This window comes from Lepus europaeus, chromosome 19 (assembly GCF_033115175.1).
Source record: "Lepus europaeus isolate LE1 chromosome 19, mLepTim1.pri, whole genome shotgun sequence".
Lineage (NCBI taxonomy): Eukaryota > Metazoa > Chordata > Mammalia > Lagomorpha > Leporidae > Lepus > Lepus europaeus.
Window position 1 is genome coordinate 37,667,958 of NC_084845.1, and position 58,613 is coordinate 37,726,570.

The following is a 58,613-nucleotide window of genomic DNA, read 5'->3' on the forward strand; positions in this document are numbered from 1 at the left end:
TGTTCATGAGGATCTAAGTAGGTGCCGTGGCCTGTAAGCATATCAAAGTTTACTGCAGTTCCATAGGCAGCATTAGTTCTCGCCACGGTTTCAGCCTCTTCCTCATAGGAGGCTTTCCACTGTAAAAACTGTGGTCTCGACAAACATGCTTTGAGCAGTGTAACCCAGTCAAAATGAGTTTGAAGGTTTGCTGCCCATCGTGTGAGCACTTGTTCAAAGTAGGGAGAGTCAGGACCTGACTCTTGAGAAGTCTTTTTTAGCATAGTAAGGTCATTTATGGGTGTTTGAATTCAGGGCCTGAATTCTGCATCCGCTCCTACATTAACAGCAAATATGCAGGTGGGATGGGGTCTAGCAGCTGCCCTGAGAGCCTGGGGTGCCTGGGGACTGCCACAAATGTAGGGATCCTCACTGGGTGCGGATGGGATGACCTCTCATGAGTTATTGCCTCGAGGTCATCGAAATACATCCCACAGATATTTGGGGGGTGACTGACTAGGCACTGCTACGTTGTCTACTGTCACGTCATTTTCACTGTCAGAGCTCTCTCTCCCTAAGTCATCAACTGTTGCCTGCGAGGCAGTGGCCTGGAGTGTCAGGCTCTTATCACTCACAGATTCAATGTTTGGTAATCTGAGTGGGATTCTGAGAGGGGGGAATCTTTCCCATGTTTGAGGGCTTAAGAGCAGCACGCCACACCAACTCTAGCCAAAGGAAAGACACCCACAGCACTGCTGCCATAACAAAGCAAATTCCTAGCACCCCAGCAGCTGATGGCATTATGCAGGGGGTTCCCTAAGTTAGACGAACAGACAGTGGTGTATCAGATTGTAGAATGTCCTGTGCTTAGTGGGGGACTTCCTTGATTCATTAAGTCAAGGCTGTATGCCCACACGGTGTCTCCAGAGCATCACCTCTCTCGAGTGAGGGAAGATGACTTGGTTCCGAATTCTGGGATGATCAGTCCCTTATGTGAATTTGCCAGGCGAACCAAAAGTAAAAGGAGGAGCTGAGAAGTGGCATTACGCTTCTGGGCGGTGTGTGCTAACCTGGGGTCACTTAGACCGAGGACAAGGACAAGGAAAGGGGCGTAGGAGGGGGTTCTGTGCTCACCCTCACAGAAGTGAACAGCACACAAAACACCGAGGGGCCTGCTTGCCGAAATCCAGCGGGACCTTGCCGAGTCCAACACGCTGTCTCTCTCTGTTACATTGGGCACCAGATGTTGAGGTGGATTCCATCTGAGAGGAGGAGCGTGGTGGGGGTAAGAGGCGCAGAGTCACCACACAGACCCTGGGAGCTGGATGATAGTGGGCCAGAGGCAAGCAGCCGGCAGACTCATTTATTTCAGTTACTACAGCTGCTTAAATAGCCAAGGCAGCCAATCTGGTCAAGGGGCGGCCTATGCCCTAACCAATCACAGCCTGTTGCCAGGCAGTTTCCTAAGCCATCCAATCACAGCCTGTTGCCAGGCAGGCTCCATTGTCATGTGGTTTCTGAAGCCATCCAATCACAGCCTGTTGCCAGGCAGGCTCCGCTGTCATGTGGTTTCCGAAGCCATCCAATCACAGCCTGATGCCAGTCAGGCTCTGCTGTCATGTGGTTTCCGAAGCCATCCAATCACAGCCTGTTGCCAGGCAGGCTCCGTTGTCATGTGGTTTCCGAAGCCATCCAATCACAGCCTGTTGCCAGGCAGGCTCCGCTGTCATGTGGTTTCCGAAGCCATCCAATCACAGCCTGTTGCCAGGCAGGCTCCGCTGTCATGTGGTTTCCGAAGCCATCCAATCACAGCCTGTTGCCAGGCAGGCTCCATTGCCAGCAGCCATCTTGGCATGGCCTTCTCATTCCACCACAGGGGCGGAGACACCTGAAGCCATGTGGTCAAGGGAAGTGGAGAGAGCAGCTCAGAGAAGGGAGGTGGCAGGCCCTCCGCAGCCAGATGAGATGTCTAGGAAGCAAAAAACCCACCAACACATACACTCGATCTTCAAGAGGGTCACGCGAAGACTACATATGCATTTAAAAATATTTTTTGCACCAAAATAAAATCACTTTCGAACTCCATTTTTCACAAACCTTTCATTTTTAAAAAAAGGTTTTCTGTTTATTTTTGTTTATTTGTAAGAGTAAGAGCGAGAGAGAAATCTTCTGTCTTCTGGTCCAGTCCCCAAAAGCCTGAAACTGTCAGGCTGGTCCAGGCCTAAGCCAGGAGCCGGGAATTCCATCTGGGTCTCCCACGTGGGCGGCAGGGGCCCAAGTGCTGGAGCCACCACCTGCTGGCTCCCAGGGGCGCACTGGTAGGAGGCGGGAGCACAAGCAGAGCCGTCTGGTACTGCACTCTGACACAGGACCGGGCATCCCGAGTGGCGCCCCAACCTCTGTGCCGAACTTTCTGACAGACCCTGGTCTCTGGCGGCTCCAAGGTTTCCTTGCACCTATCGTGGGTCGTGGGTAGGCCCCAGCCTCTGCAAGCCCATCACACCTCTGTTATGCCAGTTAATGTCATTTCCTTTACCAGACAGTTGGTCTAAAGGGTAGGGTCGCCAAAGAGCAAGGTTTTCTCCCGCACACACTGACCTGATAGCTAGGCACCTAGGCGGACGTGAAGTCAGCACGCCATTCAACACAGCCCTCTGCTTCCTTGGAAAAGCCACAAGACCCCGCCCCTCTCCCGCGCAGGCCACGCCCACGCCGCTTCCACGCCTGCGCGCTCCCCGCGCCAGCCCCGCCCTCGCCGCCGACTTGCGGCGCGCGTGCGCGCTGCCTCACCATGTGTGTTCGGGCCGTCAGGCGGCCCAGCTGAGTGGGGACGCTCAGCACCCCCCGGGGCGGTACGACGGTACCGCCGGTCCCGCAGTCTCCGCCGCCTGCTGCTGCCCTCCTGTCTGTGGCTGTCCCCGCAGCGCACGTCGCCATGGGCAAGAGCCGGACCAAGCGCTTCAAGCGACCTCAGTTCTCCCCCACCGGCGACTGTCAGGCCGAGGCGGCGGCGGCGAACGGAACTGCAGACGAGGAGGACGACGGGCCGGCGGCGGAGCTGCTGGAAAAAGTGAGGCGGGGGCTCCGCGGGGCGGCGGCGGCGGGCGCGGGCGGGCCCCGGGGGCGCGTGCGCACTGGGCCCCCTCTGACCTCCTCGCCTGCGTCCCGCAGCTCCAGCACCCGAGCGCCGAGGTCCGCGAGTGCGCGTGCGCGGGCCTGGCCCGGCTGGTGCAGCAGCGGCCCGCGCTCCCGGGCCTGGCGCGCCGGGATGCGGTGCGTCGGCTCGGGCCGCTGCTGCTGGACCGCAGCCTGGCGGTCAGGGAGACGGCGGCCGGCGCGCTGAGGTGAGCCGGGAGGGCGGGTGCGGGGCTGTGTCGCGTGCTCGGCGTTTCATTGCCAGGGGCTAGGGAGGGCGGAGAACCGGGCGGGCGGGGAGGACCGACCCTGGGACCCTCCGGTCCTACGCAAGTCTAGCGGGTGCTGCTAGGCGTTCTGGCCCCCAAACCGGCGCACTTTGCTATGCTCTCCAGGAAGCTTCCTTGGGGTCCCGTGGTTGGACGAACTCTTCCAGCCAGGGGTTGTAGATGCAGGGGCTCTACATGGAACAAACAGCACAACCCGGTCTTCCCAGAAGCTCTGTTGATGGGAAGACGGAAAACTAGAACAGGGTCAAGCGTGATGTTAGATAGTGAGAAGCGCTAGGAAAGCCAAGAGGGTGCTGGGTTGGGGGTGCTCTGTAGGTGGCAGTGGTGAATTTGGCCTTGCAGGATGGGGAGCCAGGCGAGGGAGTATGGAGCAAGAGGGTTCCTCGCAGAGAAGTGAGACAGCTAAGGGCGTGGCGTGGCTACAGAACTGAGGGTTAGGAGAAGGGGTAGGAGATGAGGCTGGGGAGGGATAGTAGGGTGAGGTGGGGTTTATTCTAAGAACGGGAGAGACCTGATCATTTACCTTTGGAAGAGGCCATTCTCGTGGTTGTGCAGAGAATGGACTGTAGAGGGGGCAAGAGTAGAAGTTAGTACTTGGAGTTCTTGTGTTTAAGTTGTGCTCACTGATGTCAGCGTGCTTCGAGTACCTCCTGTGTGCTGGGCACCGGGCTATGCTCTGTGCATGGGGTCGTGAGTAACAGAGACTTCCAGGGACTCTCTAAGACCGCCGAATCAGACAGGCATTAGCCAGGTAGTCAGAGGTGTGCTGACCAGCCAGTAGCAACCACACAGGTGCTCCAAGGGTCGGGGAAGACAGACCTGAGCAGTGATGTTAGAGTTGAGGTCCGAGGAACAAGGTGCACTGACCGCTTGATGGGGACGGGGTGGACATCCCTCCCCGGCGAGGAGACACGCGCACTGGGAGCGCCTGAGGACGTGGGAGCAGCCTGACTTCTCTGCACACTCTTCCTGCCGGCCGTGGCTCAGGGGTGTCCTCCAGTGAAGCTTAGCCTGGGCTGAGTCAGGGTGTGTCCTCCTCTGGGGCCTCCCCTCGCTGCCCTTAGCGTGTGGATGCCAGGGCGGGGTCCCTCCGGTTAGGATGTGAGGTGGGTGCCGTCGTCTTCCGTGGCCCATCCCTGTAGCCGTGTGCCTGTGTGCTTAGACCTGAGAAGCACGTGGCTGCGTGACAGTCACCTGCTCGCATCTGGTAGAACAACGTTCAGGAGCGGTGGGAATCTGTGGATTGGTTCTGTCGCGTAGGACAAAAATAGCAAACTGTGTCTCCTGGGAAACCTTAGGTCTAATGAAAGGAGAAGTAAATGTGAGCGTGGGATAGTGTTTTATGACGTGTGACTGAAAATAAAACACGATCGAAACTTCTTGCGTAGAAATCTGAGTGCCTGTGGAGGTTTTGAAGTTTGTGACGACATGGTGACGAAGGATATCATGACTCCGCTGGTTGCACTTCTGAAAGAGGTACGTGCACTTGGGGCGTGTGCATTTAGCTTAGTGCCTGGGGGGCCTGTGTCCCGCCTCGAAACGCAGACTGGGGGGGTGGGGCAGTGATGACGGCTCCGGTGATCTGGTTCCTGCCGCCCACTTGGGAGACCTGGATGGAGGTCCTGGCTCCTGGCTCCAGACCTGGCCCAGCCTCAGCCTTAGCATTTGGGGAGTGAACCAGTGGATGGGAGCTCTTTCTCTCAGACTCTCTGCTTCTCAAATAAAACAATGAATAAAAATTAAATGTTGCATTTAGGATGCAAACTTGGGTAGCTTTAAAAAAAGCACTGGTGTTACTTTTCTTCCCTTAAAGCATCCTGTGGGAATTTAATTTCTTTTCTTGGAAACAGTGAACTATGTCAGTGATAATTTATTCATCCTCTGTTCCTTTATTTATATGATAGTTAGAAATGACCTTCCTGAAGCCCTACAGACTTTTGTAGACCTTTAATTTCATACAGTGACAATAACTAGTAGTTACTGATTGCTTGTTTATGTGGCAGCTACTGCTTTTCTGTTTTGCAAATTACTTACTTTAATCCTCACAGCAGTCCTGTGAGTAGGCTTGTTCCCATTTCACAGATGGGGAAGCTGGACACAGACACTCCGCACTTGTAGACTGCCTGCAGTTCTCGACTGGATGTCATGCCAGTCTTTCCGCATACCTCGCTCAGGGGTTACGCAGTGCTCTCTCTGCTTCCCTGTTCTGTACTGACTGGTAATTTACAGTTAAGCCTGCATAAAGCATGTCCAGTTTTGAGTAGAGGCAGTAGTTCTCAGCGGGTTGTGATTTTGCCCAGACGTTAGCCAGTGTCTGGAGACATTTTTGGTTGTTAGAGGAGGTAAGAAATGTGGCTTGCATGCCGTGGGGTCAGGCCAGGGACACTGCTGACTATCCTGCTATGCACAGGACACCCCCACAACCAAGAATTGTGCAGGCCCCAATGTCGGTAGTCCCTAGAGTGAGAAGCCGTGCTGCAGAGGGTCCCGTGGACTGTCCTAGAAGGGCAGTACTGCAGCGCGGCTGGGAGCACTGACTCGGAGCCAGGATGCCTGCCCTTGAAGCCCGGCGGTGTGCATCCCCGCTAAAGCGTTCAGCAAGCAGCGCGCTCCCTGTGGCTGCCTTCCCTCAGGGATGGTAGTTTGTCTCGGTTTGCTGTGGGGATTAATGACTTGCCATGGGTAACACACTCAGTTGTGCCTTACAAGGCACTGTATACATGTTAGCTCTTACACATTATCTTTCTTTGCCTTCTTTGTCTTTTATCTCATTAGGTCAGATGTTTTGTACAAAATGTTTTGTATTGATTTTGTACTTTCATTTAAAATGTGAATTGCTTTATATCCAATTTTCACGGTGACTTGGGGAAACCTTCTCTGTATTTCTTGCCAGAAGGCAAGCAGGGTTGTGGGAATGGTTCAGCTTCTGAAAACTTGATGGGCTTGTTAACCACTGTAATTGCTGATGTTTAGTTTTTTTTGACTCCTCAGTATCATTAGCCTTTTTGTTTAATTATTCTTGTGAACTAGAGTGCTAATCGTGATGTTTGGTTACAGTGTAGTGCTGGACTGGATTCAAATGAGATGTCGCCAGAGGAGAAAAAAGATCAGAGCAGAAATTCTGTTGAGAACATAGCCAATGAGGCGGTGAACGTGCTGTGGAATATATGGTAAGATGCTGCCAAGCACAGCTCCTGCTACAGCGCTGCCCAGGCTGCTGCGTTCTGTTCAGCTGTGTAGCGGTCTCTGTTCTCCTAGGGAGGCCTGTCTGTCAGTGAGGGTGGTAGCTGGTAGGAGGTAGTATCAGGTGACCTAGGGGTAAACCACCTTTGAAGCCCCTTGCCTCATAGTTTCATTCCTTTTTTTTTTTTTTTAAAGACAGTTCTTTCCAGTTATTGCCACTGTAAAAATATGATGGATCATACCATTAACACCTCCTGTTCGTGCTTTGTCCCCCACACCACCCACACGCCCTAGGCAGCAATTGTCTTTTTTTTTTTTTTTTTTTTTTGACAGGCAGAGTGGATAGAGAGAGAGAGACTGAGAGAAAGGTCTTCCTTTTTGCCATTGGTTCACCCTCCAATGGCCGCCATAGCCGGCATGCTGCAGCTGGCGCATCACGCTGATCCAAAGGCAGGAGCCAGGTGCTTCTCTGGTCTCCCATGCGGGTGCAGGGCCCAAGCACTTGGGCCGTCCCCACTGCACTCCCGGGCCATAGCAGAGAGCTGGCCTGGAAGAGGGGCAACCAGGACAGATCTGGCTCCCCGACCGGGACTAGAACCCGGTGTGCTGGCACCGCAGGCGGAGGATTAGCCTATTGAGCCGCGGCGCCGGCCAGCAGTTGTCTTAAAACCTTGTCAAACCCCAGGGCAGTGGCTGCCTTGGTTTGGCATTGGAATGAGACAAGGACCACAGGTCTTAGCTGGTATTGATTCCCCTTCCCTGGCTGTTATCATTGGGGTGGGCAGTGGGTGCCCAAGGTGAGGTCCATTGACCCTAGTGGGAAGGAGGCCACTCTCCATTCCTGATTGTAGCAGTGGTGAGGGTGGAGTGGCTAGAAACATAACCTGGATTTACTTTTTCTGTCTCATTTTATGTCCCACAATTGTAGCACAATTCCAGCATGAGTCCTTATTTTCAGTCAGTGGTTATAGTGGCTGATGGCAGAGCGCAGGTGTTGGATCCTGTAAAGCTGCCTCCCGGGCAGTCTGGACCTGCCTGTGCTTGCATCGTGGGCTGGTGGACGCCTTCCACCAGCTGTGCTGGAGAGACCTGCTGTGGAGAAGTGGGACCTGAGCAGACTGCTGGGTGCTGTGCACCACATAACTTAATTGGGTCAATTGGCAAATTTTGGAAATTAAAAAAAAAATTATTTGGAAACAGTCCTAACCTAATACATTTCCAAGATGATTTCTCTTTCTTGAATGCCTATGAGTCTTACATTTTGCTTCCTACTGGATAATTCAGACTGTCTTCACATATGTATGGCTGGGCCGTTTCAGTGCTGCATTAACACATTGCAGAAAGTGTTTTTCTTCAGGTAACAAACTGAATAATTTGGTCAGACCTGTTAGCTGTTAGTGTCCATGTGTGTGTGCAGTATGGATGGAGAGACTCCTTTCTCTAGAAACGTGATGCAGTTACTATAGTTACTGTGTGTGCTAGTTAATAACTGACAGCTTTCTTAGTCTTATTAAAAGTGTGATTTCAAAAAGAATTATTGCAGTGATCTCTCTGCAAACTGTAAATCCTCCTTGATGAGATGACAGTTGCAGTCAGGGAGGAATGAATGAAATGTTATATTTCCTCTTGTACTTCGTGTGGTAAGTCTGGAGACCATTTGTCCTTACTTTACCGTGCTGTTTTGGCACAGTGAAAAGAGCAGGAGGCTGGACCCAGGGAGCCCAGGTGCACTGGGCCTGCCTCTGCCTCTAACAGATGGTCTGATCTCCTTGTGGGCCACCTCACCCTTGGTGCCTGGGTGTTCTCATCTGTAAAATGGGAGTTGAATTAACTGATTTCTAAGAGTTCTTCCCACTCTACCCTTCTGTGGGGAAATGCATACGGTATAGATTGCCTAAAAGGCCAAGCTGTGATAGGAATAAGTTAAAGAAAGCCAGTTATCACATGTGTAGTGGCTGTGAATGGGCGTTGGTTTCTTCATCTATAGGCATGGTGGGTGTTTGACTCCAGCTCTTTGCTTCTGTAAAGCCTAATTTGTTTTTGTCATGGATTTCTGTGATTGATTTCCTAATGTTAAAATGTGACTAGTAAAACTTTTTTTTCCCCCCTTCAATTTAGTGAATGCAGTAGTAGAGCAGTATCTATATTCAACAAAGAAGGGTGTTTGGAGATTGTATTAAAGTATTTAAGTAGGTTTCCCACCAATGTTGACCTGGCTATCTCAGTAGGTAAGTGAAGAAAAAGTGATGATTTATTAAGTATGTGTAGTCTTATTCAAAAATTGTTATTCAGATCTAGTATGTTAATTCTACAGGAATGATTTTTTTTTCTCATTGTATATATGTGTAGCCAAGGAGTTCTGTTTGTTCTGCATCCTTTTCGGTCTGACTGGTACTTTTCCTTACTCAGAATTTTCCTGCTTTTTGCTCTGAAAGACAGAAAGGTAGCAATGTGAGGATATATGGTTTCCAATCTGTTACCGTTCTTAGAATCTTGTGTTAATTTTTGATGTTTTCATTTTCATTTAAACAGTAACCCACAGCTACCAGGCCTTTGAGCCAGTTAATTGGAAGCTGATTGTACTTAAACGACTCGTACTGTTATCTTACACTTCCAGCAGAAAACTGATACCTTCAGTTTTTTGGAAGAAGAGAAGTGATTGAAAATTTCACTTAGGCCTGTGTCCTCCCCATGGGGCATGGGAAGCAGGGACCTGCAGCTGAGCTGCCCTGGCTCCCTGGTCGTTTCTGGACGAGGGCAGGAAGCCTCTGAGACCCTTTGCTCGCCAGGCAGGAGGCAGCGGTCCAGAGGGCGGCAGCTCAGCAGAATTCTGGGCGAGAGCAGAGGAATCCGATGAAAAACATCTCTAGCCCTCGTGACGGCAGCCATCCGCTGTCCTTTCACTTCACTGTGTGTCTCCCCGGCAAGGCAGGGACGCATCCTTCCTCCTAATGCTTCTCTTGGCTCCAGGGGAGACTTGCAGGAGAGAAAGGTGGGGGAAGCAGCAGAATAAGTACCACTGGGAAAAACTGAAAAATCGGCTTCAAAATGCGGTCTTGGAGGAGGGGTGTGAATAAATGGGGATTTTAAAAACACTTCAGCTGTTTTTAGGAAATTGGTAGGTGACTTTCGGGACAATTTTTATTATAATAGAATTTTCAGGAAAGTTAATTTGTAGTTTTTACAAGAAAAACATTCTATTTTTGTTCCTTTAGTCTTGTAGATTCAGTTGTCTCTAATTTTTTTCCTCTAATGAACTTTTTTGAAATGATCAGAATAAAATCATTTTGCATTGTTCAGTAGTATTTATCTTTTTGCTTTTAGCTAGGTTCATGATCTTTTTAAACAAGTGCTGTCATTTCTATTTTGAAAGTTCAGTACAATGAATTTAATAAGATCCCATCCTGTATGTATTAAGAGTTTTTTGTGAATTTTTATTGTCTTTATGGTAGCAATCACAGTTTATCTTGCTTTTTGCTAAAGTAAATATTCGATTTTAAAAAAACTGAACACGTAAAATAAAAACTGAACACGTTTGTTGTATGTGTGTATGTTTACAAATACGTGGATTTGTATGCAGATGCACTTTGGAAACCAAATTAGATGACAGCGATATCGTGTATTTTGGCTAATTTGGATGGGCATGATCTTTTTCATCTGGAAAGAAATGGATTTATATGGAATAAAATACCTCAGGAAAACAAATTTGGGCTTGCTCCTCTTGTGTTTCAGATATCTCTTCTGTCAGACTTTTCAGACAATCTTAAGTGTGTACTACTAGTTAATTAATTCTGATATATAGATTGTTATCCATTGTCTTGTTTTAATGCTAGGGAAGGAAGTTTATTGCTACATGGATCATATGTCTATAAATATTTTATCCATCTGTTAATTTGTTCATTATATATGTGTGTGTGCATATATATATATATTTATTAAAGATTTGTTTATTTATTTGAAAGAGAGGCAGAGGCAGAGAGAATGAGAGAGATCTTCTATCCTCTGGTTCACTCCCCAAATAGCCGCAGCAGCCGGAGCTGGACTGATTTGAAGCAAGAAGCCAGGAGCTTCCTCTGGGTCTCCCACACGGGTGCAGGGGCCCAAGGACTTCGGCCATCTTCCACTGCTTTCCCAGGCCATAGCAGAGAGCTGGATTGGAAGTGGAGCAGCCAGATCTTGAACCGGCGCCCATATGGAATGCTGGCACTGCATGTGGCGGCTTTACCCATTATGCCACTGTGCAGGCCCCTCATTTTTTATATTTTTATATAAAATACCCTTTTCCTTAAATAATTTTATTGTTTCACCAGAAATAACCCCAGTTTTTATGATTGTGATGAATTGCATTTAAAGGAAGCTAGAATTTCACCAGCCTGGCTTGTTGTTGGCAATAGAACTAAGAGTTTATTTAGTCCGTGGACTGCCATTTGCAGTGGGTCCAGGACAGGTGTGTTAATTGAGGGTAAACCTTTATAAATATTCACTGTAATCCAACATTGGCACAGCATCTAAGAGCCTGTTAAGTGGTATTTTATAAAAGCACAGTTGTGTAGGGAAATAGAATTTGAAAAAGAGCAGGGAGAAAAGCAGTGAAGGTCTGGGAAGTCTCATGTGCGTGCACCATTGTGGAGGTGAAGCTGCACATCCTCCTAGGGCTACCTGTGTCACAGCAGGTGTGAAGATGCAGATTGTTAGGGAGCTATGTTGGTGTAAGTGACCCAGGGCAGAAGCCATGTTTCTGAGTGTTTGGTTTTTGTCTTGTAGCATATTGTTTGCAGACAGTGACCGAAGATAATCCCGAGCTATTGCAGTCTTTCAATGCCACGGCCTTGCACGTTCTGGAATCTGTAATGATTGCCCCCGTCAGTTCCATGGAGTACCTTCTGTTAAAGACGCTGGTGGCAGGTAACATTCAGCTGAGTAAGATAGTGACTTGTAATGGATAGACGTGAGGGCCACAGGTTATTCATTGCTTCACGGGACCACCTACATCAGGGTGTCTGTGCCTGTGTCTATTCTGACGTTTGTAATGTTTAAGTGGAGACCCTTAATTCAAGCAGTTGTCCATAGTTATGAAACCTACTAGAAGAGAGCTGTTTGCGATTGAACAAACTACTATTATCTGATAAAGAAATGTTGCGGTCAGGAGCCCCTCTTACGTATGAACTTACTTATGAGTGTGGGCATCTAAGACCCAACTGCTTGTTTTACCGTAAGCTCTTTGCCCCAACTCTCCTCCTCAGAGTCTCTGAGCACAGAAATGGGAAAGGATCTGACCATCTCTCATGTGAGCAGTATGTGCTTTATATACTGCTGATGTATTTTTCTCTTACCTTTTGGCTTTTCAGAGGTAAGTTATTTTGAAAGATTTTTAATTTTTTATGAGGATATTTTTAATGCAATCTCATTTTTTGTTGGTTGTCTCAAGGTGGGGCCAGGTCGAAGCCAAGAGCAGGAGCTTCATCCAGGTCTCCCACATAGGTGGCAAGGATCTAAGCACTTGGACCGTTTTCTTCTGCTTTCCCAGGCACATTAGCAGGGAGCTGGATTGGACATGAACTGGTGCCCATATGGGATGCCAGTGCTGCAGGTGGCAACTTTACCTACTGGACCACAATACCCCCTCCCCCCCTTTTTAAGATTTATTTATTTGAAAGGCAGAATGACAGGGATAGAGAGAGAGAGAGAGATTCCCCCATAGTTGCCAAGGCCAAGGCTGGGCCAGGCCGAAACCAGGAGCCAGGAACTCCATCTAGGTCTTCCATGTGGGTGGCAGGAACCCAGAGATTTGGCCCATCTTCCACTGCCTTCCCAGGTGCACCAGCAGGCAGCTGGATCAGGAGCAGAGCAAGGGGACTTGAACTGGCAATCCAGCAGCTCAAGCTGCTGCACCACAACTCTGGCCCCAATTTCTTTTTTTTATTTAAGATGTAATTTATTTATTTATTTTTATTTACTTGAAAGAGTTACAGAGAGAGGTAGAGACAGAGAGAGGGGTCTTCCATCCGCTGGTTCACTCCCCAGATGACTGCAACAGCCGGAGCTGCGCCGATCTGAAGCCAGAAGCCAGGAGCTTCCTCCGGCTTTCCCATGCGGGTGCAGGGGCTCAGGGACTTGGGCCATCTATCCCAGGTCATAGCAGAGAGCTGGATCAGAAGTAAAGCAGCCGAGACTAGAACTGGCACCCATATGGGATGCTGGTGCTTCAGGCCAAGATGTTAACCTGCTGCACCACAGCGCCAGCCCCCCAATTTTTGTTTTTAATTGTGGTAAAATACACATGAAATTTGCCATCTTAAACACTTCTGTATGTATAGTTCAGCGGTGTAAAGTATGTTCACGTCCTACAGCAAATCTCCAGAACCTTTTTCTCCTTATACAACTGAAACTGTACCTATTTAACAACAGCTTTTCCCACATGGTCACATTTTCCCCTCTTAGACCCTGGCAACCACTGGTCAACTTTATGAATCTGATTGTTTAGATAGCTCATCTAAGTGGATTCAAGCACTCTTTTTGTGATTGGCTAATTTCACTTACCTTAAGGTCACAAGATTCACCCATGCAGTTGCATGTGTCAGGATTTCCTTTTTAATACTGTCTGTGCGACACTGTGTTCTCCTTTTGGCTTTTGTGATTAATGCTGCCGTGGATGCCGCTGTGATCCAGTCAGGTGTCTGCTTCAGTCCTGGATATGCACCCAGGAGGTGTTTCACTTTGGCAGTCCCCCCTACTTTTTTTTTTTTTTTTTTTTTTTTAATTAACCTGACTACTTAGTGGTAGCTCCTGTCCTATTTTGATAGGCAAAAAGCCATGACCTACACTCTCGTTTGTGTACGAGACCTTGGAATTTTAGGACATTCCACTCCACTCTTAGAATATAAGCTGCCGAGGAGACCAGCTCAGGTTAAGATGAAAGGAAGCGAAGCTACACCGTCATCTTGAAAGAAACTTGACCAGTCTTCTCTTGGTCTGCCGATAGGTAGTGCATAGAGAAAGAGATGATTGTGGGGGTTGTAACGAGGAGCACGGCCTCTATGTAATGCTTTTTCAGGCTTAAAAAATGAACAAAGGCAGTAGGGTTGAGATATTTTGAAACTGCACCTGAGCTTAAAGAACCAGTCCTGTGGAAGCCGTTCTTGAGATAAGATTTCACAGACAGTCCCTTTGTCCTTCTCCATTTTTCCCAGGCACAGTTTGGAACCTAAAGGATATCATTCCATCCAAGAGTCAGGCAGAAATCATAAATGCCATCCTAAAAATCTTATCCGAAGTTTTGGAAATGGATTCTGGTGAAACGGTTGTTCAGATGAAGGAGGCTGAAATCCAGAGGTTAAAAACAGCTGCGGAGACCGAGGAGCTACTAGAGAATGCGAATGGTGGTGATTTCATTGAAGACGATGAAATGGAAGAAATTCCCCATAAAAGAAAAGTCAGAAGGAAAACTTTCGTTTCAGATTTACTTCCAGTAAGTCGGTTTGATGCTCTCAGACATGGATTAATACAGCTTTTTTCTTCCCACAGGTCTCCTTATCTTAATAGAAAAATGTTAGAATTAACTATGAAGTGAATTTCAGTAAAAAGCAGTGGTGATTTCCCCATTGACTGTTATAACGTTAGAAGTATACTCCCAGGCCGGCACTGTGGCTTAACAGGCTAATCCTCCGCCTTGTGGTGCCGGCACACCGGGTTCGAGTCCCGGTTGGGGCGCCGGATTCTGTCCCGGTTGCCCCTCTTCCAGGCCAGCTCTCTGCTATGGCCCGGGAAGGCAGTGGAGGATGGCCCAAGTCCTTGGGCCCTGCACCCGCATGGGAGACCAGGAGAAGCACCTGGCTCCTGGCTTCGGATCAGCGAGATGCGCCAGCTGCAGCGGCCATTGGAGGGTGAACCAACAGCAAAAAGGAAGACCTTTCTCTCTCTCTGTCTCTCTTTCTCTCACTATCCACTCTGCCTGTCAAAAAAAAAAAAGAAAAAAGAAATATACTCCCAACAGGTTTAAAAAAAAAAAACTGCTGTGTAAAATGAAACATTTTGGAGACAATTTTTCTTTTAAAGATTTATTTATTTATTTGAAAGTCAGGGTTACACAGAGAGAGGAGAGGCAGAGAGAGAGAGAGAGGTCTTCCATCTGCTGGGTCACTCCCCAGTTGGCCACAACAGGCCAGAGCTGTGGTGATCTGAAGCCAGGAGTCAGGATGCTTCCTCCAGGTCTCCCATGCGTGTGCAGGAACCCAAGGACTTGGGCCATCTTCTGCTTTCCCAGACCATAGCAGAGAGCTGGCTTGGAAGTGGAGCAGCCGGGACTCGAACTGGCACCCGTATGGGATACTGGCATGGCAGGCGGCAGCTTTATCTGCTACACCACAGTGCCAGCCCTGGAGACAATATCAAATATAAAATAGACCAACCATTCTAGAACACTCCAGAAGTATATGGTTATCTTCCAACTTTTATGTCTTGCTTCATTCTACACCGTCTCCTAGATTGTCTTCAAACTGAAGGAGACTGTACTTTGCATGCTTCTCTTAGCATTTTGCCTCACCAGAGTGGCGTGAGAAGCCAAACCTCCACTTACCCACCACTGCTGGGCAGAAGAGGTTGGGTGCTGCGGTCTGATGTTTGTTGGTGTGCGGTTGAGCAGTCTTGGATTTGGGAATCATTCAGCTGAGACATCACCAGAGATGGTGCCATCCTCAGGGGGATCATTCCCCCCAAGGAGGAGAGAAAATAAAGGACAGTGAGTTGGGCTTTACCCACTGGTATGTTTCCTGGGCTCCTGCTGTGTGCCAGATGTTATGCTGGTTGCACATACAGGAAGGTGGTTAAGATGCATTTCCTGACATCCAAGAAGTCAGTTACGCATCTGGCTGTCCCACCCAGGCTGAGATCCGTGGTGGGGCTGTGTACAGCTTTCCAGTGGAGACGCCTCTGTAGGGCGGGCGCGTGTGATCCATCCTTGATGGGAGAGCAAAGGGAGAGGCCATCTCAGGCGTCTGGGACAGGACTCCTGTGCTGTCATAAATGATGAAGAAAGAAGCAGGAAAGCAGCTGGTGTGGCTGAGCAGTCTCACTCCGGCTGGTGTGGCTGAGCAATCTCAGACGGCTGCGCCCAGGGGAACAGAGAGCCTGGCAGGGGAGGCAAGTCAGGAGGCTGCTGCAGAAAGGTGGTGACGAAGCCTGAGCTGGGAGAGTGGTTTGCATCCTCCACACTTCCGTAGGTGGCTCCTCCTGCTCGTAGAAAGTGAACTGAACCGGGGAGCACTCCTGAGTCTGTCTGCTAAGAGTTTTGATAGATTTGTTCCCAGTAAGAATTAATTAACTGGAATATAACTGAACATAAGTACTCGAATATAACTGAACATAAGTACTCAGGTAGCAGTATTACCACGTTTTGCATTTTTGAAGTCTTGTAAAGCCTAAATTGGTGGTGGTTTAAGGAAACCATGATTTTTGTAGCATGAACCAGCGTGGATCTAGACACAGAACATGGTGTTAAGTGCTGGGGTGAGTATAGAAATGAGAAGACCATCCTGTCAAGTTGCTTGCAGACCAAAAAGTGGCTTAACAATCACGGCAATTCCTTTCTGACTCAGAGAATGAGCAGAATCTATCATCAATAAAATGACACGGAGGAAAGCCTTGCTGTGCACCCTGTTCTCCCAAAGGGATGTTGACAGAAAACCCTAGCAGCAGCAGCTGCTCAGATACCGTGGGAAGGTTGAGTGGTCAGGTCTTGTGGCCCTGTGTGGAAAGCAGGGATGGAATAAGTCGGTGCTTCGTAGGCTGCTTTTCCACTGTTCGTTGGAACTGCCACAGCTGTGCTGTGTTTGACCTGTCCACTCCATATTCTCGTTGGAGCAGAGATGGGAATTACAGTAAGGCTGTTGGGGAACTCAAGGATTAAAAAATTCTGTTTTTTTGTTTTTGATATATTTTATTTACTTGAAAGAGTTACAGAGAGAGGTCAAGACAGTTCTTCGATCTGTTGGTTCACCCCACAAATGGCCACAGTAGCCAGAGATGAGCCATTCCAAAGCAGGAGCTAAGGGCTTCTTCCAGGTCCCCCACATGGGTGGAGGGGCCCAAGGACTTTGGCCATCCTCATTTGCTTTCCCAGGCACGTGAACAGGGAGCTGGATTGAAAGTGGAGCAACCAAAAACCAAAATAAAAAAAAAGAAAGTGGAGCAACCAGGACTCTAACCACACCCATATGGGATGCCGGTGCTGCAGGCCAGGGCTTTAACCCAGTGTGCCACAGAGCTGGCCCCAGGAAATCCTCTTTGAGACTAGGCAAGTGATGTTCTTGTGGTTATGCCCATCTCCCACCTGACTTCCAAAGGGAGTAGGCAGAGGTTGAGGCTCAGTTCTTACCAAGGTTAGGATAGAAGTGCCACTGTTTAGAAACTGCATAGTTAAGAGTTAGATGGAGATGTATTTTCTGAAGCAGTTTTTTTGTTTGTTTGTTTTTTGTTTTTAAGATTTATTTATTTATTTGAAAGGCAGAGAGAGAGAGAACAATCCTCCATCTGCTGGTTCACTCCCCAAATGGTTGCACTGGCTGAGGCTGGGCCAAGCCAAAGCTAGGAGCCAGGAACTTCTGGGTCTCCCACGTGGGTGCAGAGACCCAAGGACTTGGGCCCACTTCTGCTGCTTTCTCAGGCACATTATGGAGCTGATCGGAAGTGAAGCAGCTGGAACTCAAACCGGTGCCCATATGGGATGCTAGAACAGCAGGTGGAGGTTGAACCTTCTCTGCCACAGCACCAGCCCCCTGAAGTGTTATTTAAAAATGGAATTTTAGTGCTTATACAATGAAGTGTTTTATCATAGCAAAAACTTATTTTTTCAAGTCTCAACTTGTGAGAGTGGACTGGATCATTAACATGCCAACAGTCAGCCAGCAGTGGTGAGTGCCAGTGAGTGCCAGGCGGTGTGCCTGTCTGTGCCGGGAATACAGATCTATAGTCAGCTGCGGTCTCGCACACTGTCCACTGGCTTTTACAAGTGGCCCTTAGAATCAAAGCCCTTAATTGCATTATTTAACTTAAGCCACTCATGAGAAAGTAGAGTATCCCCTATCCAGATTCCACAGTTGTCACTTAGGAAATGGTGCTCTGTTTTACGTCATCTGTTTCCTGCTCACTCACCTTTCTACTTACTATTTTGATGCAAATCTTAGATATGGTGACATGTCGCCTAGATTGGTTCTTTATGTCAACTTGACATTGATAAGCAGGGAAATGTTCTGAGCAGGATAGTTACATAAAGAAGTGGAACCTGATTTCACAGTTTCTTTTAAGCTGGGTCTTCAGACATTTTAAGAGCATAAGAACCCAGTGATGCATCTTATTTATTAGCTTGAGTCTACTCTAGTAAAGATTAATATAGTTGGATCCCACACACACACACAAAACATAGGAGAGCTATATTTTTTAAGTATATTCCTTATTTTAAAGATTTTATTTATTTATTTGAGAGGTAGAGTTACAGACAGAGAGACAGAGAAAAAAGGTCTTTCATCTGCTGGTTCACTCCCTAAATGGCCACAGTGGCCAGAGCTGGGCCGATCCGAAGCCAGGAGCTTCTTCCAGGTCTCCTATGCAGGTTCTGGGGCCCAAGGATTTGGACCATTTTTGACTGCTTTCCAGGCCATAGCAGAGAGCTGGATCAGAACAGGAGCAACTGGGACTTGAACTGGCAGCCATATAGGATACTGGCACTGCAAGCAATGATTTTACCTGGTACACCACAGCACCAGCCCCAAAATATAGTCTTACTAGTAATAAGTGTAATACAAACCTAGAAAATTCTGAGTTGTATCTATTAAATCAGCAGTTGACTTTTTTTTTAAGATTTTGTTTATTTATTTGAGAAGGTACAAGGAGGGAGAAACAGAGAGAAAGGTCTTCCATCCCTGGTTCACTCCCCAAATGGCCACAATGGCTGGAGCTGGGCCAATCTGTAGCCAGGAGCATCTTCCAGGTCTGCCACGTTGGGGTAGGGACCAAGCATTTGGACCCTCTTCTGCTTTCCCAGGCCATGGCAGAGAGCTGGATTGAAAGAAGAGCAGCTGGGACTAGAACTGGTGCCTATATGGGATGCCAGTGCAGGCATCCAGATGCAGGCAGAGGCTTAGCCCACTACTTACACCGCTGGCCCCAGCAATTGACTTTTCAAAGTAGCATAATTTAAAGTTGTAGTTGAACTGTTAGATAATGAAATTGTTGGTGGAATTGTAAATGCATATGAACATCTTGGAAAGGAAAATAGGGTAATTGCAGGACCTACAAACCTGTTTTTAGCCTTTGATCCAGTAAACCTAACAAAGTAAAATATCCAAGTGTCATCATCTCTCGATGTGAGTTCCTAGACACCTGTGGATACCAAAATCTGAAGCTGAAGTCCCTTACGTAAAATGACACAGTAATGGATGTAACCTGTGTCCACCCTTCTGTATACTTTGTCATCTCAGGACTATTTATGATACTTGATCCAGTGTAGACGCTATGTAAATACTTCCTTTACTGTACTAGGGAATCATGACAAGAGACAACCTGCACCTGTTCAGTACAGGCCCAGTGTTTTGTTTTTGTTTTTTTTTTTTAACCAAATGTTTTCCATCCTCAGTCGGTTGGATCTTAGAATGTGGAACCCATGGATATGGAAAGCTGACCGTAATTTTTAAATTGTAATTTGTTCATTTGGTGGGATATTATGCAGCGATTAAAAAGAAAATACAGAAATTTGGAAACATTTAGATAATAAACTGTGTTTTTAGCTTATGACTATTTTGGAAGATCAGTGTGACTATTTCACTTTTTAAATAGGTATTTTGAGAATTAAGGTGATAGAAGTATATACAACCCATTTTAAGAAATGTTAATAAAGTTAAGTTCATTTCTCATTTTCAGAGAAAAATACCCCTCTCCCTTCAGTCTTGTAGAATTGCTTTTTTTTTTTTTGACAGTGGGAGAGAGACAGAGTTATAGATAGTGAGAGAGAGACAGAGAGAAAGGTCTTCCTTCCGTTGGTTCACTCCCCTAATGGCTGCCACAGCCGGCGCTGCACCAATCCCAAGCCAAGAGCCGGTGCTTTCTCCTAGTCTCCCATGTGGGTGCAGGGCCCAAACACTTGGGCCATCCTCCACAGCCCTCCCGGGCCACAGCAGAGAGCTGGACTGGAAGAGGCGCAACCGGGACTAGAACCCAGGGTGCCGGTGCTGCAGGCAGAGGATTAGTCAAGCGAGTCATGGCGCCGGCCTGTAGAATTGCTTTAAGAAGCTGCTGCCTGCTGTTCAGCCAGGCAAGCTCGGGTGGTCATTTGAGGTCTCAGTAGTAGTGTTGGCTAATGCGGTCTTTCCAAGAGGATGGCTAAGCATCTAAAAGCAGGCTCATTGTGTTTAAGTGCCTGGTGTCCAAAATGAACTTTTGTTTTAATCTTAGTGTGCTGAGCTGCTTCTTAATACCTTGGGTTAAGTTTCAGGGTGAATTCAGTTCAGGATTCCTGAATATCTGTCTGTTCTCTGCAGCTAACTAAGCAACACTTAGAGAATAGCCATGCAGATAGATGGCACTCCAGTTAACCGGCACGTGGCACTGTGCCAAGAGTGTAGAAAACTTGTTTGTGCTTCTAGCAGTGTACGACTTTTCTTCCACCTTCCCCACCCCCTGTGATGCATTCCAACCAGAAACATCTTCCAGTAGGCTTTAAAGAAATTCACACACATTTTCTGAAACAAAGCCGTTTGCTTTTTGTTTTAGCCCACTGACAAGGAGCTGAGAGAGACCATAGCATTGCTGACAGCTCAGCAGACTGCCCTGGAAATTATTGTCAACATGTGCTGCACTGAAGGTTTGTCCCCACTTTACATTTGGACATTTTCCCCTGGGGTCTAGAGGGCCGCTTCCCTGGGGAGTCTCAGCCATGTTGAAGGTCAGTGTGGTTTGCCCTCTTCCCAGATCCCTCTGATGACGAATGGGAAGAAGAGCTCTCTAGCAGTGACGAAAGTGATGCCTTCATGGAAAGTTCCTTCAGTGAGTGTGATGGGCAGCTGCTGTCTCCACTCTGCCTCTCCCATGAAGTTCACACCGCGCTCACCAACTACCTCATCCCCAAGAAGGTACTCTCTGTACTAGGCTCGATATGGAACATGGGAAGGGCTTAAGACAGCTATTTGTTCTCTGTGTAAAAAATCACACTTGCAGTTTTAGGTGATGGTAAGATCTGGGTCGCAAAACAGAACCAGCAGTCCTAGACATAGGCTGAGGAGGCCTTCTGTCTTGGTGAAACCTAACTATTTCACTCATGAGTAATGTGCTGACATTTCATAAGGAAAGCATGCTGAAGGCGATAACTCGGTGCTGCCTTTTTTGATCTAGGTTTTTGAGAAAACTGCCTTTCCCAACAGCGTTGCAGTCGACATATGTTCCAGGAGCCCCTCGTGGAAACCTTTGATCAGAAAGTAAGAAATTTTCTGTTGTCAAAACCATCTGTTGTTATGTTGTCGTGTGAAATGACAGGCCATGAAGAAGAAGATAGCAATGCCTCCCTAGAGCCAGGGACCCCGACCCTGGGAAAGTGTGTGCATGGGCCAGTGGGGTACCTGCACGAGAACGCCCCTGGGTCCTGTCCCCGGAGAAGCATGTGCACGGCCAGTGGGATACTGCATGAGAATGTGGTAGTGTGCTTCACAGTTGCCCCAGCCTAGAAGCAACTAGGGTGTGCCTGAGAGAGAAAATGCACAGAAAACTTTTGCCACAGTCATACAGTAGAACAATACAGCAGTGGAAAGAATCTGAACTGGAACTATTCACAACCTGGATGAAACTCAGTGTTGAACAGAAAAGGCAACATACAAAAGAATATACCCACTGTGATTGCATATTTAGAGTTTGCAGCCAGGCAGCACAGAACTGTTTTGTTCAGGGTACATAGGTAGTAGACCTACGCAGAAGGGGAAGGAAGGGTGTACCATACAGGTTAGGGTCGAGGTTGCCTGTAGGCATCAGGGAGTAGGGATAAAAGGAATACGAGAGCTGTGAGGTCTCAGCAGTGTTTATTTCTTATCCGGCTCCATGAGTGCTTGCTCTATAAATTATTTTTGTTACACTTGCAAAGAGGTCTTTTAAAAGTTCAGGGAAAATGTAAATTATGAAAAAACTAAGCATGGATTTTAAAAATTTTGTACACCAAAATACACCCATTTTTAAAAAGAAGACGTTTATTTGAAGGTAGAGCTACAGAGAGAAAGAGACAGAGATTTTCTATTCACTGGTTCACTCCCCCAAATGACTGCAATGGCCAGACTGGCTCAGGCCAAAGCCAAGAGCCAGAAACTACATCCTGGTCTCCCACATGGGTGGCAGGGTCCAAAAAAACCTGGGTCAGAAACGGAGTAGCCAGGAGTCAAGTGGTGTCAGAATCAGCGACTTAATGCCCTAAGCTGCAATGCCAGCACCTAAACCTATCTCTAAATCCATTTTCCGTGAACTTTTTAAGGTATCCTCAGAGGTATATATGTGTGTGTCATATTTTACAATGAAAGATAACCTTAAAGATGCTACCTTGCATAGAAATTTTTCTAAAGCACACTCTCTTGACTTATGAGTGAGTTGTGCATCAGGGGCTTAGAGTACGCAAGCACTTGGTAGACTAATAGCTTGCTGTATGATTATTTGATAACTGCTGTGGACCGCCTTGTACTTCCAGATGTTCCCAGTCAGAACCTGAGGCTTAGCTTAAAAGTTAATACTGGGGTGGGGGCCGGCACTGGGGCTTAATGGTAAAGCCACCGCCTGCAATGATGGCATCCCATATGGGCGCTGATTCAAGTCCTGGCTGCTGCACTTGTGATCCAGCTCTCTGCTATGGCCTGGGAAAGCAGTAGAGGATGGCCCAAATTCTTGGGCCCCTCCCTGCACCAATGTGGGAGACCTGGAAGAAGCTCCTGGCTCCTGGCTTCGGATGGGCCCAGCTCTGGCCATTACAGCCATTTGGGGAGTGGACCAGCGGATGGATGATCTCTCTCTGCATCTGCCTCTGCCTTTCTGTGACTCTACCTTTCCAATAAAAGAATCTTTAAAAAAATAAAGTTAATACTGAATTCTGATGGGGAGCTCTTTTACTTCCCTTCCAGAATGAACACTGTGCAGTGGAGAGCCCTTGTGTGTCTCCAGAGTCTCCTGTCGCTCCTGGACGTGGACCACCTGGGAGGACCCCCAGCCCTTCAGACGCTGGCACAGCATCTGTCACAGCTGATTTTTGCTCAGCCAGGTAAATGCTGGAGCTTTATTGTAAAAGACTGTTAGGACAGGGCAGCACGCTGAAGGGCAGGAACTTGGATTTTGCCACTGGGTAACAATTGTCATCCAGTCTGCAGAAACCTTTCCCAGACACTAACAACCATGTATAAGGATGCTTCAAGAAGTTTGTGGAAAGAGGATTTAATAGATGGATTCATTTAGGTGAAAAAAATTTGAGACCCCTGTATATGAGCAGTCTTAAATGTTCATAAAAAATGCATAATATGAAAAAAAATTCATGAATTTAAAAATTGTTTGCAGCAAAACAAATTTTTAATTCCATTTTAAGATTTATTTATTCATTTATTTGAAAGGTAGAGTTACAGAGAGAGGGAGAGACAGAAAAAGAGATCTTCCATCTACTGTTTAACTCCCTAAATGGCTGCAACAGTCCAGGCAAGGCCAGTCCAAAGCCAGGAGCCAAGAATTCTATCCAAGTCTCCCACATGGATGGAGTGCCATCTTCTGCTGCTTTCCCAGGAGCATTAGCAGGGAGCTAGATCAGAAGTGGAGCAGCTGGGACTCAAACTGGTGCCCATATGGATGCCAGTGTTGCAGGCAGTGGCTAAACCCACTGTACCACAATGCTGGCCCCTTCCACAGCTTTTCGAAGTACCTATGTATTTATAGTTGTGAATGATACAGTCAAAAAAATGTATGCAGGGTAGGTGTTCAGCACAGTAGTTAATGCACTGTATTCCTGTGTATCCTGTATCCAACTTGGGTTGGAGTCTCATCTCTGCTCCCAATTCCAGTTTCTTGGGAGGCAGCAGATGATGGCTTAAGTAGTTAGCTTCCTGTCACCCACATGGAAGATCCAAGTTGAGTTCCTGGCTTCAGCCCGGCCCAGTCATGGCTGTTGCAAGCATTTAACAAGCATACTGGTGGGTGGGAGATATCTATTATCTGTCTCTCTGCCTTTCAAATAACAAAACAGATATGCCAGAAGAGCTTTTTTTTTTTTTTTTTTTTTTTTTTAATTAAAATTGTGTCCAGTTATGTCAGGCCAATCAGGGCTGAATCATAAATATCATAAAGTCTTCATTCAGATGTTTCTTAGTTCTCTATTTTTTATTTTCTTTTTTAATTGCAAGAATTTTAAATTTGGGTAATACAAATATGTAATACAAAATTCAAGTTATATTAGAGGACATAAACTGAAAAGTTCCTTTCCTAAAGTCAAATCACTGTTGTACTAGTTCTGTGTGTGTTCTTCCAGAAAGACTCTCTGGGTGTGAGAGGTGTGGGGTGTGTGTGTGTTTGTGTATCTGTCTGTAAGGAACGTAGCAGGATGCCTCACAATTTTACCCCTTGCTTTTGTCTTATGTGTATCTTCCTTCAACTACCGTCACATGGTAGGAGCCAAATCCCTTGAAAGTCACAAGTCTCTGACACAGATTAATTTTACTTGCACACAAAACACTTAAGAGAAATACGTTATTGGGCTTGGTATTGTGGCGTAGCAGATAAAGCTGCAGCCTGCAACACCGGCATCCCATTGGGTACCAGTTTGAGACCCAGCTGCTCCACTTCTGATCCAGCTGCCTGCTGATGTGCTTGGAAAAGCATCGGAGTTTGACCCAAGTGTTTGGTCCCCTGCCACCCATCTGGGAGATCTGGAAGAAGCTCCTAACTTCTGGCTTCAGCCTGGCCAGGCCCAGCTGTTGCTGCCATTTGGGGAGTGAACCAACAAATGGAACACATTATTCTCTCTCTAACTCTGATTTTTTAATAAATCGATCTTTAAAAAAAAATGTTAGAGACAGAGCTATCTCCCATCCACTGGTTCACTCCCTCAAATGGCCACAATGCCTAGGACGGGGCCAAGCCAAAGCCAGGTGCCAGGAGATTCATCTGGGTCTTCTACATGGGTGGCAGGGGCCCAAGGACTTGGGCCATCTTTTTTTTTTTTTTTTTGACAGGCAGAGTGGACAGAGAGAGAGAGAGAAAGGTCTTCCTTTGCCATTGGTTCACCCTCCAATGGCCGCTGCGGCTGGTGCGCTGCGGCCGGCGCACCGTGCTGATCCGAAGGCAGGAGCCAGGTGCTTCCTCCTGGTCTCCCATGCGGGTGCAGGGCCCAAACCTTGGGCCATCCTCCACTGCACTCCCGGGCCATAGCAGAGAGTTGGCCTGGAAGAGGGGCATCCGGGACAGAATCCAGCACCCCGATCGGGACTAGAACACGGTTTGCCGGCGCTGCTAGGCGGAGGATTAGCCTGTTGAGCCATGGTGCCGGCCTGACTTGGGCCATCTTTTGCTGCTTTCCCAGGCCATTATCAGGGAGCTGAATTGTAAGTGGAGCAGCTGGGACATGAACTGGCACCCATATGGGTGTGCACTACGCCACAACACCTGCCCTGCCGTTCTTTTTAAGTGATCTGGCTCTACAGGATTTGATGCATGTTCTTCTAACATATTTTCATAAATCATATGGTAGAATACCATTTAACCTGATTGAATTAAATTAAGGGCACTCAAACCGAAAACAACAGAAAGTGAGGGTGAGCATTTGGCCTAGAAGTTAAGATTCTGAGTTGGGACACTTAACGTCTCTTATCAGAATGCTGATGGTTGAGTCCTGGCTCTACTGTCCATTCCAGCTTCCTGGTGATAGGGGGAGGCAGTTGTAGTGGCTCAAGTACTTAGGTTCCTTCCCAGTGTGGGTGATCAGGATTCAGATCCCAGCCTTCGGTTTCAGCCTAGCCTGTGTCTAGCTATTAGAGGCCCTTGGGGAGTGAGTCAGCAGGTGGAAGCTCCCTGTCTCTTTCTGTCTCTCAAAAATATAAATATTTGGGCCGGCGCCGTGGCTCAACAGGCTAATCCTCCGCCTTGCGGCGCCGGCACACCGGGTTCGAGTCCCGGTTGGGGCGCCGGATTCTGTCCCGGTTGTCCCTCTTCCAGGCCAGCTCTCTGCTATGGCCCGGGAAGGCAGTGGAGGATGGCCCAAGTGCTTGGGCCCTGCACCCGCATGGGAGACCAGGAGAAGCACCTGGCTCCTGGCTTCGGATCAGCGAGATGCGCCGGCCACAGCGGCCATTGGAGGGTGAACCAACGGCAAAAAGGAAGACCTTTCTCTCTGTCTTTCTCTCTCTCAGTATCCACTCTGCCTATCAAAAAAAGAAAAGAAAAAAAAAAAACACAAAACAAAACAAAAATAAATATTTAAGATAGAGACTGAAAGAGAAGAGAAAGAAATATCTTGTATAGTAAAGGAAAGTTCTCCGTTACTCTGCACGTATTCCTGGAGTGAGACTGACTATGAGAATCTGCTCTCTGTCAGCAGTTCGGATGGAGTGTCTTTGAAAAGTTTGCTTTCTCCATTGACTTTAGAACCTCATGAGCAAATAAGGTAACTCTAGTGTCATATACACTGTATCAGGAGTATCCATATGTATCTTTGCTAACTGTTTAACATTTATCCTTCTCAGACACAACATTAAATCTAAGAACTAAACTCTTAGAGGTTCTAAAATTGTCACTGTTAACTAAAGACAAGTATAAATTTCTGTATAAACATTCAAGAGTTGGTCCTTATTTCTTTAGATGTCTCTTCTGTGTTCTATCAAGTTCCTAAAAGGTTCTGTGTGTTCAGTGGTGCATGTTTTATAAGTTCTAGATTTTTTTTTAAACTCAGTAAATAAGTGTTCAGAAACCTGTATTTGGCTGTTGACCTGCCTCTCCTGCCCTATCTGCACTGGTCAGTTCAGAGGTGTTTCCAGGCGCCCCAGGCTGTGTGTGTGTTCATTGGCTAGGATGGTCACATGAAAGCCGTGCCTAAGAGAGGACATGGTCAGGATAGGAGCAGCGCTGGCCTCATTGCATCCTAGGACAGGACTGGACAAGCACAAGAGTACTCAGGTGGCTGCTCTAGACTGAGCTGGCCAGTGGACAACTGCAGTTTCGGGTTTCTCTCCCAGTCTTCTTAGAAACCTGGAAGAAATCTGCATGATAGGGGACACAGGAGCTTTCCCCTACATCTGGCCTCTGGCTCCCATCAGCCCAGCAAGGTGTCCATAGGGTAGGGCAGGGGAGAGCTGCTATTGCTCATCCCCACTTCCATCCTCCCACTCCTGGGCGGAGGCAGGGAGCAGAGCCAAGTCAGGGAGTCCACAGCCAGCACCCCCAGGGAGCAGGGCCTGCCACGTGACTTACTGCCTCCAGCACCTGCCCAGCCATGAGTTATCGCTGTCAGCCCAAGTTCTTTACAAGTTGCCATCTCTTGCTTCTGAGCTGTTTCTCTGTAAGTCTAATCAAGGTACTTCAGCCCTGTCTGTCCACAGCCAGCAGTGGGAAGCGTTTATTTCACTTGAAATTAATGCACATGCTGTGTGCCTGTACTACAGGGAAAACACTTGGGTCTCTTTCCCCCATTCAGCTGCCTGTGTGTGGGCCCTGAGGTTTGCACATTCATTAAAGACCCCAGAAAGGTCATGCCACACTGAGCACCAGAGAAATACTGGGTAGTTTTGAATTGTGGGAAAATGTAACCAACTGTTTTGATTTTAAATTGATTTCAGTTTCGTGGCTGTTTTTGACATAATCTTTTCTGTTAAATCCAGAAATGTGACAAGCTGCAAGATTAAGAGCACATTCCTGTGTCCTGAGAGCCATGATGTTATTTTTATAGGTACCAAGGATACCCAGGGGACAAGATGCTGTTAGAACAGCAGGGTGTTTTGTTTGTTTGTCTTTAAGATTTATTTATTTGAGAGACAGAGTTACAGAGAGAGGGAGAGACAGTCTTTTGTCTGCTGGTTCACTCTCCAAACAGCCACAGCAACCAGAGCTAGATTCAAAGCCAGGAACCAGGAGCTTCTTCTGGGTCTCCCATGCGGATGCAGGGGTCCAAGCACTTGGGCCATCTTCCACTGCTTTCCCAGGCACATAAGCAGGGAGCGGGATCAGAATTGGAGAAGCCGGGACTCGAACTGCTGCCCATATGGAATGTCGGCACCACAGGCAGAAGATTAACCTACCAAGCCACAGCGCCAGCCCCCACCAGCAGTCTTAAATTCATTCATCTGATGGTGTGGACTCTCTTGCCTCCAGGGATTTGTAATTTGAATGGACCTTCCACATGCATTAGGCTTGCTTTGCAAATGATAGGAGAAAAGTTGTTACAGAGAAAGAAGGGTATTAAAATGCTCCTGGACTGTCCCCATTGATCAGGACCCTTCCTCGTATCCTGTGTGTGGCCTTTGTGCCTGACACTGGCATTCGGAAAAAGTGAGACAGGAAGCATATATCAAAAAGTACTACAGCTGTTGCTTATTTTAGGTTAACAGTAAATTTTCTTACAAGAAGGAAATTTTGATAAAGGATAATTGCTGATCCAGTATTTAGAGGTGATCTTCCAATACAGTCCGAAACATTAGGATATATTGAGTAACATAGTCCGAGTTCTACAAAGTGTGGCCTGTGACTGGAGAATTTGATGGGGAGGATGGGGTTAATGGCTTTCCTGTGTCACTGTGTTTGAGAGGGAAATGACTGAGGATCATACAGCCCTATCCAACTTGTTTACATTTTAATGCCAAAACGTAATTTTAAATAATCATGAAATTTAGTATGCTTTCTGTGTATGTGAGGATGCATCAACACGCGGGTGCGTGCTCACCTACTGTCATTGTTTAGGGGCAGTCAGTCCCCCAACCTTCCCGTTGGGGTGTCTACCTCCAGCCAGGCTTCCAGTGCTGTTGAGGGGAACTGGAGCGTCACCTCCTGAGGTGAAGGCTGAGTTAACCCTGTCATACTCTTCCCAGCTTGTGACATCTGAGCTGTGGCCAGAAGGGAGAGGGGCCCTCATGTGGGGACACTGAGCTGGAGGGAGGCAGGAAGAAAGGGACCGAGCTGAGAGCAGGAACTGAGAATATACAGGACCCTTGAGTTCTGACCTTGATCTGTCTGGCCCTGGTCAGCTGCTGAAGCCTGAATTGGGCCCCTCACTTGGGCACTTCTACTTCCTGGCTTCTGTCCAGGTGCCAGAACCACGGTTTGTTTTTAAGGTTTATTTATGGGGCTGGTGCTGTGGCGTAGCTGGTGAAGCCGCTTGCCTGCAGTGCCAGCATCCATATAGGCACCAGTTTGAGTCCCGGCTGCTCCACTTCCAATTCAGCTCCCTGCTAATGTGTCTGGGAAAGTAGTAAAAGATGGCCCAAGTCCTTGGGCCCCTGCACCCACATGGGAGACTCGGAGGAAGCTCCTGGCTTTGGATCGGCACAGCTCCAGCTGTTGCGGCCAACTGGGGAGTCAACCAGTGGATGGAAGATCTGTCTGCCTCTCCATCTCTCTCTGTGTAACTCCGACTTCCAAATAAATTTGAAAGGCAGTTAGAGATCCTCCATCTGCTGATTCACTCTCCAAATGTCTCCAACAGCCAGGTCTGGCCAAGACTGAAGCCAGGAGCCCTAAGCTTCTTCCAGGTCTCCCACGTTGGTGCAGGGGCCCAAACACTTGGGCCATCTTCCGCTGCTTTCCCAGACACATTAGCAGGGAGCTGGATCAGAAGGGGAGCAGCCAGGACTCAAACCGGTGCCCATATGAGGTGCCAGCAGTACAGGCAGTGGCTTAACCTGCTATACCACAATGCTGTCTCCAAAGAACCACAGTTTTTGATCAGTGAGTGTGCCTATCAGTGATCTGAGAGTTGAGAAATTAGCCATCTCAAAACTTACCAAAAAAAAATGGAATTAAAAGATAGTGCTTGTGGATGGCATGGTAGTATAGCACATAAAGCTGCTGCCTATGACGTTGGTGTCCCCTGTGGGCACTGGTTCATGTCCTGGCTTCTCCACTTCAATCCAACTCCTTGCTAATGGCCTGGGAAAAGCTGTGTGATTGGGCCCCTAGCACCTGCCTGGGAAACCCAAATGATACTCCTGGCTCTTTGGTTCAACCCGACCCAGACCTGGCTGTTGTAGCCATCTGGAGAGTAAACCATTGGATGGAAGATAGATTTATCTCTGACTTTCAAATAAATTAATTTTTAAGAGAATTATGTATTTTATTTGAAAGAGTTACACAGAGAGAAGAGAGAGAGGTCTTCCATCCGATGGTTTACTCCCCAGTTGGGTGCGACGGCCAGAGCTACGCCGATCTGAAGCCAGGAGCCAGGTGCTTCTTCCGGGTGCAGGGACCCAAGAGACTGGGCCATCTTCTACTGCTTTCCCAGGCCATAGCAGAGAGCTGGATCAGAAGTGGAGCATCCAGGTCTCGAACCGGTGTCCATATGGATGCCGGCGCTTCAGGCCAGGGCATTAACCCGCTGTTCCACAGCGCCGGCCCCTAAATAAATAAATCTTTAAAAAGGGAGGAAAAAAAAAAAAAAAGATAATGCTGGTGAGGGCCAGTGTTGTGTTGCTGCAGATGAGGCTGCTGCTGTAACACCAGCATCCTATATTATTATATCAGATCGCTGTTTCAAGTCCTGCCTGCTTTGCTTCAGATCCAGCTCCCTGCTAATGTGCCTGGGAAGGGAGTGGAGATGGCCCAAGTACTTGGGCCCCTTGCTACCCATGTGGGAGACTAGGATGGAGTTCCTGACTCCTGGCTTCAGCTTGGCCCAGATGTGGCTATTGCAGTCATCTGGGGAGTGAACCAATGTGTAGAAAGTCAATCTGTTTCTGTCTGCCTTTAAAATAAATAAATAAATCTTTTAAAAAAATTTACCTCGTGTGGCTGGCGATGTGGTGTAGCATGTCAGGCCACTGCCTGCAATGCCAGCATCCCATCTGGGCACGGGTTTGAGTCCCAGCTGCTCCACTTCCGATCCAGCTCTCTGCTGTGGCCTTGGAAAGCAGTAGAAGATGGCCCAAATTCTTGGGCCCCTGCGCGCATGTGAGAGACCCAGAATAAGCTCCTGGCTCCTGGCTTTGGATCAGCCCAGCTTCGGCCCTTGCAGCTATTTGGGGAGTAAACCAGGAGAGAGAGGTCGTCCGTCCACGGATTCACTCCCCAAATGGCCACAACAGCTGGGGCTGGGCTGGCTGATCTGAAGCCAGGAGCTTTCTCCAGATCTCCCACAGGGTTGTGGTGGCACAAGCACTTGAGCCATCCCTCTACTGCTTTTCCCAAGCCATTAGCAGGGAGCTGGATTGGAAATGGAGCAACTGGGACTGGAACTGGCACCCACATGGGATGCTGGTGCTGCAAGTGGAGGCCTAACTACTACACCACAGTGCCAGCTGCCTCCCCCAACCTTTTTTAAAAGATTGATTTATTTGAAAGGCAGAGTTTATTGGGAAACACAGGGAGACATACAAAAAGAAGTCAACCTACTGATTCATTCCCCAAGTGGCTGCAATGGCCAGGGCTGAAACCAGGAACTTGGAACTCCTTCTGGGTCTCCCATGTGGGCTGTAGGGGCCCAAGCATTTGAGCCATCTTCCACTGCTTTCCAAGGTGTACTGCGGAGAGCTGGAGTGGAAGCGGAGCAGCTCCAGCTCAGAAATACTCGCTTCTACAAACTTTGAAGATGCCGTGTTCATACGTCCGCTGTTACATCAGGGATCACAGGAGAAAGTTTCAGCAGACTCTCTTTGTTGGCTTAATCCAGTTTTATGTGCATTCCAAATGCTTTTATCTTTGTCTCCATCAAAGACTATTGGTTTTCCAGACATCAGCTTTTGAGCAATGTTATATTTTCAAATTGAGCACGTCTGTTGTTTTGCTCCAAGTTTTTAAATTATGTATGAGTCTGCATTTCTCCAGTGTTTAGAAATTAGAAAGGTCTTTTTTGTTGCAGTTCTGATGGTAGTGTTCCATTCTGGGATATATTTCCCGTTCCCTATCAGAATACTGAAAATAAACATGCAGAAGTCACCGAAATGTGATCTCCTTGATGTCCCCTGTGCCAGGCCTGTTACAACCCTTCTGCTGTCAGAATTGGGGGGGGGGGGGGGGGGGGGACATTGGCACCTCCTCCATTGTGTAGCTCTTTTTTTTTTTTTTGTTACAGGCAGAGTGGACAGTGAGAGAGAGAGACAGAGAGAAAGGTCTTCCTTTGCCGTTGGTTCACCCTCCAATGGCCACCGCGGCTGGCACGCTGCGGCTGGCGCACCGCACTGATCCGAAGGCAGGAGCCAGGTGCTTCTCCTGGTCTCCCATGGGGTACAGGGCCCAAGCACTTGGGCCATCCTCCACTGCACTCCCGGGCCACAGCAGAGAGCTGGCCTGGAAGAGGGGCAACTGGGACAGAATCGGGCGCCCTGACTGGGACTAGAACCCTGTGTGCTGGCGCCGCTAGGCGGAGGATTAGCCTGTTGAGCTGCAGCACCGACTGTGTAGTTCTTTTGACATTTATTTAGTTTCTTTGACAATACCATATCCATTGACCTTTTGCTGAGAGTTTGGCAAAAAGGCACAGTGGTTTGGAGTCCTTTCCAAAATTGGTATAACTGATCAGAAATGTGAACTAAGTAAAAAGTAAAAATTGCCCAATTTTTTGCCTTTGGGGAATATCTGGCACATAATGAGAACCTCAGGCAATGGTTGATTCCTAAGAATGAAGGACAGAAAACAGCTCTGACATATGTTTTGTTGGTATTGAGTTCATTCTTTCTAATATAATGTGGCTTAATTTTTTTTTAGCATTATCTTTTATTTATTTATTTTTAGATTTATTTACATTATACAAGCTTCATATATTTCACATGCAGATTTAGGAACATAGTTGGCTTAATCAAGTTTTATGTGTAATTTGTGAATTTTTGGACTACATTTAGAGCTTTAACCAAATACCACATTTCAGAGCCAAAGCGATAACTTTTTTTTAGATTTATTTTATTTATGTGTAAGTCAGAATTACAGAGAGAGGGGTAGAGACACAGAGAGAGAGAGAAACCCATCTTCCATCGCTGGTTTACTCCCCAAATGGCTGCAACAGGTAGGACTGGACTAAGTTGAAGCCAGGATCCAGGAGCTTCTTCCTGGTCTCTACCTGGGTGCAAAGGTCCAAGCACTTAGGCCATTCCCTACTGCTGTCCCAGGCACATTAGCAAGGAGTTGAATCTGAGGTGGAGCAGCGGGGACTCGAACTGGCACCCATATGGGATGCTGGCACTGCAGACAGCGGCTTAATCAGCTGCACCACAGTGCCAGCCCACAGTGGTAACTTTTTGAAGGTTAATAATAATTACTTCACACCAATTTTTTTTTTAAAGATTTATGTGTTTACTTGAAACTTAGGGTTACACAGAGAGAGGAGAGGCAGAGAAGAGAGAAAGAGGTCTTTCATCCGTTGATTCACTCCCCAGTTGGCCGCAACGGCTGGAGCTGTGCCATTCCGAAACCAGGAGCCAGGAGCTTCTTCTGGGTCTCCCACATGGGTGCAGGGGGCCAAGGACTTGGGCCATCTTCTACTGCTTTCCCAGGCCATAGCAGAGAGCTGGATTGGAAGTGGAGCAGCCAGGTCTCAAACCAGCACCCATATGGGATGCCGGCGCTTCAGGCCAAGGCATTAACCTGCTGCACCACAGCGCTGGCCCCACTTCACACTGATTTTTAAAAAAGATTTGTTTTAATTATTTGGAAGACAGAATGATAGAGAGAAAGCTGCATCTGCTGAGTCACTCCCCAAATAACTGGAGTAACTGGGGCTGCGCTGTGTCAAAGCCAAGAGCCAGGAACTCCATCCAGACTCCCATGGGGATGGTAGAGACCCATGTTCTTGGGCTGGCTTTTGGTGCTTTCCCAGGTGCATTAGCAAGGAGTTAACTCAGAAGCAAAGCAGCTGGGACTCAAATCAGTGCTCCTCTATGGGACAGTAGCTCAACCCACTGTTCCACAAGGTCAGCCCTTCACACCAGTTTGTGAGTGTTTGTTAATTACCAGGTTTATAAAAGGCATTTTTTACCCCATCTTCCTCATGCAGAGATTGAGATGTAAAGAGGTCAAAGAACGTCTTCAAAGTCGTTCATTCTTTCAGCACCTATTTATCGGGCATCACTTCATATCACATGCTGTTCCAGATCCTAGGGATGCAGGTGTGAATCCAATAGGCAGGGTCACTGTGTTCACGGAGCTTGCATTCTAATGGAAGTAAATAGTTTACACTGTTTTGACTATGAAGAAAAAATACAGGAAGCAGGATTTTTTGTTTTGTTTTTAAGATTTATTTATTAGTAAGGAGAGAGATAGAGGGAGAGACAAAGAGAGAGGTCTCCCATCTACTGGTTCATTCACCAACTGGCCGCAATGGCTGGAGCTGTGCCAATCCAAAGCCAGGAGCCAGGAGCTTCTTCTGGATATTCCACACAGGTGCAGGAGTCCAAGGACTTGGGCCATCTTCCACTGCTTTCCCAGGCACACTAGCAGGGAGTTGAATTGGAAGTGGAGCAATAGGGACTCAAACTGATGCCCATATGGGATGCCAGAGCTGCAAGCAGTGGCTTTACCTGCTACATCCCAGCGCCAGCCCCAGAGATCAGGTGTTTACCCTAGCAATTAAGATGCCCACATCCCCGGCCGGCGCCGCGGCTCACTAGGCTAATCCTCTGTCTTGCGGCGCCGGCACACCGGGTTCTAGTCCCAGTCAGGGCACCGATCCTGTCCCGGTTGCCCCTCTTCCAGGCCAGTTCTCTGCTGTGGCCCGGGAGTGCAGTGGAGGATGGCCCAAGTGCTTGGGCCCTGTACCCCATGGGAGACCAGGAGAAGCACCTGGCTCCTGGCTTCGGATCAGCGTGGTGCGCCGGCCGCAGCGCGCTACCGCGGTGGCCATTGGAGGGTGAACCAACGGCAAAAGGAAGACCTTTCTCTCTGTCTCTCTCTCTCTCTCACTGTCCACTCTGCCTGTCAAAAAAAAAAAAAAAAAAAAGATTCCCACATCGCAGTGCCTGGTTTCATTTCTGGCTCCAGTTCCTGATTCCAGCTTCTTGCTAATGCAGACTCTGAAAGGCAGCAGGTGATTGGATTTGTGCCACCCACGTGCAAGAACTAGATTGTATTCCTGTCTCCTAGTTTTGGCTCTAGCCCAGCCCCTGCTGTTGCCAGCATTTGGGCAGTGAGCCAGTGGATGGCTCTCTTGCTCTGTCAGCCTCTCAAATAAAATTAAATGTCAGAAGACTTTTTTTCAGGATTTATTGTATTTATTTGAAAGGCAGAGTTACAGAGAGAGAAGGAGAGATTTGGAGAGAGAGCGTGCGCACGCATGCTTTCATCCACTGATCCACTCCCTAAATGGCTACAATAGCCCGGGCTGGGCCAGGCCAAAACCAAGAGTCAGGTCTCCCACATGGGTGCAGTGGCCCAAGGACTTGGGCCATTGCTTTCCCAGGCACATTAGCAGGGAGGTGGATTAGAAGTAGAGTAGCCGAAGCTCGAACTGGCGCTCGTGTGGGATGCTAGCATTTGAGGTGGCAGTTTAACTTTTAAAAAGCACTTTTTAAAAGAAAAGAAAAAATGTTTTGAGATGCTATGTTAAGTTAGAATAGAAAGACCTCTTTGAGGAGTTAATATTATAGCAGAGACTAAAATGAATTTAGGAGTTGGGAGCATTGTGGTGCAGTGTGTTAAGCTGCTGCTTAGGTTGCCCGTGTCTCATATTTGAGTCCCTGAGATTGAGTCCTGCCTTGACTTGCATTCCAGACTCCTGCTGATGTACATGGCAGGCCACAAGTGATCACTTAAGTACTTGGGTTCTGCTACCCACATGGGAGACATGGATTCAGTTCCTTGCTCCTGGCTTTGACCTGGCCCAGTTCCAGCTGTTGTGAGCATTTGGGGAATAAACCAGCAAATGAAGATCATTTGTATTTCCCTCTCTCTGTCACTCTGCCTTTCAAATAAGTAAATAAAACTTATAAAAAAAAATTAAATGAGATGGGATAATGTCAGATGCAGGATTCCATCCCAGGTCTGCCTGATCCTAAAGACGTCTTACCTGTTTTGTGGCAAATACAGGGAAACTTTGCTTTGATGTATAATATACACGTATATCTGAAAATGAGAAAGCCAAAAAGTATGAGCCTTAATTAGGTTTGTGCAGAAGCTGCCCCTCTTGCACCAAGCAATCTAAAAAGAAGGGATCAAAGCCAATACAGTGTACAGGCTTTGGGCGCAGAGGTTAGGATGCTGTATGGGATCCCTGCGTCCCGTAACAGAGTGCCTGGATGAGTCCCAGCTCCACTCTGAGTCCAGCTTCCTATTGTGCATCCTTGGAGGCAGCAGATGATGGATCAAATATCTGAATCCTTACTACCCACATAAGAGACTCAGACTGAGTGCTGGACTCCTGGCTTCAGCCTCGCCCAGCCCTTGATATTGGGAGCATTTGAGAAGCAAGCCAGTGGATAGACAATCTCTCTGTTTCTCTCTGTTTCTCTTCTTTCTAAATAAAATTAAAACAGACCTACTCCAGTGTCCTTCCACAACAAGTCAGGGCAGGAAGCCAAGATAACTGTTGCTGTTTAATAAATTGTGGCTCAAAACAACAACAATCATTATCTATTTATTATTTCCCACGGATTCCCTGGGTCAGGAGTTCGGACAGGGTGCAGTGGAGATGTTTGTTTTCCCCAGGGATATTTGCTGGATTCAGTGGAGGCATTTTAGGTTGTTGCAAATTGGAGGTCGCTGCTGGCACTAGGAGGGTAGAGACCAGGGATGCTACTCAACATCCAGGGCCTGCGCTGTGGCTCAGCAGGTTAAAGCCCCAGCCTGCAGCACCAACATCCCACGTTGGCTCTGGTTCGAGTCCTGGCTGCTCCACTTCTGATTCAGCTCCCTGCTAACGTGCCTGGGAAAGCAGCAGAGAGATCATACAAGTCTTTGGGCCCCTGCACCCACATGGGAGACCCAGTTGAAGCTCCTGGCTTCGGATCAGCTCAGCTCCAGCTGTTGCAGCTGTTTGCGGAGTGAACCAGTGGATGGAAGACCTTTCTCTCTGTCTCTCCCTCTCTCTGTAACTCTTTAAAATAAATAAAATAAATTTTAAAAACAAAAGAGGCCAGGAGCTGGGGTCATCTGAATTGTGCCTGCTGGCATGTTTGACAGCCCTGAGGTTGTCGGGCACAGCACCCACAAGTGACTCTGCTTCCTCGTAACGTAATGGCTAGATTCCAAAAAAAGAGAGCACACACAAGTCGGGTGGAAGTCCTGCTGCCTTTCCTGACCCCTCCTGTCAGTCACTTCCTGTGTTTGACTGGTTGAAGAAGTCACAAAAGTCCCACCTAGATTCACAGAGTAGAGAAATAGACTCCACAGCTTCATGGGAAGTGGCAGGGTTCTAGATCCTACAGGACTCGGCAGATGGCTATGGCTATTTTTGGAATGTATGCTCCTGCACACCAAGGAAATTGCTTTCCCTCCCAGTAAAAAGGGTTAGGGAGCCTACACACCTGAATGACCATAATCCTTAGGTGTGGCTGTATTGGCGTAGTTGTTTATTGCTGCTGTTCAGTTTGTCCAGTTGGAAAGAAAGGTCAGAGAAGAATGAAGATGTATAAGCGTGAGAAGGGAAAATTGGTCAGTGAGAAGCACAGAGAGGCAGCATGGCCCAGCCCTCCACACGCAACTGTTCTTGGACTTGGGACTGACAAGGAAACACTAACTTAGGAGATGGATGACTGCCCAGCACCATGATGGAGGCAGTAGGCCTGCCCAGCACCGTGGTGGAGCTCTGCGAAAGGCTGAATTCCCTCTAGAGCCAGCTCAGTGTTGTCACATGCTAAAGCATGCGTCAAGTGGAAACTGTGTCTGAAGTCTAGGCGCATTGCCCTGCCGAGACCCCTGCCGCTGTGGTCTTCATACACGAGATACGGGGGGCTAGGAGACAGTTGGGCACAAGTACGAAAGGTTTTTATCAATAGCATATGCTGACATTTAGCATGTTTTGATTCTCTTGATTCTTTTTCTGCGAAACAGCTTGTCATGAAGCAGGAGAAATCTTAGATTTCATGTTTCTGTTTTGTGGTAACTCCTTGTGTTTTAGATTTTGCCAAGCATGCTGACTTCCTAGAAGCCGTAAGTAGTGCCTTGAGGGCACTTTTACAAACGATGGCCTCCAAGAACATTTCTCAGGTAAGATTTTTTAAAATTTTTATGTGAGACTGGCAAAGATTGTGTATTATGGAGGCAAAATTCATTACTTAGCTTTTTAAAAAGTCTTTATTACTAGAATAATGCATCATCTCTGTAAGAAAGTAACAGAAGTGCTTAAAATAAAACTCCTCCCTCTTCCTTTCCATCAGCAACATGGTTTTTTTCATTCATAGAATTGATGTGCTGTGTGTGTTGTCAGTACTTCATTTCAGGATTTTGCAGTCATCCCCTCCTGACCCTCCACAGTGGTCCACCTGTACCTGATAAAGCCCTTACCTTACCACTTCTATTACCTTTTTTTTTTTTTTTTGAATTATTTATTTTGTTTGAAAGAGTTACATAGAGAGAGAAGGAGAGGCAGAGAGAGGTCTTCTATCTGCTGGTTCACTCTCCAGTTGGTCGCAACAGCTGGAGCTGTGCCAATCTGAAGCTAGGAGCCAGGAGCTTCTTCCAAGTCTCCCACGTGGGTGCAGGAGCCCAAGGACTTGGGCCATCTTCTACTGCTTTCCCAGGCCATAGCAGAGAGCTGGATCGGAAGTGGAGCAGCCAGGACTCAAACCGGTGTCCATATGGGATGCCGGCACTGCAGGCAGTGGCTTTACTCGCTATGCCACAGCACCAGCCCCCCGTTACTTTTTCGTAAGGACATTTCCAGACATTCCTCAAAGCAGAAATTCTTGATGCAGTGAATCCACACGCACCATCACTGATCCTCAGCAGTGTGTCAGCGTCTCCTCATTCCTGTTCGGTTTTCTCCTCTGGGATTCTGTCTCCTGGATCATATTAAAACAGATAAGGACAAGGGTGTGGAGCGGTGGTTAAATTGCCACTTGGGATGCAGGCATCCCATGTCAGAGTGCCTGGTTTGGCTTCTTGCTAAGCACACCCTAGGAGGCACCAGCCAATGGCTCAAATACTAGGATCCCTGCTATCCACATGGGAGACCCAAATGGAATTCCAGGCTCCTGATTTAAGTCTAGCCTAGCTCTGGCTGTGGCAGGTATTTGGGAAGTGAACTAGCAGATGTAAAATCTCTCCACCTGTCTGTCCTCTCTCACAGCCTTTGAAGTAAAATGAAAACAAATAAACAAACTATTTTGAGAAGCAAGTCATATTATTTTGCCCATAAATATTATATTTTATTATATACTTCATATATATGATAAAATTAATTTTGGGAGGAAGATTTATTTGTTTATTTGGAAGAGCTACAGAGAGAGATCTTCCTTCCGCTGGTTCACTCCCCATATGGCCGCAATAGCCAGGGCTGGGAGCCAGGATCTTCATCTGGGTGTCCCACATGAGCCCAAACACTTGGGCATCTTCCCCTGCTTTTCCCAGGTTGTTATCAGGGAGCTGGATCAGAAGTGGAGCAGCCAAGACACAAACTGGCACCCATATGGGATGCTAACATCACAGGCAGTGGCTTTATCTGGTACACCACAATGCCGGCCCCAAAAAATTAAATTTTTTAAAAACTCACCCTGCATCTTCGTACCAACACTCATTTCCTATTATCATTTGATATGCATTATGAGTTCAGTTTTCCCAGATTATCTTCAAAATACCTTTTTTAATTAAGTGATTTGAAAGAATTACAGAGAGGGACAGGCTGAGGCAGAGAGGGAGAGAAGTCTTCCATCCACTGATTCACTCCCCTGCATCAAAACTCTAGGTTGTTTTTGTTTATCATTTGAAAAGTACAGAGAGATAGAGAGTTAGATAAAGAAGGGAAGAGTTCTTATCCACTAGTTCACAACCCAAAAACTCACCCCAGGGTTTTTTGTTTATTTGTTTTTGCGTCCAGACACAGAAAGATGTCCCAAGCTCAACTTGTACTTTTCATGCTTAAAACCTAGAATGAGTTGTTTCTCCAGGAAGGCCTGATTTCTTTCACAAAAAAAATGAATATTGAAGTACTTAAAACTTCCTACCATGTTGTCATCACTTCTAAACCTTTTAATTAAAATAGCTGAAGAAATATGTATTTCTTAAAAGAGGAAAATAAACCATAAGTTCATATTGATATTTCCAGCTTAAATGGATATGGTGTTTCTACTTTTGATTATATTTTATATCTTTTGTGTGCTGAAATGTAGCTTCTTATTGACATTAAAATTATATTCTTTATCCTACAGAATGAATTTAATAGTTTGAAAATATGATTTTAGCACTATTGCATGTAGTATAAGGTTTCTTTGTGATTGTTCTTGATCTTAATATATCCCTTTAGGGTTGTGCAAATTACTGTTTCTTAAAGTTACCTGAAGAGATGCACTGCATGCTTATTATAAAGTATCAGTTTGGGCTTTTTTTTAAAGATTATTTTATTTATTTGTAAGAATTACAGGGAGAGGTAGAGACCGGGGGGGGGGGGGGGTCTTCTATCCACTGGTTCACTCCCCAGATGGCTACAATGGCCAGAGCGGAGCCGATCCGAAGTCAGGAGCCACAAGCTTCTTCTGGGTCTCCCACAGGGGCACAGGGGCCCAAGGACTTGCGCCATCCTCCACTGCTTTCCCAGGCCATAGCAGAGAGCTGGATCGGAAGTGGAGCAGCTGGGACTTGAACCAGCACCCATGTGGGATGCTGGCGCTTCAGGCTAGGGCTTTAACCCACTGCGCCACAGCACCGGCCCCTAATTTTACTTTTTAATCACATAAAATATTTACACAGAGTTAAAACTGTGAAAAAAGATAATTCAAAGAAAAATTGGTAAATCCATACAATGGAATATTATTAAGTCTTTAAAAAGGAATGGAATTCTGATACATGGTATAGCATAGAAAAACCTAGAAGATGTTTATCATAAGAGAAGTAAATCAGTCACAAAAAAACAACTGTAGTGAGAGTGCACTTACGTGAGGTAATCTGGAGCAGATAAATTCAGAGAAAGACCAGTGGTTACCAGCAGGAGGGAACCATTGTTTAGTGGGCACAGCTTCATTTGGGGAGGATAAGAAAGTTCTAGAAATGGATAGTGATGGTCATATAATAATGTGAATATACCTCATGTTACTGAACTGTAACTTAAAGATGATTAAAATTGGTTGTGGCACAGTGCATTGGGTTAAGCCACTGCCTGCCATGCAGGCATCCCATATCAATGCTGGTTCAAGTCCCAGCTGCTTCACTTCCAATCCAGTTCTCTGCTAATGTGCTTGGAAAAGCAGTGGATAATGGCCCAAGTGCTTGGGTCCCTTACACTCGGGAGACTTGGATGGAGTTCCAGGGTGCTGGCTGCGACCTGGCCCAGCCCTGACTGTTATGGGCATTTGGAGAGTAAACCTGCAGATGGAAAAATCTCTCCATCTCTGTCTCTTTGCCTTTCAAATAAATAAATAAATACTTTTAAGATGATTAAAATGGGCCGGCGCCACGGCTCAATAGGCTAATCCTCCACCTGTAGCGCCGGCACACTGGGTGCTAGTCCCGGTCGGGGTGCCGGATTCTGTCCCAGTTGCTCCTCTTCCAGTCCAGCTCTCTGCTGTGGCCCAGGAGTGCAGTGGAGGATGGCCCAAGTGCTTGGTCCCTGCACTCCATGGGAGACCAGGAGAAGCACCTGGCTCCTGGCTTTGGATCAGCGTGGTGCGCCGGCCACAGCGGCCATTGGAGGGGTGAACCAACAGAAGAGGAAGACCTTTCTCTCTGTCTCTCTCTCTCACTGTCCACTCTGCCTGTCCAAAAAAAAAAAAAAAAATGATTAAAATGTTAGACTTTATATATATATAAATATATTTTTTTGGACAGGCAGAGTGGACAGTAGAGGGAGACAGAGAGAAAGGTCTTCCTTTTTGCCGTTGGTTCACCCTCCAATGGCCGCCGCGGTAGGCGCGCTGCGCCCGGTACACCGTGCTGTTCCGATGGCAGGAGCCAGGTGCTTCTCCTGGTCTCCCATGGGGTGCAGGGCCCAAGCACTTGGGCCATCCTCCTCTGCACTCCCTGGCCACAGCAGAGAGCTGGCCTGGAACAGGGGCAACCAGGATAGGATCGGTGCCCCGACCGGGACTAGAACCCGGTGTGCCGGCGCCACAAGGCGGAGGATTAGCCTAGTGAGCCGCGGCGCCGGCCAGACTTTATATTTTTATCACCACCACCACCAAAAAAGTAAACCTCCCCAGAATCAGAGAAGTTGATTTGTTTTTTCCCATTCTTTCATTTCCACTATATTGCCAATCATCCTTCTTAAATTTTTTTCTGTTTGAGGGCATGCAAATACATATTTGTTTATTCTTAAAAACTATATATTTGTATTTCATCTTCTTACTTTTAATGTTTGTTTACTCATTGGAAAGGCAGAGACTATCGCCTGGTTTAGTCCAAATGCCTGCAACAACCGGGGTTGGGCCAGGCTGAAGCCAGCAACCTGGAGCTCCATCCAGGTCTCCCGTGTGGGTGGCAGGGACCCAAATACTTGAGACATTATGTGTGGACTTCCAGGAAACCGGACTGAAAGTAGAGTAGCTGGGCTAGAACCAGGCTCTCTGATACTGGAGGTGTGGGATGTGGGGCGTCCCAAGAGACAGCTTAACCCGCTGTGCCACAGTGCTCACCCTTCACTCCTTTTCTTAAAAGTGGTACTTCTGCACCTTGCTTTTCTTTTTTCCATTATTGATCATTAGAGCACGTGAAGATTTTTCTCTTTTCTTCCTTTCAGCTTCATCACACTGCATTGTGTAGATGTTGTGTATTTGTTCAACCTGCCTGCTATTGATGGATATTTGGATTGTTTCCAGTCTTTTCTTATTACAGATAGGATACCTTTTTCATGTTGTTTTGTATTTTTGTCTCTGTGTCTTAGGAAGAGAGTCCTTGAGGGGGGCTTGCTGGCTCAGAGAATGAATGGGTTTGTAATTTTCTAAGTATTGCGGTGGTCTTGTCCTTAAGGTTTGAGCCATTTTGCATCCCCACCAGTGGAGTTTGGAAGTACCTGTTTTGCCACAGCCTTGCCAGCAGAGTATGTTGTCAGATTTCTTCCTGGTATGTGAGGGCGTGTTCCAGGGCCGCACCCTGACCTGAAGCAGCAGCCCTGAGGAGGGACCGACCTGTCTGTCCTAGCACGTCCTCCAGGCGGATCTGGCCACTCTCCCTCCTTTGTACAATGCTGCAGTTATCAACGTATTATTGGGCTGCACCGCCCACTTTTGGGTCAGTTGTGCTCTCCCCCTGGGGCACCCCTCGCCCTGTGCAGTTGTTCTTACTAGCCCTGTCGCAGTTCTGGGTCACTCCGGCCCACGTCTAGGGGACCCTCCAGTGGCTTGGCCTTGCAGACTTTAGCCTTTCTTTTCTTCACTGATCTTGTCTTCTCCACCTCGTCCCTGCACCTGCAGAGCAGTGCTTCCCAACTGCTGTGCTCTGGAGTTTCAGGGGAATGTCTTGGATTTCTTACCGTTAAATGTAGTAGGTGTTTCATATAAATATGCGCTCATTGTTATTTAAAAATCTTTGTATATTAGAGATTTTTTTTTTAAGAACATAAGTTTGGGCCTGAGTGTCTACAAAACGAGGTAATAGTGCCTGGCTGCCCCATGGCTATGGGGAGGATTAGAAAGCCCTCTACTGTAGATCCAATGGACTGGTTCAGTCTGATGGTGACAGAAAATTGCTCAAAAGCTCAGTTAATGGTAACTCGCTCATAAAGCTGCCACATATATATCAATTTGAAAGGCAGAGTTACAGAAAGGCAGAGGGAGAGAGAAAGTCTTCCATCCGCTGGTTCACTCCCCAAATGGCCGCAATGACCGAAGCTGCACTGGTCTGAAGCCAGGAGCTTCTTCCGGGTCTCCCACGTGGGTGCAGGGGCCCAAGGACTTGTGCTATCTCCCAGTGCTTTCCCAGGCCAAGCAGAGAGCTGGATCAGAAGTGGAACAGCCAGGAATCAAACCAGCACTCATATGGGATACTGGCACTGCAGGCAGCAGTCCCCCCAAAAATTGATATATTAAGATTGGAAATTTAAGACTGGAAATTCCCAGGATAGCTGTATAGCGGCTGTGAGCATAGACTGTCAGAGCTGGAAGAACCCTGGCTCTCGTAGTGCTTTCTGGGGAGGGGAAGTCTACAGCTTGACCTGCTGAGTGATAGCATGGAGACTGGGGGTACAACTTTTCTGCCTTGCTTCCCCTTTACCTAGTGGGCTTGTGCACCCCAGACAGCTCCTCTGTGAATTGCTCTGGTAGAAACACAGCATGGTGTTGTGGTCCCCAGCAGCCGCGGCCTGGCCAAGAGGAATCCTGTCATTTGTGCAGTTTTTGTCATTGGAGTGTTTTCTGAGGTACCTGACACGTTAGCTGTTAGCTGGTTGGCACTAGCAGAGCAGATGATTCAGAAAGGAGTTCAGTGATTTGGAGCTGTTCAGTTTTTTGGTTTTTTTTTTTTTTTTTTTTTACAAATGATGGTATTTAATGCTGAGTGTTTCATGTGCATTTCTCAGTCCCCATGGCAACTCTGTGATGCATACGTTTATCATCCTCATGTGACTGATGGAAAACTAGGAACATGGTTGGATTAAGTAAGTTCTGCTGGGTTGCTGAGTGGCACTAGAATTGGAACCAGGGTGAATGGCTTCAGATCAAACCCTTCCTCACTGCACCACACTGCTTCTTGCTGGAGATAGCCTGGGAACACAATACTCACATTCTGTCAGGACACCTGCACCAAAAACCCCTTAAACCCAGAATTAACACTCCACGGCAGAAGCACTGCACCAGGGGACTTCAGAAAGTTCATGGAAAATTCATATTTTAATTCAGTTTTTCCATGTGAAGTCAAGATGTAGTGGTTTTAACAGTCTTTAATAATTATCCATTTGTTCTTAGGGTTTGAGGAACATATGCTTGTACTACCTTATATATGCTCGGCCAATTTTTATTACAGCTACATGACCCCATTTACCTTTGTAGCGAGTCGTTTGCAAATGAAACTCTAAGGACAGGAAGTCCCTTGTAGAGGGAGCAGGGCTCCTCTTAGTCCAGAATTGCTGGCTGTCTCTGGCATGATTAGAAAACATGACTTCCTCCAGCAGTGAATGCCACTCTTAGAATTGTGCGCTCCCCAGACCTGCAGACGAGACCCCTGTCAATCCTGTCTACACTCGCTCCTGAAGTTGAGCTGAATGTTGTTAATGCTGTGCTCTCTCTAGTGCATGACTCCTGAGCAGCTGATGACACTGTGCAGAGCAGGCGTGCACAGCAGTAACACGGGGGTTAGAGTGAACGTTGTGAGCATCTTGGGAATCACTGGCAGCGTCCTAGCCAAAGAAGATGGTACACTCGAAACTCTAAAGGTAAACCAATTTGCTTCCAGCCTGTAATGTTGAATGAGCAGAAGGGAGGGAAAAGTAACCATTGGTACACGATTTTTAAAAATTTCTGTGGACATATGAGAAGAAATGTCAAGAAGTCACTTATTAAGTTCTGTTACTAGACTGTGTCCTTTGGCTTAATCTGTCTACTTGTATTAGATATGTATTTGAAAAGCTGGCTATGTTTTGCCTTTTAACTTGACAGATAATTTTTCAAGAACAAATAATTTGTCTTCAGTGAAAGACCAAATGCGTAATTTTTAAAGATGACCATTGCCTTTGCTGTTGCATAAAACGCATACCTGTTGGGACCAGCACTGTGAGGTAGTAGGCTAAGCTTCTGCCTGCAGCACCCATGTGGGCACAGATTCATGTTCTGGCTGCTCCTGTTCTGATCCAGCTCTCTGCTTATGGCCTGGGAAAGCAGTGGAAGAGGGCTCAAATACTTGGGCCCCTGCACCTGCATAGGAGATCCTGAAAAATCTCCTGTCTCCTGGCTTCGAATTGGCTCAGCACCAGCCATTGCAGCCATCTGGGGAGTGAACCAGTGGATGGAAGGCCTTTTTTCTGTCTCTCTAACTCTACCTCTCAAATAAATCAATAAATCTTAAATATTTAGATATCTGTTATATTCTCCTACTCACAAGCAGTAGTCTATCCAGTTTTCCTTACACGGCAGATAAATTCTGAAAATACCACACCATCAGTTCTGTTATTACTCCATACAGTTTAAGTAGTAACTCATACTGCCAATGCAAAAGGAATCTACTTGACATATTTGCTTTAGCACTTTTTAAAGATTTATTTATTCACCTGAAAGGCAGAACAAGAGAGAGAAAGATTTTCTATCCCCCAGGTCACTCTAGATCACTTGCCAAATGCCTACAATAGCCAGACCAAAGCCAGGAGCCCAGAACTCTACTCTGGTCTTCCACATTGGTAGCAGGGACTCATTACTGGGCCATCATCTGCTTCATCTCAGGGTACATTAGCAAGAAGGTGGATCAGAAGCAGAGCAACCAAGACTTGAACCAGCCCTGCAGTTTGGGGTGAAGGAGTCCCAGGCAGTGGCTTCAGTGGCTTAACCTGCTGGTCCACAATGCCTGCCTGCTCCTGTTTCAGCACAATTTAAGTTCAGTTGCTTAGTAACTGCATTGCTAGAGGTACAACATCACTCGAAGGTCAGTAGTGGTCGAATTACTTTTCATGGTGCTTACCAATGTGTAAGTATTGATTACTGAATAATGGGCAATAAATTATTTGTATAGGCTGCTAATTTTTTTAAAGATTTATTTATTTATTTGAAAGAATTACAGAGAGAGGAGGAGAGACAGGGATTAAGAGAGAGAGAGAGAGCTTTCACCCCCTGGTTCACTCCACAAATGGCTGCAACAGCTGAGGCTGGGCCAGGCAGAAGCCAGGAGCCAAGAGCTTTATCCGAGTCTCTAATGAGGGTGCAGGGACCTAACCACTGCTTTCCCATGTGCATTAGCGAGGAGCTGGATTGGAAATGGAGCAGCTGGGACTCGAACTGGCACCTTTATGTGATGCCCGCATTGCAGATGGCAGCTTAACCTGCTATGCCACAGCACCGGCCGCCAATACCAAAATCTTCTAAAAAGTACTAAAGTGTAGTGTATGGTGCAATTCACTTGCAGTCCTGTAGTCACCTCTGGAGAGGCAACCACGTTACCGCAGGATTTCCTGATAGACTTAAGAGAGTCTGCCTGCCTGGCTCGTGTGTGCACATATGCACAGATGCGTGTGCCAGCATGTACCCACTCCCGGTCCCTTACAACTGGAACTTCCAAGATCAGTCCAGGTGAACAGCAAGCCTCTCAGATGTAGGATTTCAATTTCATCACAGTTCCACGCCCTAACAAAAGTAGAGAGTGCAATGAATTCTTTGTACACACAAGCAGATTTAATAGTTATTAATAGTCTATCACATGTACCTCATGTACTGGCTTATGTTAGAGTAAATTAGACTTCATGGTATTTGTGTTTCTGTTGGCTTAGTATATGTCTCTTAAAAACAGATATTTTCCTATAAAACTGCCATTATCATGCCTTAAGCAATTAAGTCATTTCTTATGAGTAATACCTGGTCCATATTCACAATTTTCTAGTTGAAAAATGTCTATTTACAGATAGACTTTTTGTGTTTGGGCAAGGTCCCCAAGTCCTTTTTAACCTAAAACAATTCTCTCCCAGCACCATTCATTAACACTTTTTTTTTTTTTTTAAAGACTTATTTATTTATTTGAAAGGCAGAGTTACAGAGAGGCAGAGGCAGAGAGAGAGGTCTTCCATTTGCTGGTTCACTCTCCAAATAGCTTTTTTTTTTTTTTTTTTTTTTTTTTTTTTTTTTTTTTTTAATTTGACAGGCAGAGTTAGAGAGAGAAATAGAGAAAGGTCTTCCTTCCGTTGGTTCACCCCCAAAATGGCCACTATAGCCGGAGCTACGCCGATCCAAAGCCAGGTGCTTCTTCCTGGTCTCCCACGTGGGTGCAGGGGCCCAAGCACTTGGGCTGTCCTCCACTGTCTTCCTGGGCCACAGCAGACAGCTGGACTGGAAGAAGAGCAACCGGGACTAGAACCTGGCGGCCATATGGGATGCCAGTGCCACAGGCGGAAGATTAAGCAAGTGAGCCACGGCGCCGGCCCCTTACTCTCCAAATAGCTACAACAGCCGGAGCTAGGCTAATCCGAAGGCAGGAGCCAGGAGCTTCTTCCGGTCTCCCAAATGTGTGCAGGGGCCCAAGCACTTGGACTATCCTCCATTGCTTTCCCAGGCCATAGCAGAAAGCTGGACGGGAAGTGGAGCAGCTGGGACTCTAACTGGCACCCATGTGGGATGCCAACACTGCAGGCAGCGGCTTTACCTGCTACACCACAATACCGGCCCCTCACCTATATTTTTATTTATATTCATTTTATTTGCAAGGCAGAGAGACAGAGATTTGGTTTACTTCCAAAAAACCCCTAATAGCCAGGACTGAGCCAAGCCAAAGCCAGGAGCCCAGAACTCCATCTGTGGTAGCAGAGAACCCAAGTACTTGAGCCAACAGCTGTTGCCTGCCAAAGTTCACGTTAACAGGAAGCTGGATCAGAAGCGGAGATGGGACTTGAAACAGGCAGTCTGGTATGGGATGCAGGTGTCCCAGTCAGTGTCTGAACCTCCGCACCAGAGAGCTGCCCCCTTGCATGACGCTTATTCTTTATCCTCTATTTTTCTTGTAAACTGGAAGTTAGATCCAAAGGCTAGATTATATTCATTTCAGAACAGTTCTTTTTCTTTTTTTTTTCTAAAGACATTAAGTGGAGTTGGCTGTTGCCAGTAACTTTTTTATTGTCTTGGCCTTTATTTATTTATCTTTTAATAAGATTTATTTATTTGAAAGTGTTAGAGATCTTCCATCCTCTGTTTCACTCCCCAAATGGCCACAATGACCTGCCTGGGCCAGGCTGAAGCCAGAAGCCAGGAGCTTCCTCTGGATCTCCCACGTGGGTGCAGGGGCCCAAGGACTTGGGCCATCTTGCACTGCTTTCCCAGGCCACAGCAGGGAGCTGGACCAGAAGTGGAGCAGCCAGGACTCAAACCGATGCCCATATGGAATGCCTGCATGCAGGTGACAGCTTAACCCACTGAGCCATAGCACTGGCCCCAGATTAGTCCTTCTTTTAAAAATTTATTTATTTGAAAGTCAGAGTTACACAGAGAGAGAAGAAGAGGCAGAGAGAGAGGTCTTCATTTGCTGGCTCATGGCCACAACGGCCAGAACTGGGCCATTCCGAAGCCAGGAGCCACAAGCTTCTTCTGGGTCTCCCACAGGGGCCCAGGGACTTGCACCATCATCCACTGCTTTCCCAGGCTGTCAGCAGAGAGCTGCATTGGAAGTGGAGCAGCTAGGACTTAAACCAGCGCCCATATGGGATGCCAGCACTGGAGGTGGCTGCTTTACCTGCTACACCACAGCACTGGCCCGAGATCAGTCCTTTTTAATAAGACTACTTCACATGGGGCTGGCACTGTGGCATAGTGGGTAGAGCTGCTGCCTGCAGTGCTGGCATCCCATATGGACGCCGGTTTGAGACCCAGCTGCTCCATTTCCAATCCATCTCTCTGCTGTGGCCTGGGAAAGTGGTGGAGGTTGGCCCATGGACTTGTGCCCCTACAACACCATGTGGGAGACCTGGAAGAATCTCCTGGCTCCTGGCTTCAGATCAGCACTGCTCTGGCCATTGTGGCCAATTGGCGAGTGAGCCAGCGGATGGAAGACCTATTTCTTTCTCTGTGTAACTCTTTCAAGTAAAATAAATAAATCTTTAAAAAAACAATAAGACTACTTCACAGATGTTGCCATGTGTTCTTATTACATTATAGGGTATCAAATCTGAATACTATCTTCAGGTTTATCTGTTCCACTACATTGAAATGAGAAAATTCAGCTCAGAGAGATTGCCTGGGTGTCTAAGAGTCACTCTGTTATTTATGGTGGCGCTGGACTTGGTGTCCTCAGCATTTCCACCCTCCTGCCTGTAATACCATATTGCATATCACCCTTAAAACCTAAAGGTAGGGCTGGTGATGTGGTATAGTGGTAAAGCCGCCGCCTGCGGTGCTGGCATCCCATCTGGGCACCAATTCAAGACCCAGCTACTCCACTTCGATATAGCTCTCTGCTGTAGCCTGGGAAAGCAGTAGAAGTTGGCCCACGTCCTTGGGCTCCTGTACCCACTGGAAGACGCAGAAGAAGCTCCTGGCTCCTGGGTTTAGATTGTCCTCTCTGGCCATTGCAACCATTTGGAGAGTGAACCGGTGGATGGAACATATCTCTCTCTCTCTCTCACTCTCTCTGCCTCTGCCTCTCTGTAACTTAGCCTTTCAAATAACAAATGGGTAAGTCTTAAGAAGTAATAATAATAATAATAATAAATGAAAAACTTAAAGGTGATGCCAAACAACCAAGCTTAAATGAGTTTGCTCTGAAACAGTTCTTTGCAGATTGGAAATGGTCTGTTTGTTAGCTGGCTAATTGTGGAAAACAAATAAATGGGTATTAAAAATTGTGAAGCAAAATGAGATTGACTATTGGATTTTTTTTTTGTTTGAGAGGTAGAGTTACAATGAGAAACAGAAAGGTCTTCCATCTGCTAGTTCACTCCTCAAATGGCCACAACACCTGGGGCTGAGCCTATCCGAAGCCAGGAGTTTCTTCCAGATCTCCCACATGGTGGAGGTCCAAGCACTTGGGCCATCTTCCACTGCTTTCCCAGGCCATAGCAGAGAGTTGGATTGGAAGAGGAGTAGCCGGGGGCTAGAACCAGCACCTGTATGGGATGCTGCAGGCAGAGGATTAACCTATTGTGCCACAGTGCCAACCCTGATAACATTCTTCTATCTGCTGGTTCACTCCCCAAATGCTCATGACAGCCAGGATTGGGCCAGGCTGGCGTCAAGAAGTCAGTCTGGGTCTCCCAGGTAGGTGCAGGAAACCAACTACTTAAACCATCACATGCTGCCACCCAGAGTCTGCATTAACAGAGCTGGGACTTGAACCCTGTCCCACTCAGTGGCTTAACAACTGTTCCAAATGCTGAGCCTTTGATTTTTTTTTTTTTTTTTTATATGTCATTGTGGAGTATTTTTCATAGGCTGGTTTTTTTGTTTTGTTTTTTTTTTTTTTTTTTGTAAATTTTAAAGGATTTATTTATTTATTTGAAAAACAGAGTTACAGAGAGGCAGAGATGGGGGGCGGGGGTCTTCCATCCGCTGGTTCACTCCCCAGATGGCCACAATGGCAGGAGCTATGCTGATCTGAAGCCGGGAGCCAGGAGCTTCTTCCGGGTCTCCCACGCAGGTTCAGGGGCCCAAGGACTTGGGCCATCTTCTGCTGCTTTCCCAGGCCATAGCAGAGAGCTGGATCAGAGTGGAGCAGCCAGGATTCAAACCAGCGCCGTATGGGATGCTGGCACTGCAGGCGGCAGCTTTACCAGCTGTGCCATAGTGCCAGCCATCCTATATATATTGTCACCATGGAGAAAATCTTTTTGAGTAGAGAGGAAATTTTAATGATTTCCAAAAGCATTTATATGCCTTTTATGGATCTTACTTCACTTTAGGAATATAAGTTAGAATATGTTTAATTTATCTTGCTCATATTATACTTGGTATATTTGTATTTGGTCAAATCTAGTCTTTTAAGGGTTCTAACTTTTTCATGACGTTTTACATGAAATAGTATGCCTGTGTTATTTCCATGTCTAAATCAAGTATTCACGTGGGAGACTGATCTTAGTGGTGCTGCAATGTGTTCTGTCCTTTCCAGACCATTGGGTGCTTTCTGCTGGAGGTTGCCACCAAAGACCCTTCCCTTGTAGTGGCGGGAGAAGCCTTGGATGCTCTCTTTGATGTTTTTGCAGACGGTCAAGAAGCTGAAAGAGCCGCAGTTCAAATCAAATTATTATCTGCTCTGAAAGAATTCCAGCCAATCTTCAAAACAAAGGTTTGTATTCATAATTGTGTGTGAGGCTCGGCATTCTATGGGGATGAGAGTGTGTGTGTTGCCACCATGCATGACAAAGCCCTGTAGCCCTCAGTGATTAATATAGCACCTATCCCCAGGATTTGAGATATTTGTCGACTGAGTCACGGCTCAGCAGTGTCACTGTTGAATCACTGTAATTGAAGCCGAAATGGGATCTGACAAGTTCCTGTTCCTCTAACAGTTTAGTAATGCTAACAGTGCTTGATTGATACGAATACTATATTCTGTAGCTTGCAAAGCACTTTGATAAACGTTTTGAATTTAGTTTTCATCATGGAATACAGAATATGTGGCTGTCCCTCAGTGTTAGGGGTGTGGGTGGCACATACCAGGTTGTTCTGTGCTAGAGCATGTAGCTGCTACCTTTATGAGTCATTTTTATTTATTGCTTTATCAGAAGCATCAGAGCTAGCTTTGAGTCAAAAAGTAATTTCAAAAACTGTCTTCATGGAGGGGAAGGGGAATTTTCAGCAGATTTGAATCACATGTCTACTTAAGTTCATAATTTTTATCATATCTGAAACTCATTTTTGCAGACATATGATTTGGGGTCTATCATTGTGGTACAGTGGGTTAAGCTGCTGCCTACAACACCAGTATCCCTTGTCAGAGCAATGGTTTGCATCTCGGCTGCTCTGCTTTCCATCCAGCTCCCTGCTAATGCACCTAGGAAAGCAGTGGATGAACTGGATAGGGTACCAGACTCCTGGCTTTGTCCTAACCCAGCCCTGTTTGTGGGCATTTGGGTATTAAACCAGCAGATGGAAGTTATCTCTCTCTCAATCTCTCGATCTCTCTCTCTCTCTCTCTCTCCACCCCTCCCCATGTTTGCCTTTCAAATAAATAAATATTTTTTAAAGTGTGATTTTGAATACTGCAGATTTTTTTTAAAAGTATTTATTATTTATTTGAATGAGAGAGAGAGGGGGAATCTTTTATCTTCTGGTTCATTCTCCAGAGGGCTGCATTGGCCCAGGCTGGGCCAGGCCAATGCCAGGAGCCCAGAGCTCCATCTAGGTCTCCCACACAGATGGCAGAGGCCCAAGCACTTGGGCCATCTTCCTCTGCCTTCCAAGGCTCATTAGCAGGAAGCTAGATCAGAAGTGGAGCAACTAGGGCCTGGTGTTGTGGCCTAGTAGGTAAAACTGCTGCCTGCAAAGCTGGCATCCCATATGGGCACCAGTTTGTGTCTCAGCTGCTCCACTTCCCATCCAGCTCCCTGCTAATGCACCTGGGAAAGCAGTTGAAGATGTCCCAAGTATTTGGGCTCCTGCCATCCATGTGGGAGACCTTGAAGAAGCTCCTGGCTCCTGGCTTCAGGCTGGCCCAGCACTGGCCTTGCTTTGCAGCTATTGGGGGAGTGAACCAGTAGATGGAAGATTGTTCTCTCTGTAACTCAGACTTTCTAATAAATAAGTAAATCTTAAAAAAAAAAAAAAAAAAAAAGTGACCGGCACCGTGGCTCAATAGGCTAATCCTCTGCTTTGCAGCGCCTGCACACTGGGTTCTAGTCCCGGTCAGGGCGCCGGATTCTGTCCCAGTTGCCCCTCTTCCAGGCCAGCTCTCTGCTGTGGTCCGGGAGGGCAGTGGAGGATGGCCCAAGTGCTTGGACCCTGCACCCGCACGGGAGACCAGGATCAGCATAGCTCCAGCCGTGGTGGCCATTTTGGGGGTGAACCAACAGAAGGAAGACCTTTCTCTTTGTCTCTCTCTCTCTCACTGCCTAACTCTGTCAAATAAATTAAAGAAAAAAAAAAAATCAGGTTCAAAATCTTTTTGAGTAGAGATTTTGGTGAGAAATCTTGTTTATTTTTTTTCTTGTTCCCAGTGTTTCAGCTAACAAGCTCCTAGTCAGAATTCAGTTGTCATTGAGAAAACTCTGATAGATTTTTAAGTGAATATGATTGTATGTTAAGAAATTTAAATTTTTTGGAAGATTTTTAGTGTGTAAAATAATTTCTCTTCCAGAAGAAAAGAAATACAACAACACACGCTGTGCAGTCTCTGAGGACAGAGTTGGTTTAAAAACACTGATGCTGGCTTGTTTTTGGCATTTTCATGTTTTGGCATATTATATTTTTGAATTTAGCAATAGTGACTACCACTTACTGAGTTAAGCTTCACCAGCTGGAGACTCACTTGTGGGGGAAAAATGAATAATTTACTCTTAATTATGCTTTGTTTATGCTTGTAGTGTTTTTGCATTTGTTTGTTAAGCAGGGAGAGGTTTTATTTCTACTTATTCCTTACCTCACAGGTAACCAGAATGAGTGCTGCTTGTTTAAATCAGGGGTGGGAAACTTCCAGCCGTGGGCCCTTAAGGCCCACATGTAGGTGGCACCTGGCGTTCAGTAAATCTGCAGCAGGCTCCTGTTTACCTTGATGATTTTGTATGTTATAAATATTCACCCGGCCCAGAGCACAGACAGACCAGTGCACCTTAGTATTTCCCCGTTACAACCCAGAGGGAGCGTGTGACAGTCTCAGCCCTGCACTGGGTGCTTTTAATCAGTGCTGCGTCCTGGACAGACCCCACCCCACGCCCTCCCCCCGCAGCATGCAGAGGGCGTCCACGGTGTTCTTTTTCAGAGATTGATGTATTTATTTCAAAGGCAGAGTTGCAAAGACGGAGATCTTCCATCACCGATTCACCCCACAATGGCAGGGGCTGGGCCAGGCCGGAGCCAGGAGCCAGGAGCTTCTTCCAGATCTTCCACATAGTTGCAAGGACCCAAGGACTTAAGCCATCTTCTGCTATCCCAGGTGCATTAGCAGGGAGCTGGGTCAGAAGTGGAGCAGCCAGGACTCAAACCGGCGCCCATATGGGATACCAGCAGTGCAGACAATGGCTTAACACACTGCACCACAGCGTCAGCCTGCCACCGTGTTCGTAAATGTTAAAGCTGCAAGGAAAACAGGTGCAGTAAGAGTCACTGAACCCTGCAGAAGCAAAGGAGCTGGGAGTCTCTCTGTCTCTGTCTCAGACTTGCAAAATAAATGAATCAATCTTTCAAAAATTAAAATAAGGGCTGGTGCTGTGGTATAGCCACGACTTGCACTGCCGGCATTCCACGTGAGTGCCAGTTAAGTCCCAGCTGCTCCATTTCCAGTCCAGCTGCCTGCTAGTGCAGCTGGGAAAGCAGTAGAGGATGGCCCAAGTCTCTGGGCTCCTGCACCCACGTGGAAGACCCGGATGAAGCTGATGGCTCCTGGCTTCAAATCAGCCCAGCTCCCACTGTTAGTGGCCATTTGGGGTATAAGCCAGTGAAAGGAACATAACTATCCCTCTCTCTCTTTGTAACTCTGCCTTTCAAGTAAATAAACAAATCTTTTTTAAAAAGTAAAAAAATATTTCTTTCCTCACAAGGTCAAACCTCCTTTATGGCCTCATAGCAGGATTAGACCTTTCTTTACAGCATCTTTGGTTTTTTATATATTTTTTTTTAAGATTTACTTATTTTATTTGAAAGAATTACAGAGAGGCAGATGCAGAGAGAGAGAGAGAAAGGTCTTCCATCCCCTGGTTCACTCCCCAGATGGCCGCAATGGCTGGAGCTGCACTGATCAGGAGCCAGGAGCTTCTTCTGGTTCCCCCATGTGGGTGCAGGGGCCCAAGGACTTGGGCCATCTTCCACTGCTCTCCCAGGCCGCAGCAGAGAGTTGGATTGCAAGTGGAGCAGCTGGGACTTGAACTGGCTCCCGTATGGGGTGCCAGCAATGAAGGCAGCAGCTTTACCTGCTACGCCACAGTGCAGGCCCCATTGCAAATATATTTTCACATACTGTGTTGTATTTATCTTGGAAGTAAAAGTGTTTCACTAAATTCTTGCAGCTGTCTTGTTCAGCAAATGGTTTAATACACCCCCCAAAATAAGTAGTTTGTTGAAATGAATCAGTGACACATCCCAAATCACGTACAACTCCTTTCCTGGCAGATCCGAAAAGAAGGACGCAGCAAGTACAGTCCCGAGCAGCTGTGTGTTCTGGACAACGTGAAGATGAATCTGAGGAGGTTTGTTGCTTACCAGGAAACTGTTGAGAAAAGACTGACCTCTTGAACAGTCGAGAGAGACCAGTTCTTCCTGAAAACGCTGGGTGCCAAGAATACTGAAGGGTTTCCATCTAGTGCCACGTTTCTGAAAGCCATTTTTCGTGCCTATATTCTGCACATTAATTTTGAAGTTCATAAAAACTTCAGAACCTGTGAACAACACTTGTGTACTCCTTAGGGTCTGTGTGCTGTTTCTAGTGCTGTCCCAGCTCTGGCTCCAGCGTCCCACTCCTGGGGACAAAGAACTCATGTGCAGTGTGGAGGACTCATGGTTCTTAGCTAACTCGTGGTCCATGAAGAAACTCGAGCAATCATGTTTTCCTTGAATTTTGCACGGAAAAGAAAATCCAGATCATGACTTGAACCAGTATCATTTTATGTTAGCTGGATCTTTGAATTACAAAGAGAAACTTTATAAAGTAATTTCTTGGGTATGGAGTACTGTATACCAATTACATTTATTTGTGGAGAAGTGAATGAGTTGGATTTCTATATCACTACTTAGTAGATTATACTAATGAGCTGAAGAGGTAATCGCCATCTGTACCGTGGATCTGAGCAGTTACTGCCTCATAACATCACTCCTTGATTTAACTTGGTATGGAATCAGACCTGGAAGTATTTTTAAATAAATAACTTTTTAACTTTAAACTTTGTGTCTTCTTTTCAAGATTCATTATTTCTTTGAAAGGCAGAATTAACAGAGGCAGAAAGAGAGAAGTCTTCCATCGCTGGTTCACTCCCCAGATGGCCTCAACGACAGAGCCGGGCTGATCAGGAGCCTCTTCCGGGTCTCCCACATGGGTGCAGGGGCCCAAGGACTTGGGCCATCTTCCACTGCTTTCCCAGGTCATTAGCAGGGAGCTGGATCAGAAATGGAGCAGCCAGGACTCCATTCAGCACCCATATGGGAAGCTGGCACTGTAAGCAGTGGCTTTATTCACTATACCACAGCACTGGCCCCTTAAGATTTCTTTATTTTGAGGGCAGAGTGACAGAAAACTGGAGATACACACAAACACAGAGAGAGAAAGATCTTCCATCCACTGGTTCACTGCCCAAATGCCCACAACAGCTAGGACTCAGCTAGCCTGAAGCCAAGGCCAGGAGCCCTATCCCGTTCTCCCGTGTGGTTGGCAGGAACCCAAGTACATTGGCCTTCTGTCTTCCCAGATTCAATAGCAGCAAGAACCTGCACTGGAAGCAGTGGAGCCAGAACTCAAACCAGCAGTGGTTTTAATCCACTACGCCTCAGTGCCCACCCATAATAAATTTTTTTGAATGCTAAATACTATTTTCCCTAGATGCTTCCTTGTGGTGGACATTGCTTTAAATATATGTGAGATAGTTTTTCAAAAGACAGCATTAGCTGTCCGTGTTGGTGAAGGCACGGAGTACCAGCTGGGAGGGACTCTCCGTGGGCCGACTCCACTGTCCATCCATTTGCCTGATGAGAGTCATCCAGGAGTTTTGAAAATTTCTGTAGTTATCTCAGGTGCCCTGGCTAAAAGTCTCAGTATCAAGTATAGACCCTACTTTTCTTGTTTTCAATTTTAATTCTATGTATTCACAGAGTACGTGCCGCTAATTCAGTACACGTGTGCCGTGTGTACTGACAACCTGGCCATTAACTTCTCCTCCCCGTCACTCTGTATGGAGCCTTCCCGCTGCTTTTTCTGAACGAGAGGTTATCCTGAAGCTCTTTATTTTTACTATTTCTGTAGCTGCGTAAGCTGAGCTATTAGCGTTACGCTTCCTCTGCACTGTGGTGTATTTTACTGCTTTTACCTGTGTGATATAGATTGTTGGGAAGCCCAGGTTGACTCTGCTGAGCCTGTCAGACCGAGCGCGGTGACCCGATGCTATTCATAGTGGGAACTGGAAGTGGTCTCCTTCATTCAAGTTTGTCTTCTGCTTCCTTATGCTCCCGGATCGTGACTTCTGTGGGTTATGGGTTTGTCTAGAGAGTCCTTCAGCAAAATGATTGACCCAAGCTTTTTAAAGCGTGTGTCCTTGGAGGCCTTTCCTTTAAAAAAAAAAAAGACATTTATTTATTTATTTGAAAGGCAGAGTTACACAGAGAAAGATAATCCATCTGCTTGCTCACTCCCGAAATGGCTGGGGCTGGGCTGAACCAGGTCAAAGCCAGGAGCCTGGAACTCCATCCAGGGGTCTCCCAGGTGGGTGACGTGCCCAAGCATGTGGGCCATCTGCTGCTGCTTTCCCAGTAGGAACCCAGATCAGAAGTGGAGCAGCTGGGGTCTGAACTGGTGCTCTGATACTGATGTGCTCATGGCTGGTGGCAGCTTAACTCTTTGGACCGCAACACCAGCCCCGTGGAGTTTGTCCTAGTGAAGAAAAGTTGCAGAGTTGCCCTTGCCTTGAACATTTATAGGCTACAATTATTTTCCAGGGGAATAACATTTCTAATTAGTTCTTTCCCACACAGTCCAACGTATAAGCAACGTGCAGAGCATCTTGCACAAGGCTTAGTGCGCAGTAGACTGTCAATAAACACTTGTGTTGATGATTTTCTTTAAAAAAGAAGATTGATTTATTTGAAAGTTACAGAGAGAGAGGGAGAGACAGATACAGAGATAGAGATTGTCCATCTGCTGGTTCACTCCTCAGATGGTTGCAACGGCCAGCGCTGGACCAGGCTGAAGCCAGGGGCCAGGAGCTTCCTCTAGGTCTCCCTCTTGGGTAGCAGGGGACCAAACACCTGGGCCATCTTCTCCTGAGTTTTCCAGATCATAGCAGGGAGCTGGACTGGAAGTGGACCA

At 47.0% G+C, this 58,613-nt stretch overlaps 1 protein-coding gene across 2 annotated transcripts; it reads left to right on the forward strand.

Annotated features, from left to right (window-relative positions):
- Nucleotides 1-2,770: 2,770 nt before the first annotated feature.
- Nucleotides 2,771-56,481, forward strand: HEATR3 (HEAT repeat containing 3). 2 transcript variants are annotated; one of them, XM_062176587.1, is made up of 15 exons: nt 2,771-3,049; nt 3,151-3,323; nt 4,793-4,880; nt 6,462-6,574; nt 8,706-8,815; nt 11,352-11,492; nt 13,778-14,055; nt 20,349-20,439; nt 20,547-20,707; nt 20,967-21,049; nt 22,724-22,860; nt 37,816-37,904; nt 45,067-45,210; nt 51,561-51,737; nt 55,715-56,481. In XM_062176587.1, the coding sequence occupies exons 1-15, from the start codon at nt 2,915-2,917 to the stop codon at nt 55,835-55,837; spliced, it is 2,043 nt and encodes a 680-aa protein (XP_062032571.1). In that variant the 5' UTR covers nt 2,771-2,914; the 3' UTR covers nt 55,838-56,481. The 2 variants fall into 2 exon arrangements, with proteins under 2 accessions (XP_062032571.1, XP_062032572.1); XM_062176588.1 differs by lacking the exon at nt 3,151-3,323 and having other exon boundaries at nt 3,029-3,049.
- The last annotated feature ends 2,132 nt before the right edge of the window (nt 56,482-58,613 follow it).

Bases quoted from the DNA above. Each gene is read 5' to 3' on its own strand.
- HEATR3 (XM_062176587.1), top strand. From the start codon at position 2,915: ATGGGCAAGAGCCGGACCAAGCGCTTCAAGCGACCTCAGTTCTCCCCC. The intron at 4,881-6,461 runs GTACGTGCACTT...GTTTGGTTACAG, and splicing joins TGGTTGCACTTCTGAAAGAG to TGTAGTGCTGGACTGGATTC. The intron at 11,493-13,777 runs GTAACATTCAGC...CATTTTTCCCAG, and splicing joins GTTAAAGACGCTGGTGGCAG to GCACAGTTTGGAACCTAAAG.